Source organism: Triticum aestivum, chromosome 2A (genome assembly GCF_018294505.1).
Source record: "Triticum aestivum cultivar Chinese Spring chromosome 2A, IWGSC CS RefSeq v2.1, whole genome shotgun sequence".
Lineage (NCBI taxonomy): Eukaryota > Viridiplantae > Streptophyta > Magnoliopsida > Poales > Poaceae > Triticum > Triticum aestivum.
The window spans coordinates 3,887,306-3,959,394 of NC_057797.1; the positions used below are offsets into that span (position 1 = coordinate 3,887,306).

A 72,089-nucleotide genomic window follows, 5' to 3' on the forward strand; every position below is an offset into this window, starting at 1 on the left:
ATATGGTTATTCTATAGAGTCATGCACTTTTGGTCCATTTTCTTTCATTGGATATACAAGTTGTTAGATTTTTTTCCAACTATTTTTGGTTTTGGTGACAAATTTTTTACCTAGCTAACCCTTGTCCCTTTCGGTTAATTAAAAATGTATGCACTGCAGAAATCCAAGCAGTGGATGACGCTTAGGGCAAAAAAACTGAAGGAAGACATATGTATGTTGTTTAAAACCAACAATGACACAGTGGTAAAAATGTCCTTAGTGGATACACTACAACATCTCGGAATCGATCACCACTTTGAAGACCAGATTGACACCGCTATGAGGCAAATCCTGAAGAGTGAATTTAGTAAGTACAACCTCTATGAAGTGGCCCTTCGGTTTCGCCTGCTGAGGGAACATGGACACTGGGTATCTCCAGGTATATATATTCCTAACAATTTTTTCTTGTTATACATAGTTGGTTACGAAAAGTCATGATGTACAAATTTTTAACTAGCTAAGAAATTGAGTTATCAAGAATAGATTGGTAACCTTATTTGCAAAATTATTTCATAATGTGGACGACATGTCTACAACAATAGAAGCTCCATTGACAATGTGGTCACGAGAACACCAACAACATTTATTTATCGATTTATAGATGTTTTCAATCGATTCAAAAGTGAAGATGGAAGCTTCATCTATGATATAACAAATGAGCCCAGGACACTATTGTGTCTATACAATGCATCTCATCTTCTAGTTCATGGTGAGCTGGCACTCGAAGAAACCATAGCTTTTGCAAGGCATCATCTTGAATCATGTAGTGGTAGTTTCAAGACCCCCCTAGCTCAACAAGTCCAACGTGCCCTTCACATACCAATGCCAAGGACAAATAAGAGGGTAGAAATGCTACATTATATCCTAGAGTACGAACAAGAGGAGCATAACCCAATCCTACTGGAGCTTGCCAAATTGGATTTCAACATTCAGCAAAATGTCCACTCGAAGGAGCTGAAAGCTATTACCAGGTATGTTATTGATCTTTCTTATATAAACGGAACATATAACCCAGTAATGATTCACGGGTGGTTGCCCTCGCATACTACATCTTCAAACAAACAAAAAACCAGAAGTCTAGTTACTACTACATTTCTTGTACTTAACATCATTGAAAATAAGAGTTTACGTGGTCGCATTTTTTGATTAATATGAGAATTCGTATTCATTAATGGTTCATGACGCTTCAGTGTTTCATTAGTTCCTGTGCATTGTAGAATAATTACATGCATGGTGTAGTGATAGAGGAATGCACATGCTTTTAATAATAATTGAGCATTGTCTCTTTTATCTCTTAATGAGGCTAGCGATGTTATATTCTATGTCGACTATCTATGTACTAGTTCAGATAACATTGCTTAATTAATTTGCAGGTGGTGGGAACATTTTTCTGGATATATCGAGCTAAGCTTTATCCGCGATCGTGTGGTGGAGGGTTATACATGGGCCTCTGTGTTGTACTATGACACAAAATTTGAGCTCACTCGAAGTATGATCACAAAGATGATTGTACTGATTACCACATTAGATGACATATATGATAACCATGCCACCCTAGAGGACAGTTGGAAGCTACATGAAGCAATACAAAGGTGGGATTGATTTATCTCTACATTTTATCTCTCAAATTGTCAATGCATCTAATGTATATTCCACTAAGATAGCCATTCCATATCATATCAGTATGTCCTTAGAATCACTGGCAATCACGATCAGTAAATATGTGTGCAATGTGATTTTTCCATGATGTTCAAAGTGATCAATTAATTATGAACATGCATGTACTGGATAATAACTATTCTTAGTATTTATGAAGAAGTAATTGAACACCCTGCATTACCGCGGCCATAAGAGTGCAATTCTAACAAGAAAAAAGTGGTATACAAATCATGCTTCAAACCAAGAGCATATCACTATTCTTTAGATAATTACCGCGTCCGGACGTGGACAAGCTGAATCCGATGGTGGATAATCGATTTGCCCGGTGTATACTACATGTGTGGTGTGCAATGATTAATAGAAATTCTCTATTAGGAAAAGATAAAATCAATTGGGGTATGAATGAATCCACAGCTAAAATTCCATGTTGACGTGCAATTTTCATAAGTCTTAACACAATAGCACTCATTGGTACATACAAGTAATGAGCTAATGCTCACTACTATCTGTTTACAATTGCAATTTCAAATGAAAATGTGACTCATACTTAGATTATTATTTTATTAACACAAATATATATATATATATATATATATATATATATATATATATATATATATATATATATATATAGGGTCGCGCTATTCGTTACCCTGGGTGAGGAATAGTTATTCTTCACCCCCTCTATTTTACCATCAATGCACCGTAATTTTACGTTCCATAAGTTTTGTCTTATTTCCGACGCAAAAAGGGACCGTAAGAAAATATATAATCGCCGTAAAAAATATTTTATGTTATGTAAAATTACAAACATAAAACATAGTCTAAAATACACATAAACTGCAAATTTTCTTGTTTTATGACCTATATTTTTATTTTCTTATGTCAAATTTTACGCAGTGAATCAATAGGAATGTAACTATTTGAATTCGAAATGTAATTTAATTATGAAATGATCGTAAGATTACCTAGGATGAAGAATAACTTATTATGCACCATGGGTGATGAATAGTAACACTATATATATATATATATATATATATATATATATATATATATATATATATATATATATATATATATGTTGCCATAATAAGAGGTGGATGAAAGAAAATCTAAATGCAGTAACGAATGAGATATATTACCTATAATGAAATCTTTGATGTCATGTTACACTATTTACCTCATGGAGCAAAGTGAAACTAGTGGTTCTTAATGTGTTGAAGAAAGATGAAGAGTACAGAAAAATAAAAGGTTAGGTTAACATGCAAACAAAGAATTGTCAAACTACGATAACTTATCTTAAGATTATTTTTGTGAATTGGCCTTCCAGATGGGATAAGAGCGCCGCTTTTGTTCTACCGGAGTACTTGAAGAAGTTCTATACGGAGATGCTGAGGACATTTGAGAATATTGAGGCTGAAATGCCAGCCAATACGAACTACGATATAGCACACCTGAAAAAAGCGGTAACTTCATGTACCATTTTCTGTCTTGTAAAAAATAACATATAAATCTCTCTCTCTCTCTCTCTCTCTCTGTGTATGTGTGTATGGTTGTGCATCTCTCTCTCTCTCTCTCGTTAATTTTGGGATTACCTCTCTTTGTTTGCGTGCAGGTCCAAAATAACGTGACTGGTTACCTGGAAGAAGCGAAATGGTCACACAGGAACCACAAGCCAAGCTTTGTAGATCAGGTCAAGTTGACTAGCCTGAACATTGGCGTGCCAACAATATGTGTGAGTATGATGGCTGGAATGAGTGATGCAATGATGAAGCCAGCACTCAAATGGGCTGCTAGTGTTCCAGATGTCGTCATATCAGTCGGGAAGATTTCCCGTTTCATGAATGATATCGGTGCATTTGAGGTATATATATAATATTTCAAAATTATTTTTTGCTTGCATGTTACTTGCTCTTTTCACACATGTAAGAATGTCAAGTTCGAGCATATTGAGATATAATTTTGACCAACAATTTGAGTACTAAAATGTGATTTATTTGACAAAAAAATCATAGTATGGATTATACTTGGAATTATTTTTCAACAATGTCAGTTTTGTGATGCTACCTTAACTTCATTGGTCTATTTTTTTTAATAAATTTGTACACATCAAAATGTGTGGGCACCTATGGAAAAGGGGGAAGGGCTCAGTTACCAAGTTTGTACTATCATTGTGCGTGCATGGAAGATTATTAAATTGATACATACTTACATAAAGGTGATTACTGATGTCATCATACAGCGTCGAAAATGCAAGGGGGATCTGGCAAGCACCGTAGAGTGTTACATCAATGAGTACAACGTGACAAGTGAAGTGGCCATTACCAAAATTGTTGCCCTGATAGAACAAGAATGGAAGACCCTGAACCAAGCTCGCTTTGAAAATCATCTTCTCCCTGCATTGCAGCAGTTCATTAGCTTAGCGATTAGCACAACATTTTTCTATGGTAACAGAAATGATGTATACACGCACAGCGCACATATGCAGTGGACTATTGAGAGGCTCTTCCTGAAGAATATGTAGGCCTTGGCCAAATTCATCGTGTATTTGTTCCCTAGTTTTAACCATAAAAAGGTCAATGTTGATAAGCATGCATGTGATTCATTGATAATATGTAAAATGCTACAGTGAAAGAAAGTTGTGCTGGTGCATTTTGTTACAGTGTGATAATTTTGGTTATAATTATATCTCTACTAAAATTTTATCTTATGTAAAGGACTAAATATATCTAGGTATGTTTTGAGTTCGTCAGAGAAATTATATAGTTGCACAATGTGTTGCATGTAGAACTAGTAACAACAGTGGAGATTACATGATCACAGATTTAAACAAGTTTTCATTGACACTAGCAACTATAAGATTCTCAACCAAGACACATGTACATGGGTGGCCACAACTCAGATTTGATTTACATCACAATTTTATTTATTATAACAATTACATCCCGGCTTTTGGAAGAAGCTCTATGTGTTTCCCAGCTGTGTTGTTCTTTTAGGCCACCTCAAAACCCATCTAACCATAATATCAACGTGGATACGAAATCCCCCATCCTCTATTGTCCCTCTAATCCTCACTCCTTTTGTACATTTATTGTACATAGGCCTCCTACTTCTCTTATCCGGCAAGCAGCCATCTTCGCCATCAAAGCGCATACGTTCTTCCACAACGAGGTCATGAATATGGTTATTGGTGCCATGGCTGCCAGGATGTGAACACGACCATTGCCGATGTGAATCATCATGTCTGATTTAACTGGGCACTACTTCCTTCCCATAACATCCTTTTTTACCCCGGAAAAAAAATCCATTTTTTGTATATTGTGATGAATTATTAAAACACTTTTGACATGTTACATGATATTTTATTGCACTACTAAGGTAACTAATACGGAACATTTAAAATGAACTCGTGATAGTCGTGAGTTGTTCATATATATTAGCTGTACAATAGCTATGGAAACTTATATTTTCTTTCGCAGTTTATGTTCTCACCATTTTGCAGAACATACGTCGATCTAGTTTCAAAGATTGAAAGAGTTGTGCATATATCAAACTTGACTCATGGATAAGCTTGCTCATACTTTTTTACATAGAGGTACATGCAAATATTTGCATAGAGATATTATTTGACATAGCCAATGTCAGTCAAAATAATATGAAAAATAGTCTGATAGTCCAACAAGAGCTATACAAACATGTAAAGATGTACAAACTACAGAGCAACAAAAACATTCCGGTTCAATAAAGGTGCTCTACATAATTATTGCTATATATGTTCCATGTGTATATCGAAATAGCTTTGGAGCGTGGGCATGGAATAGCTAGTAGCCGAAGGTCAAACTTTCTGCTTACGGTGATCCCAAATTTCTTAGACATGTTCAGTGACTCTTCAATTGGCTCATCGGGAATTAGCATCAGTCAAAGTCGTGGAGAAGATTTACCAAGACAATCTCTACGGTGGCGATGTTGAACAGTGCCGAAAGAGGTGAGTTCAAAATGTGTCCCATAATAATCCACATTGTTATTCTCAAACCTCTCCAGCTTGAACGATCCCTCGCTCGCTCTCAGAGTCAATCGGCCCAAACCGGGTTATGTGCTCAACGAAAAAAAGGATTTTGTGAAATTGCCTGCAAAACCGCCTTGCGAGCGTTAGCGTCAGCGCCATCTCCCGATGGATATTTTTTGCGCATCTCCAATAGTACCTTGGCCCTATTTTCTTCTTCGTCTATTTGGGAATAATTTAGGATCTCGGGAAATTAGAAAAAAACAATAATGAAGATATTGGTGCCTTTAGGCATGTCATAGCCCATGATTTCACAGTCCTCACTTGTCTCTCTTGGGACGAGTAGCAGAGTAGGAGGATGCAACCTAAACACCTCCTTGATGACTGTAAGCATGTAGCACAGCTCACTGAGATCAGTACTCTTCATTACATATCGATCTTGGCCTGGCTCTTCCCGGATCTATAGATGTGCCTTAGCCATAGCGTCAAGGTTATTCTACAAACAACGACGTAGTAAAAGGGAATGGCTAGTGGCCAGTTAACTAAAATTTCAATTTTGGTCATTCGATTCAGCCATAGGATGGAATACAGGCGGTGCAGATTACTTCTTCAACCTCCAGACAACCTTCTTCTTCTTCCCTCAACCGCCGAACGTACCACCGGCCGAACTGTCGGCCACCACCACCCGCGGCCAGCAGCGCTCCCGCTCAGCCTCACCGCCCCGCGCTCCCCTCAACCTCCTCCCACCGAAATGCTGCTGCCTCTGGCCATCCCTCTAGCACCGGCGATGACCAGTTTTTCTCCGGTGAACTTGCACCACAGCCGTGGTGCCACCCAACCTCCTCCCACCCTCCATCAACGAAAGATGATGGGGTAGCCTGCCAGCGAGCTCCTTCTTTCACTCCGGCGAGCCAGCGGCTGCTTCTTCCTTCCCTCTGGCGCCTGCTTCCTTCTAGCGAAAATCGAACAATCCAAATTGGACTTTCAGGCGACTGATGTTAAGCTATTATGAATGTAAAAAGACAAATAAAGAGTGGCCTGACAAGCAAGAATAACCATTCAAACAAGAACACACCCGATAGATCTCACATATTTATAATATTTATAGGAGTAGCGCGGCATCCATCTATATTAATGGCCCTGCATCCACCCGTTATAATAACCCGACAAACCAGCAAAGGTATAGCTAAGACAATCTGGCCATTCTAAGCCATGTTGAGAATGATGTACAGGCCAATTTATAGCTAACACTTTAGAGCCTTAATTAATTCTTCGGTGTCCTACATCCTTCACGCATGTTCATACACTTGCATCATGGATAATGGATAAGCATGTGATGTGTCCTATCCCTTCCCTGTCAGAAGCGTGGTAGTAACCTACACTAGGAGAAAACAGAGCTTTGGTCCAGGCCGGGTCAGCCCATTAGTCCCGGCTCAGTTCAGAACCGGGACCAATGGGGGCATTGGTCCCGATTCGTGAGCCCAGGGGGCCGGCCGGGCCACGTGGGTCATTGGTCCCGGATCATCTGGACCTTTTGGTCCCGGTTGGTGGGATGAACCAGGCTCAATGGGCCTCGCTCCTGGCCCACCACCATTGGTCCCGGTTGGTGGCTTGAACCGGGACCAAAGGCTCCCCTTTAGTCCCGGTTCATGTCACCAACCGGGACCAATGAGGTGCCTATATATATCCCTCGCTCGCGAGTAGAGCACCCCAGTGCTCTGTTTTTCTCTGGCTGACGGGGAGAGGGCTTGGTGGTGCTCTAGCTCATCTCCTATGCACACAAGGTGTTTGATGGAATGCCCGAGCCACACTACTTAAGCTTTCTCCTCTCCAAGATCGACCTCCAAGCTCAGTTTTCCATAATATTTGTCTAGGTTTAGCGGTCCGTCACGCCCCATCCCCGTCTTCACCGCAGTCGATCACCCGCGCCAAGCTCATCGCCGGCACCACCGTGGTGAGCCTCTTGTTCTTATCTTCTTTCTGAAAGGAAAAATATTCTTACTTGTATGTTTACATAGATACTTGTATTATTTTCTTACTTTTATTATTGCATCTTATATAGTGCGATGGTTTTGGTATCCGCCCCCGTCGGCCCTCGTCCTGTCTATGATTCGGATGTGGTATATATATTATCTTTATAACTATTGGTTCATTTATTGTTTATGAAAATTATGCCGACCAACGTGACATAGATTTTATTTATGTAGGATGTATGTGAATCGGAAATGCCAACCGACCCTATTGTCGAGAGGTTAAATTTAGTTGAAGAAGAAAACAATTTGTTGAAGGAAAAAATAAAAAAAATTGAGGAGGAGAAGATGATATTGGAGTTGCATGTTGCGGATGTCGTCGATGATCACAAGATCAAGATGGATGTAATGCGCTTGAAGATTAGAAAGATTAGAAAATATGCCATTCATACCGAGGCTTGGTATCATTATGCCGTTGGATCAATTGTTACCTTGGTTGCGATTATGATCGCATTTGTTTTCGCATTGAAATGTTTTACATAGTTTCAATGTATGGTTTAATTAATTAGATGCTCTGGAGAGCTATATGTTGTTAGATGAGAACTATGTATGCACTTTGGTTTTAATGTGATGATGAACTTCTATTAATTTGGACACTTAATTATATATAATGCACGCAGATGAACTGGCAATGGATGTACGGTGACAGACACACCTGCGAGTACATTAAGGGCGTGCATGAGTTTCTCGATGCGGCTGGGGCAAACAAGCAGAATGGTTTTATGTGTTATCCATGCACTGAATGTGGGAATACGAGGTCTTACTCTAACCAGAAAATCCTTCACTCCCACCTGCTTTACAAGGGTTTCATGCCACACTATAATGTTTGGACGAGGCACGGAGAAATAGGGGTTATGATGGAAGACGGTGAAGAAGAAGAGTACGATGACAACTATGTGCCCCCTGAATACGGTGATGCTGCAACGGGGGGAGCTGGTGAAAATCAAGAGGAACCAGACGATGTGCCCAATGATGCTGCAACGAGTGAAGCTGCTGAAGATCAAGAGGAACCAGACGATGTGCCCGATGATGATGATCTCCGCCGGGTCATTGTCGATGCAAGGACGCAATGCGAGAGTCAAAAGGAGAAGCTGAAGTTCGACCGCATGTTAGAGCATCACAAAAAAGGGTTATACCCCAATTGCGAAGATGGCAACACAAAGCTCGGTACCGTACTGGAATTGCTGCAGTGGAAGGCAGAGAATGATGTGGCTAACAAAGGATTTGAGAAGCTATTGAAAATATTGAAGAGGAAGCTTCCAAAGGATAACGAATTGCCAGACAGTACATACGCAGCAAAGAAGGTCGTATGCCCTCTAGGATTAGAGGTGGAGAAGATACATGCATGCCCTAATGACTGCATCCTCTACCGCGGTGCATACAAGGATCTGAACGCATGCCCGGTATGCGGTGCATTGCGGTATAAGATCAGACGAGATGACCCTAGTGATGTTGATGGCGAGCCCCCCAGGAAGAGGGTTCATGCGAAGGTGATGTGGTATGCTCCTATAATACCACAGTTGAAACGTCTGTTTAGAAACGAAGAGCATGCCAAGTTGATGCGATGGCACAGTGAGAACCGAAAGAAAGATGGGAAGTTGAGAGCACCCGCTGACGGGTCACAGTGGAGAAAAATTGAGAGAAAGTACCGGGATGAGTTTGCAAAGGACCCAAGGAATGTATGGTTTGCTTTAAGCGCGGATGGCATTAATCCTTTCGGGGAGCAGAGCAGCAATCACAGCACCTGGCCCGTGACTCTATGTATGTATAACCTTCCTCCTTGGATGTGCATGAAGCGGAAGTTCATTATGATGCCAGTTCTCATACAAGGCCCTAAGCAACCCGGCAACGACATTGATGTGTACCTAAGGCCATTAGTTGAAGAAATTTTACAGTTGTGGAATGGAAACGGTGTACGTATGTGGGATGAGCACAGACAGGAGGAATTTAACCTTAAGGCGTTGCTGTTCGTGACCATCAACGATTGGCCCGCTCTCAGTAATCTTTCAGGACAGACAAACAAAGGATACCACGCATGCACGCACTGTTTTGATGACACTGAAAGTATATACCTGGACAAATGAAGGAAGAATGTGTACCTGGGCCATCGTCGATTTCTTCCGACCAACCATCAATGTCGAAAGAAAGGCAAGCATTTCAAAGGCGAGGCAGATCACCGGAAGAAGCCCGCCATGCGTACCGGTGATCACGTACTTGCTATGGTCAATGATTTACACTACGTAATCTTTGGAAAGGGTCCCGGTGGACTAGCTGTTCCGAATGACGCTGAGGGACACGCACCCATGTGGAAGAAGAAATCTATATTTTGGGACCTACCCTACTGGAAAGACCTAGAGGTCCGCTCTTCAATCGATGTGATGCACGTGACGAAGAACCTTTGCATGAACCTGCTAGGCTTCTTGGGTGTGTATGGGAAGACAAAAGATACACCTGAGGCACGGGAGGACCTGCAACGTTTGCACGAAAAAGACGGCATGCCTCCGAAGCAGTATAAAGGTCCTGCCAGCTACGCTCTTACGAAAGGAGAGAAAGAAATCTTCTTTGAATGCCTACTCAGTATGAAGGTCACGACTGGCTTCTCGTCGAATATAAAGGGAATAATAAATATGCCAGAGAAAAAGTTTTAGAACCTAAAGTCTCATGACTGCCACGTGATTATGACGCAAGTGCTTTCGGTTGCATTGAGGGGGCTTCTACCGAAAACCGTCCGATTAGCCACTGTGAAGCTATGTGCATTCCTCAATGCAATCTCTCAGAAGGTGATCGATCCAGAAATCGTACCAAGGCTAAGGAGTGATGTGGCGCAATGTCTTGTCAGTTTCGAGCTGGTGTTCCCACCATCCTTCTTCAATATCATGACGCACGTCCTAGTTCATCTAGTCGACGAGATTGTCATCCTGGGGCCCGTATTTCTACACAATATGTTCCCCTTTGAGAGGTTCATGGGAGTCCTAAAGAAATATGTCCGTAACCGCGCTAGGCCAGAAGGAAGCATCTCCATGGGCCATTAAACAGAGGATGTTATCGGGTTTTGTGTTGACTTCATTCCAGGCCTTAAGAAGATAGGTCTCCCTAAATCGCGGTATGAGGGGAGACTGACTGGAAAAGGCATTTTTGGAAGAGACTCAATAATATGCAGGGATGAATATTCTTGGTCGCAAGCACACTACACAGTTCTACAGAACTCTACCTTGGTGACCCCATATGTCGATGAACACAAGAACAGTCTGCGCTCCAAACACCCGGAGCAGTGTGACGACTGGATTACATGTGAACACATCAGGACTTTCAGCAGTTGGTTGGAAACACGTCTCAGAGGTGACAACACTGTTTGTGATGAGTTGTACTTGTTGTCCAGGGGACCATCTTTGACTGTATTGACTTATAAAGGATACGAGATAAATGGTAATACATTTTACACGATCGCCCAAGATCAAAAGAGCACCAACCAAAACAGCGGTGTCCGCTTTGATGCAGCAACCGGGAGCGGAAAGGACACATATTATGGTTACATAGTGGACATATGGGAACTTGACTACGGACCTGATTTTAAGGTCCCTTTGTTTAAGTGCAAATGGGTCAATCTATCAGGCGGCGGGGTACAGGTAGACCCGCAGTACGGAATGACAACAATGGATCTGAAAAATCTTGGGTACACTGACGAACCGTTCGTCCTAGCCAATGATGTGGCATAGGTTATCTATGTGAAAGACATGTCTACCAAACCGAGAAAAAGAAAAGATAAGGAAGCGAATACATCATACGATGAGCCAAAGCGCCACATAGTTCTTTCAGGAAAAAGGGACATCCTGGGAATGGACGGCAAGACAGACATGTCTGAAGATTATGAGAAGTTTCATAAAATTCCTCCCTTCAATGTCAAGGCTGACCCAAGCATCCTGATAAACAATGAAGATTATCCATGGTTACGACGCAATAAGCAAATGACACAAGCGAAGAAAAAGTGAAGACTTTCTCCCGCAACTAAAATGATGATACCATGCCAACTTTGTAACACACGAACATGCTATCATTGTCCGTTTTGTACATGCACATGCTATGTGGGTGAAATTATGATACCATGCCAACTTTCAACTTTTTCAGAGTTCATTTGAAATGCTTTAATGTCTTATGGTTTGGCCCTCGTAATACCATGACCATTAGTCCCTGGCTCATGCAACTTTCAACTTTCGACTTTCTAAAACTAATCGCACTAACAGAAAGTTTATAATTTTGCTCCTCGCCCCTGGCCCATGACAATTAGTCCCGGTTTGTGCCACAAACCGGGAGTAAAGGGTTGGTCCTCGTTGCGGGCAGAGTTTAGTCCCACCTCGCCAACCGAAGGGGGTCACACCGGTTTATAAGCCCTTCCCTATCTGCCTTGTTGAGCTGCTCTCAAAGTGAAAATAGATGCCCTAATAGAGAAAAGTTTAACCTAAATTCATAGTGAATTTCTCTGAAATTCATAGAAATTTACTATGAATTTAGGTTGAATTTTCTCTATAAGCGCATCTATTCTCATTTTTTTAGTAAGTTAATCACAAACTTGTGATTCACACAAATTTCAAAGAATTCAAATTTTAACTATTCAAATTTGAAAACTAATGGCACTAATAGAAAGTTTATAATTTTTCTAAAACTAATGGCACTAATAGAAAGTTTATAATTTTGCTAATCTAAAAGCAAACAGAATTAAAAATTGAAGCAAAAAACAAAAGAAAATAAATAATGCAAAAAACAAATCAAAAAACAGAAAAAAAACTAATTTTATAGTAAATTTAATCACAAAATAAAATAAATAAAGCAACAAAGAAAACAAAAAACCTAAAAAAGTGTTTTCAAATTTGAAAACTAATGGCACTAACAGAAAGTTTATAATTTTTCTAAAACTAAAAGCAAAAAGAATAAAAAAATAAAGCAAAAAACAAAAGAAAATAAATAATGCAGAAAACAAAACAAAAAAACAGGAAAAAATAGCAACAATAAGTATTTTGTTGTAAGTAGAAACAAAATAAAATAAATAAAGTAACAAAGAAAACAAAAAACAAAAAAAGTGTTTTCAAATTTGAAAACTAAGGGCATTAACGAAAAGTTTATAATTTTTCTAAAACTAAAAGCATAAAGAATTAAAAAATAAAACAAAAAACAAAAGAAAATAAATAAAGCAACAAAAAAACAAAAAACAAATGCCACCTACTGGGCCCCCACGGCCTGAATATGACTAGAAACCCATCCAAGGGCCAGGATTCAGGCCCGCAGGAGGCCCAGTAGGCCCACAGGCATAGCAGTGACAATTAGGCCCGTAAGCCTTCAATCGAGAGGAGCTCGAGAGGGGTGCGGCAGTGGGGCTTATAAACCACTGCGCACCCCTCTCAACTAGCAAGGTGGGACTAAACTTTCGACGAAGCAGCCGCACAAGGCCTTTGGTCTCGGTTGGTGGCACCAACCGGGTCTAAGGGGGGGCATTGGTCACGGTTTGTGCCACGAACCATGACCAATGCTCCGTCTATATAAGCCACACTTGTGAAAATTTTGGTTCAGTTTCTTCGATCCCGCCCCGACGACGCCGCCAGGCTGCCCGTGCTCGTCGTCGCCGCCCCGAGGTCGCCGTCGCCGTCACCGCCCGCTCCTCGAGCCTGCGCCGCCCCCGAGCCCTTGCCGCCATCGAGCCCGCGCCGCCCTTGAGCCCGCGCCGCCCCGGAGCTCGCCGTCGTCCCCGAGCTCACACCGTCCCTTGAGCTCGCCGTCGTCCCCAAGCCCGCGCCGCCCCCGATCTCGCCGTCGTCCCTGAGCCCTCCTCCCCGAGCCCGTGCCGCCCTTGCCGCCCTCCTCCCCGAGCCATCCGCCGCCCTCGCCGACGCCCTCGCCGACGTCCTCGCCGCCCCCGCCGTCGCCCTCGCCGGTCAACCTCGCTGCTGTGAGCTGCCGCCACCTGTTTATCATTTTTTTCATTTTTTTCGTATATATAATGTATATATGTTTGTGGCTATATGTATGTATAGATGTTCATATATGTGTATTTTTTTTGTTCAGAGCATTTTTTGTTCATATATGTATTTTTTTGTTTATGTGTATTTTTTTTGTTCATAGCATTTTTTGTTCATATTTTTTTCATAGCATTATTTCCATGTATATATGTATGTGGCTATGTACGTATAGATGGATAGCATTTTTTTCCATGTATGCATGTCATTGTCGATATACCCCCTCCCCGTTAACTTCGACAGGAGGGGGGTCGATATAACCCTCCCCGATAACTTCGACATGAGGGGGGGTCGATATACCCCCTCCCTGATAACTCCGACATGAGGGGGGTCGAGAACTAGTTTAGGGGGTCGAGGGTTGAGAACTAGTTTAGGGGGTCGAGGGAAGAAGGGGAAGAAGAGGGAGAAGAAGAGGGAGAAGAAGAGGAGAGGAAGAAGAGGAAGTCTTCTCCTCTATTCTTTCTTCTCTTTTTTTTTCTTCTTCTTCCTATATGTATTAGTTTTTTTATTTAGGTTGTTAATTAGTAGATATTAATTTTGTTCATATATGTATGGATGCATGTGATATGTATGTATGTATGTATGTATCGGGTATGTCGTTGTCGATATACCCCCTACCCGATAACTTTGACATGAGGGGGTCGAGAGGGGGTCTAGGGTCGCCGAGGGGTCGAGGGTCATCGAACATGAGAGGAAGAAGAGGATAAAAAAGAAGAGGAAGAAGAAAAAAAGAGGAGAAGAAAGAATAGAGGAGTAAAAAGAGGAGAAGAAAGAATAGAGGAGTTCTTCTCCTCTTTTTTCTTGTTCTTCCTCTTTTTTTATCGGGAACGAGGGTCGTCGAGGGTCACATGTATCTCACACCCACAATACTTGCTATTTAGGGTTTCCTCTACCGTTCGGCGACCCTGACCATCGATGACCCTCGTTTCCGATAAAATAAAGAGGAAGAAGAAGAAAAAAAAAGATGAAGAGGAAGAAGAAGAAAAAAGAGAAGAAGAAACGTGAGGGTCGTCGAGGGTTAGGGTCGCCGAGCGGTAGAGGAAACCCTAAATAGAAAGTATCGTCGGTGTGAGATACATGTGGCCGTCGGTGTCGGACACTACATCCACGTCCCACAAGTGGCGCGGGCTTCGACGCCCACGTCACTTGTGGGACGTGGATGTAGTGTCCGACACCGACGGCCACATGTATCTCACACCCACGATACTTGCTATTTAGGGTTTCCTCTACCGCTCGGTGACCCTCGACGACCCTCGTTCCTGATAAAAAAAGAGGAGGAAGAAGAAAAAAAGAGGAGAAGAAAGAATAGAGGAGTTCTTACTCCTCTATTCTTTCTTCTCCTCTTATTTTTTCTTCTTCCTCTTCTTTTTTTATCCTTGAAGCGTTGTCGAGGCCACCCCAAACCCTAGAGAAGCAGCGTCGAGGCCACCCCAAACCCTAGAGAAGCAGCGTCGAGGCCATTAATTAATATTAGTTCTACGTTTGCCACTAATATATCCATCTGTCATGTTTGAATAATAATTGCCATGTTGTCAATATTTGTAGAAACTATGGACACCACCCGAGACGAAGTACAAGAAGAGTTGTTGGGGGACATAATCGCACGAGGAAGCAGCTGGCTATGATTATGATGGCTCTGGTGACCTAATGCCGGTGCAAGAAGGAGACCGTGAGGACGGCTCCGGTGACCCAATGCCGGTGCAAGAAGGAGACCGTGATGACGTCTCCGGTGACCGAACCGAGTCTGGCCAGGTATATATATTAGTTAAGCTTCTGCTGACTAGCTAATTGATGCATTCATTGTTTTGGTATGTACACATATTAATTAAGTCTTTGTTCTTTTTTCTAGCCCTCCGTATCGAGCACAACTTCGGTAAAGAGACGAGGCCCGAAGAAAAAGTTGAGCTCGGATGAAAAGTTTGAGATCATAGCAATCGCGCCCGACGGCCAACCGATTGAACCCCTCCGGACAAAGAGCGCATTTGTTTCTCAGTGCGGGGTTTTGGTTAGGGACAAGATCCCGATCAGCATCCAACAATGGTTAAAGTCGGCTACAGAAGACCCTGAGGTGTCTTATGTCAATGATATGCAGAAAAATGATCTTTGGACTGAGCTGAAGTCAAATTTCACACTACCGCCAGAGGATGATCCAGAGAAGCCAGTTAAAGAGCAATTAATCAAGTCTTTTGCTCTTAAGAGGATGGCAGAACTATTCAGGAGGTGGAAGAAAGAGCTGAATAAGTTTGTCGAAAATAAAGAGACACCAGAATTCAAGGGCATATATGAGAATATCAGAGATCACTGGCCCGCATTTGTGGCCCACAAGACATCGGAAAAGAGTAAGAAGATGTCGGCGACAAACAAGCAAAATGCTGCGAAGAAGAAGCATCACCATCGCTCGGGGTCAGGTGGCTACCTCGTAGCCCGGCCTATGTGGGCCAAGACTGAGAATGATCTGGTTGATAAAGGGATCGAACCAGAGACAATTAACTGGCCAGACCGTTCCCGGACTTGGTTCTTCGGGGCTGGCGGAACCTTGGACCCTGTAATAGGGAAGTGCATTTGGACGAACGATCAAATGGACATACCAGTCAGAAAGCTTCAGCAGTATATTGAAGCAGCGCAGCAAGGGACGTTCTTTCCAGATAGAGAGAGCGACGAGCTCACACTGGCCCTCGGGAATCCTGAGCACCCTGGACGGACACGAGGCACGCCAGGCTCCATTCCGTGGAAGGTTGGGTTTCTGGACGCAGGCGGTTACAAATCCCAGGAGAGGAGGAAAAAATTGCAGCAGACCCAAATGCAGGCGCTGCAAGCAAGGGTACAAGCGATATAGGAACGAGAAGCAAATCGCAGCAAACGTACTGCCGAAGCTTTCCCCGAAGCTACCCCGCCATCTCAGCGGAGAAGCAGCGTGGCTTCCACCGAGCTGCTTCAGCCGGAGCATGCCTTGACGGCTCCTGCCAGCTATCCCGTGGATGCTATCACGGAGTCTCAAAATTGCCACCTTATGACGCAATGGATGAATTTGAAGGTGAAGGCGGCTGTTGGCTCTGTTTATCCTACTGAACCCGACGCAACTTTTCACTGCCGACCGATTCCAGAAGGATATGCTAGGGTGATGGTGGATGAAATAACGGAGGGATTTGAGGACCTCCAGCTTGACCACCCTACCGGTGAGGGGGAGACTAGGCTGGGGTCTTCTCTGAAGACTCCATGCCTATGGCGGAAGGAGCTCATCAACCTTCTGAACCGGACGCCTCCGCCTCCTCCTCCTCCGGCAAGTCAGGGCACTCTGCCTCCTCCACCGCCTCCTCCTCCGGCGAGTCAGGGCACCCCGCCTCCTCCACCGCCTCCTCCTCCAGCGAGTGACGATTAGGGCACTCGACCGGCTCCTTCTCCGGCGCGTGGCGGCACTCTGCCTCCTTCTCCGCCTACGCTGACGCGCCCGAGCAGCCAGCCTCCTCCTTCTCCGCCTTGTCAGCAAGGGCGGAAGAGACCTGCCGCCGCTCCGGCTGCTCCGGCGCGTCGTAGTCCTTCTCCTCCGCCTCGTAAGCAAGTAAAGAAGACAACCGCTCCGTCTGCTCTGCCGGCGTCTAGCAGCACAGCCAGAGGCGGGAGGAAATACAGATTCGGTCCTTCTCTGAAGACTCCAGAGAAGTTACCATACGAGAGGACCCCAGAGGAGAACGCCGAGATCGCACGAGAAGAAGTGAGGAACTACTTTGAAGGGGTGAAAGAAAAGAAACATCCACCTCCGGAGGAGAAGGTAGATCCGGTGAAAGTGGAGCGCACTCTGGCTGCCCTGACAAAACCACCCAAGTCTGCGCCGAAAGGAAACTATGAGCGCATTATTGGAAAGGAATTTGCCGAAGCGGAGCGGTCGGGAAGGACTGTCAGTGATCAAAGGCTGAAAGAACGATGAGCTGGGAAACAAATTGCCCAGCTCGGCGAACAAGCGAAGCAATCGTGCCCCCCGCTCAAGGTGCCAAGCGACAACGTCGCTAATGATCCGAGGATGGTGCCCGGTTATAGCAATCTTGGCGATTAGCTGCCCGACGATGTACATTATGATTTCATGGAGGTGCAGATACAAAGATACGAGTACGGGAAGCCTCTCATCAAAGATGAAAGATCTCTATCAACAATGATGCGAAGATTGCATGATTGGTACTTGAAAATCTGCAGAGACTCTGGGGGGAGGAGTACTTTGTATGTGAAACTTAAAAAGGAGCATGACCTCGTTGGAATTGAACTGTTGCATGTTCCATTTGAGGAGTTCTTTCAGTTTTTCAATTAATTGGCCCTCGATAAAACAACGGTCACCTGCTACTGTCTGTAAGTAGTACTACTTCTGTCATTAAGTCTCTATATATAGCTCAGCTCTTTCATTGCATGTATTTATAATCATCCTCACTATATTATGCAGATTGAAGATCGCCGAATTGAAGAAAAGACAAGTCGGTGATATTGGGTTCATTAAAACATATCTCATAGATGCAACTCAGGTTAAATTTCATGCCGCAGCTACCGAGGCCAACTTGCTACGATCGTTGGTAATAAATGAAAACAAAGATATAATACTCTTTCCTTACAACTTCAAGTGAGTGTTACTGTCTTGTGCGTATTCGGTTTCCCTTATATATTAGTCAAGGTTATAGTAATGTAATTGATGAGTTATGCATGCGTGTGCAGTTACCACTATATTCTCCTAGAGATTAAGCTTGAGCAGGAACTAGTAACCGACTTAGACTCAAGACGAAAAGATCACAAGGACTATGCGGACATGACTCAAATGCTTGAGAAGTAAGTTAAATCGATCATTATCCACCATATCAGCAACTTTGTTCATTTCCTGATATATCAAGTAATTGTTTTCTTTGTCTGGCAGGGTTTGGAAAAAATTCTCCAAAAAAGCTCCAGGACTCCCGAAGAAGCTGCAATTTAGACACCCGAAAGTAAGTACTATAGTAGCATGTTCCGCGCATCTCCTGTTGATTTGGCATTCTTGCTTATCAGTTTGATTGACCTCTATTTCTTGTAAAGTGGTTGTGGCAGGAACAAGGGAATGATTTCTGTGGATACTACGTTTGCGAGTCCATCCGCCACACGACCTGTGAGCGGGGCTACACTGACGAACAATATGAAGTACGTAAATAACAACATTCACAATTTTATTTTATTACCATCATTTGTGTTGAGTTTCATTCATTCATATATATATATGTATTGACCCCCTTTTTCAAATTAGATGTTTCGGAAGCGGGATGAACTCCTAGCACCAGCTCGCATGCGAGCAATTCAAGAGGAATTGGCGGCATTCTTTCCTTACCACGTGATCGCTGAAGACGGAGAATACTATGTGGACCATGAGTCCGTATGATTATATTTGTAAGAGATAATTATTGTATATATGTAGCCGGTAGTGTCGGATAGATATACGAGAACTTGTTGTTCGACCAATCTCTCGGAGAAGGAGAGGTGGTCGATATCACTTCTCTCTGTATGCATATATGTTCATGACGATCTTCTATTTTCTTCGTTTGCTTACTAGCTAGCTAGCGTGTCTAGTCCTCTCTATACGTATTTATAGTACGTAGCGTCGACCAAGCACGGACATAAGAGAGGACACTTCTCTCTATTAATTATAGCTAGCTAACACAATATATGAAACACCTAAATTAACCCCCCAACCCCCCCCCCTTTCAAAAAAAACAAAAACACCAGCCACAGAAATGCTGACGCGTGGATGCCTATTGGTCCCGATTGATGCCACCAACCGGGACCAAAGGGTCTCCTACCTGGGCTCCGCGCACAGGCCACGTGGAGGCCCATCAGTCCCGGTTCTGGATTGAACCGGGACTAAAGGGACAGGGCATTAGTACCGACCCCTTAGTCCCGGTTCTGGATTGAACCGGGACTAAAAGGACAGGGCATTAGTACCGACCCTTTAGTCCCGGTTCAGGAACCGGGACAAACGGCCCTTACGAACCGGGACAACAGGCCCTTTTTCTACCTGTGCTAGTAACCAAAATAGAATTTACTAGGACGAACACTTTGATTTATTTGTAGCTACTTTATCCTTGAAGAATTCAGGCTGTTTATTTTGAAAAACAAAGCTCATTTGTATACTTTGATATGACACAATTATTATTTTCTTCTTCCTCTTCTATCACGAATTCACCTACCTCCATTGTTGACATGGTTAGATTTTAGGGTGACAAGTTGACAGCTATGCCCTTCTTTCGCATTGACATCACCGTCAACTCAACAAGTGGACCTAGCTAGAATTTGCTAGTGAGATTGACAAGTTTCATTTGCCATCCGTGTTGGACACAATAAAACTTGGACAAGTGTATTGGAACTAGAATTTTATTGAAAAAATGTCACACGTCTTGTATCCTACTGCATAAAGTTTTGCATGGATATAAATAGGGAACATCGCACATTATGGGGTAACAAAGCTACAAACATTAATATATGCCTCTGTATCCGGATTGATTAATTTAAAATTATCTTATTATTTATGTAAATAGCATATGCATTATTAATTTTAGATTCTTTTTATAGGTAGGAGCATGAGTTAATTGGTGGATTTACAAATGTTAATGGGAATTATGAAAATGCATAACATTCATTTATGCGTATAATACTTTTTCCTATTGACAAAGTGTTTTTGAATGGTTAACAATATTAATTATTTTCATCATAATGTTTGAATAAGAAATGCCTAGCCTGCTCAAGTGCATGGTTTGAGGAATAGCTAACTTAACCACAACTATTACGGCATTAACAGATACATAATCATGTGTTCCATTTTTCTTTACGCCAACAACTGCCAATCAGCCGAACTAGTAAAGCCTCTATCTCACCTCCGCCTACGATGTAGCGGCTTTGTTGCCTGCTCCGACTCATTCCTGGCAAGTCCTCGCTGGCGACGCTCCGTCTCGGTTCGACACTCTGCGTACGGTGGAAATCGACTAATGCTGAAAAAACATTCATATGGCTCCTTATTAGCAAACACGGTACAACCAAGAGACTTTGGCCAGCTAATTAACTCTAGTTTTGATCTCTGTTCCTCGAAGCTCTAGGTGAGTACACAATGGCCGCTTCATGACAGTAAAGAACTCAACATGCAGCTGGAGATCGACGGCAAGCTCACCTTCTCCCTCCCTCCACCGGAACTCCCTCACGAGGTTGGCGGTGAAGTAGCTTAAGTGCAGCATCGCGACACCGCTGCCAGGGCATATCCTCCGACCACAACTGAAAGGCATCATTTTGATCGTGTTGTCGGTTCCTTCTGATGCACCTTTGGAGGCCAAGAACCGTTGTGGCTTGAACTCGTCAGGGTTGTCCCACGCTGTGCTGTCTCGTGCTATAGCCGCCAGTGGGAAGTACACTTTGGTGCCCACCGGAATACGCTGGCCATGTGAACGACATGGTCCTCTTCCATCACCTGCCTGAATGCAAAAGACGTCAGCGGATGCAGCCGGAGTGTCTTCATGACCACAGCTTGGAGGTACTCCAGCTTCCCAAGAACATTCTCGCCCACTTCGTCGGCGTCTGCATTCACGACGGCATCGATCTCCCTCCGGACGGCCTCCTGTATGTCAGGGCGCTTCACTAAGTTGGCCATGATCCACTGCAACGCTGAGGCTGTCGGTTCCAGCACCAAGAAACTCGGAGCACATGCCCACGAGTTCACCGTCGGACAGCCTTCTTCGATGCCGCCTTGGGTCCTGATTGTGGTCGTCGGGCACTGTGAGGCCGATGAGCATGTCCACATACACCGGCGTCTTGCCGGGTCGCCGGTGTCGGCTGCGACGGGAATCAGTGAGCGGTAGGTACGTCTCCTCCTGCTACTGCCGTAGGGCGGCTAGCTTCTTCCACCGAACACGCGCGTCATAGCTAGGGATTTGACGAGGTCACTCTGAGCGTCGGTCGATGCCATCGCCGAAACACATGGTGGCGATGAGGCCAAACATGGCGTAGCGGATGCTCTCGGCCGCGTGGACCATGCGGTTTTTCCTCTGCTCGGCGAGGTCCACGACGAGACCACAGAGGGCGCCGCGGCGTGCCGACGCGTACCTGTGGAGCCGCACCGGGTGAAGGACCTCCAATGTGAGGTTGTGACGAATGGCGCGCCAGTGCTCACCATAGGGAGCGGAGGTGATGTTCTGGTATCGACGGCGCAAGAGGATGGCGCTTGGAGAAATGGATGGTGCGCGGTTGGAGAAGGAACCGCCGGTGCTGCCGCGCACGAGATGGCTGTGCGCCGTCTCGTGGTCGGTGACGAAGATACTAGCAGGCTGCGGCTTCCACACCATGGAGAGCTCTGGCGCTAGAGCCGAGTTGGCCCTCGTGAGGAGGGCCTTGATTGGCTATGGATGGTGGACGACGAAGAAGAAGAGAACCAGGGGAAGCAGGATAAGGAGGAGCAGGTCTGCCATGGCTTGATGGACTGAGCCGCGCCTGCCATATTTACGCACGCATGGGCATGTCACGTGGTAGTTGAGCTCCATCGATGCCATTATATTCTATCTTTGGCGGATACAGGGGGATAGGATTGTCTTTATTACACCTTTATTGATCAGGCATGGACGGTTGTGAAATTACTCAAAACTAGTCGTTGACCCATGCAACGCACGGACTAGTTTAATGTCAAAGAACACATAAATTGTATAATTATTACCAATTATCATGTGTGTATCTATTTTGAAAATTATGATCACCAGAAATATAATAGTTCTCCATCAGTACTCATAGGATAAAGAGGATCAAATTCATTACTTCAATTACTGGTTAATCTCATACTGAAAAACATGTATTTAATAATATTTCATGGTGATCCATACAACAAACACTTAGTTAATGATAATTAGATGCTTCATATGTCTTCATGGGTTTGAATATTCCATACAGCTAGTTCATTTGATTCGTATGGTGATTTTAGTTATATTAGTCTTCTTATTTTAGGTGAATTGGTCTTAATTTTTGTATATGAACTATTGTGGATTATGAGATGCTTCTATCCAACACCAAATTTCATGATGAGAATAGTGAGAGTATACGCACATGTGATCTCTCCGTTCAATTAACATAACACGACTTCTCCATTTCTTCTATATGGACACATACACGAAATGGATGAACTAAAATTCAATTCATAGAACATCTACAATAAGCATGTGAACTGAAATGAATTGTTATTCATCCAAATCCATTTTTTTCTTGAAGAAAGTGTACTCTAGTACTCAATTACCTAAATTTCTAGATGATGCAGCTTAGATAATTTCACTGATTCTAGAGTATCATCACAACATGTATAAGAGTGATTAGAGCCAAACGTGGAAACTATTTATAGAAGTGAAAGAAGAAGAAAATACCAAGCTACTTGTATGTATGAAAGAGGAGGAACATACATAAGCATTTGGGTTAATTATCCTTTTGCCCTCAGTGGTGTCCATGTGCTCAGTTTTGCCCTCAGATGCGAATTGTCCTCAGTTTTGCCCCTAGTCCGAGCACAGCAACTATGACGAGGCCAAACGGCCATATTTGAGTCCATTCCGTCCGCCAGCGTTAGTGGTTGTGGGTCCGGAGCTTACATGTGGGACCGCGTGGACGTGGGTCCGGAGCTGACATGTAGGCCTGTGCAACTAAATCCCCAAATCATTGGCAACCCATCCGCCCAGTCGGCTGTCCTGTGCCGCCGCCACCTCCGCCGCCACCTGCGCCACGGCCAGCACCTGCCCCGCCACCAGCTGCACGGCCTGCTCTGCCGCTACCTCCCTGCGCCTATGCTCCACGGCTACCTGTGACGCCCACCACCTTCCTGCGACGCCACGGGTGGGGCGCCCGCCACCTGCTCGAACCGCGGCGCGGCCTCCTTCCGTGCGCCCGGCCGGAGCGCTCAAAGGTGGGGGGCTGCGGGAGCTATTTAAACTAGGAGGAAGAACCCTAGGGCGAAATGGTGAGCAGCGGCGACCCCGGAGTATTTGGCGAGGCAGGCATCGGGCCGGAGATCCGCCGCGTCCACGACTGGGTTCCCGAGGGGTAAGTCTCGCCTCTTGTTTAGATTGAGCTTAGTTGTGCATTTGAACACTCGATTCGAGTAGGTTTGCCCAATTAGTGTGCTGATTGCATCTCTGTTTTTCGCCGGTTAGGATGGAGTTGCGGTTTGCTTTCATGGTGCACATTAGAAGGGACCGGTACATGTTCGATGCAAAGGATAAGAAGAAATACCAAGGAGGTTTTGATTATCGGTTGCCAATGGCTAGTAATTGGAGTTTCAGACAATTTGGGGAGGTAATTTGTAGCCAATATCCTTGGGGTTTGCTTGATGAAGTGGTATACAAATACTATGATGGGGAAAAGAATTGGGTGACAGTTAGTAATGATGAAGAGCTAGCTACCATGTTTGTTAGGCATAAAGAGAAAGATAATTTTCATGTGAGGCTGCAAGTTGATGTGCTTGAGCAGGCATTTGGACCTAGGATGGCGGGTGCAACATCTCGGGGAGAACCAAGTCGTCGTAATGGCATCTCTAGCCAGAACAGTTCAGTTGGTGCACGGCGACGTGGTGGCTCGACAAGTGTGGGCAACAGCAGTAGGGTCCCCCTTGAAGTGGAGCCTGATGGCTACAATTCTGGGGTTGATGAAGAGAAGCTATATTCTGATGTTATTCGGAATTTACGACGGGCACCTCGGACTGAAAACCAAGATGAGGCTCACAATGCAGTCCGTGTGGATGATGACGCGATGGGTGAGGACGAAGACCTTGCAGCTGTTGAATGGGACCCTTTGAACCCTCATATGGAAGAAGGTACAGTTTTTGCATCCATGAATGAGTGTAGAAATGCACTTGTGACATACTGCATCAAGGTAGAACGTACTTTCAAAGTTGACAAGAGTGATCAAGTACGTTACAGAGTGCACTGTCCGACTGAAGGTTGTCCATGGAGGCTGCTTGCATCTAAAATGCGGAATAGCACTAATGTTCAGGTCAAAGTGAACCCTTTTAAGCACACATGCCAGGAATCAACCCTTAGGAAGGATACAATCAGTAGAGCCAAGTCAAGATGGGTGGCAGAAGAAGTAAAGAAGTGGGTGAAAGAAAACCAGCAAGTGGGTCCAAAGGAATTGCAGAAGAACATCAAAGATAAGTTCAAGATAGATTTACCATACATGAGGTTGTTCAATGGTAAACAACATGCTATGGATTCTATTTATGGTAACTGGCAGGAAAGTTTTCAATTGTTGTATTCATTCAAAGGTGAAGTGGAGAGGACAAGCCCAGGTAGTATTGTAGATATTGATCACCACACCGTGGAGTACACATTCAGGGGAGTGACAAAGACCAAGGAATGCTTTAGGAGGGTTTTTGTCTGCTTTGAGGCTTGTCGCCGGGGTTTTTTGGCAGGCTGCAGGCCTTATTTGGCTATTGATGCCACTTTTCTCACAGGGAGGTTTAAAGGACAGTTAGTAGCAGCTTGTGCAGTTGATGCACATAGTTTTGTATTTCCAGTTGCCTATGGTGTGCTGGAGACAGAGTCTGAGGAGAGCTGGACTTGGTTTTTGCATAATCTCCGCCGGGCTATTGCACATCCCAATGGGTTGGTCATTCATACAGATGCCTGCAAAGGTTTAGAAGTGGCCGTGGATAATGTGTTCCCTGGAGTAGAGCATAGGGAATGCATGCGTCACCTTGCTGCAAATTTCATGAAGAAATTCAAAGGAAAGGTGTATACCGACAATTTATGGCCAGCATCTTTGACATGCAGTGTGAAGAAGCACAACTACCACTTGAGGCAGTTATACATGAATCCCAAAGTGAAAGAATACTTGGAAACACACCACTCCAAGTTATGGGCCAGAAGCCAATTCAGTGAAGTGAGCAAAGTTGACTATGTGCACAATAATCTAGCAGAGTCTTTCAACTCAACGATCCGGAAACTAAAGGGTCATTATGTGGTGGATTTGCTTGACAGGATAAGGATAGAATACATGCAGAAATTTCATTATCGTGCAGGAATAGCCGAGGCAAAATTCATGGGCCACATTATCATCCCTGCCGTGATGAATGAACTGAAGCAGAAGACAACAGGCTTGGAAATGAACATGACTCTTTGCTCGGGTACCACAGCAGAGATATCATATTTGGATAAAGAGAAGAGGGAATGGAGATATCCAGTGGATTTAGAAGCTAGAACTTGCAGTTGTAGGCAATGGCAGATAACTGGGTTGCCATGCATTCATGCCTTGTTTTTCATCACTTCTCTCCCAGGTCCAGCAGGGAACATACAGCAGTATGTGCATGATTACTACTCTGTTGCAAGGTTCAAAGCCACATATGCTTATGCCTTGCCTGCTATGGAGGGAAAACAACAATGGGACATGGTGGACCCTGGATTCAAGCTTTGCGCTCCAATTCTGAAGAGAGCAGCAGGTAGACCAAGGAAGAGTCGAATCAGACCTCGCAGCGAAGGAGCTGGACTTGGAGCGAGGAAGCGTAAGTGCACAAGGTGTGGTGGGTCTGGTCATTTTGGTAAGTATTGTGATAACACAGTAGATCCAGCGTTCGGAGAGAGTTTCGATGAAGGCTTCGATGAAAATGTTGGTCAGCAGCCGGTTGCCTCAACAGATGATGAAAATGATGGTCAACAGCCGGTTGCATCAGATGAGGATTTTGACGAGGTTCCAAATGATGATGGTCAACAGCCGCATGATTTTGACGATGATCCAAAATATCCTCCAAATAATGATTCAAGTGAGGCTCCAAATGGTGATCCAAGTGAGGCTCTAAATGGTGATCATGGTGATCCAAGTGAGGCTCCAAATGATGATCCAAGTGAGGCTCCAAATGGTGACCAACCTTCTGTTGTTGTGAGTTCTGCTAGGTATGTAAATCTTGCAAGGGTCAAATACTACTGTACATCTATCACTTGACATGATCTCATTACCGTTTATGTTTTGCACAGCTCTATGGTAGGTTTGAAGAAGACGCGCAACGTACCGACAACCAAGAGAAGAAGAGAAGAAACAATGAGCACAAGGTGCACGAGGAGCAAAGTGATGGCAAGAAGCTCAAGGAACAGACAGAAGCCCCAACGCTATCTATGAATAATTATGAAACATTATGAATAAGGGATGATGTTGTATTATGAAACATTTATCACTTGACATGTTGTATTTCTGTTGGATGATGTTGGACCTATGTTAGAAGTATGTTTGACATGATGTTTGAATGAGCACATGGTTTTTCCTTTTTTGATTTTTTTGAATTTTGTTTTGCTCATTTAAATTCTGGTCAAACCTAACTTTGACCAAGATTTAAACAAGTCTAAAACATCAAAATGAAAAACTAAGCCTGGATACTTCTTAGTCAATCCAAAATGAAGTTGTGGTGAGCTTTTTGAAATTTTCATGAAAAATGTGCTAAAAAGAGGGGTCCAAAGGTAGGGTAAACGGCCTCATTTCTAAGCAAAAAAAATTTCGACCTTGTCTAAATCAGCCAAATAACTTTCCTACACATATATTCTATATGTACAGACTATGTGCGCTGGTTTTTCCATTTTTTGATTTTTTTTAAATTTGTTTTGCTCATTTGAATTCTGGTCAAACTTAACTTTGACCAAGATTTAAACAAGTGTAAAACATCAAAATGAAAAACTAAGCCTGGATCCTTCTTAGTCACTCCAAAATGAAGCTGTGGTTAGTTTTTTGAAATTTTCATGTTCATTTCCCCAAAACACTTCTCTTCACTTCATACAAGAGAGTTTGAGATACTCGAGATATCATACAATACACATGAACTTATCATTTAAATGTATGTAAAGCTTGTTTATCAACTTAAATCGTTAGTATATGACATAAGAAGACTATGTGCGCAGGTTTTTTATTTTTCTGATTTTTATTTAATTTATTATGCTCATTTGAAATCTGGTCAAACATAGCTTTGACTGCTCCAAACCCCTCCCAAACCCCGCTAACCCTAGCGCTGAACAAGGACCGTTCATCTAACCCTAGCAGCGATCAAGGGCCGTCGATCTAACCCTTCTAGAAGGAATCTGCGGGGAGGAGGGGGGCGATCCGCGAGATGCAATCTGATTGGCTGGGAGACCCATTGTTTTTTTAACAAATACCGGGCGCGCTGGATGGACCGTTGGGCCGTCTCGTGCTCTGGGCCTGAGACCGCAGTAAATAGCCCGTCTCAGCCTTTCCAGGCCTTGCATGCATGGAGGCGGCGACGTGGGTTTGCATGCACGGGAGGCGGCGACGTGCATGCATGCGAGCGAGGCGAGCGAGGCGCGCTAGGTGAGCTAGGCTAGCGAGGCGAGCTAGGTGGTTCAGTGCAGTGGTTCAGGGCAGCGATTCACATGCACCGCCCGGTCAAAGAGCTATGCAGTGATTCAGATGCACGCACGCGTCCCATGCATCGTTTTGTGCAAAAATTGAAGTGTGCAAAACGTAACGGATACACACACGCGTCCGGATTCACACATGCACCGTTCTCATCATTTCTCTCTTCCTCTCCCACGCACAGGCCTATAAATGGGGTGCCTCTCTTCCTCTCCCACCCACAAGCCAGATCCGATCCTCTCCAACTTCAAACACCCAAGCGACCGAGCCCTCCCCAAGCGAGACCAAGTGAAGATGCAGTTCAACGGGCCGACCTTCAACTGTCCGCCTGTCGTGCCGGAGCTGCGCTACCCACCGGGCATGCTCATGGAGAGGGAGCTCCGTGTGTGGGCTATTTCAAGGTGGAGGGGTTCCGTCGAACTCACCCGCGCCTTCCTCAGAGCCGGCTATGCCCACCTCCCACGGGGCTCGCCGAGGATGTTCACCCTCAACGAGGTTCGTGACCGCGGAGGCATCCTCCTACTGCTCACAGTCACCTTCACCAACCCGTTTGACGCGCGCGAGCTCCTCGGCCAAGTCTTTTGGTGCGGCTGCGAGGCCATCTTCTTCACCGTCTAAAACACCTACACCAACTACGAACGCATCTTCCCCGCTCCAGGCCAGATGCACTCCCTTCCCTATGACGAGGAGGAGGAGGTGTGAAGATGAAGACGGTGTTCAAGGGGCGCGCGCGGCCAAGGTGGAAGAAGAAGGTCAAGATGAAGATGTTCAAGCCCGGAGTCAAGCTCGTCATGTTTCATTTTTTATTTTGTTGCTTTTCTATGTCGTGTCATGTCGTGTCATGTTTCTTCATGTGTCTTTGAACAGTGAACTTATCTAAGTTATTGCAATGGTACGGTGTGTTCCATGTTATCTAAGTTATTAGGGTTTATTATGTGTGTTAAAAAATGTCCGTGCCCAAACATATCATTTCTTCCCTAAACAAGTCATGAAGTTCGAGAACTTGTGGTTTTCATTAATGAAAATCGGAGGGGGTGAGAAGCCCTCTGTTTCATTCAAACAAAAAGTCATGAACTAACATGCAAATTTATTCCCTTTAAATCCTAAACCAAGTGCCACTCTATCCCTAGACCAAGTGCCACTATGACCAAAATCATGTGGTAGTGCAACATACATTTTCAACCTTCCAACCCTCCAAAATTTAAGTGCAAAACAATGGAAAAACACTCTCACGCGTGTCCAAACATTCACGGTCTCACTATTTTTTTTAAAAAAAATCAAAATCTCACTATGTATACCTTCCTTCCCTATCCATGTCAAAGTCTTGCCATCTGTCCTAGCGGTTACCAGCGTAGCCCTAAACACCACAAACCCACGCGGTCCTGGGTTCAAGTCCCCAGCCGCACCAATTTTTTGTGCATTTTCCACCCTTCATTTTTTAGACAAATTATGTTTTTCTCAATGTAATGCCCTTAAAAATTGTTCATTTATTTTGGCACCTGGCGTAAACCTCTACCAGAGCTGAGGCACATTTTCCATGACATTTTGGTCTTTGATTTAAATCACGGTGTATTTGAATTGGATTAATTAACAGCTCCAAAAAATTTCTAACCTTAATTGTTTGGCTCCGGAATAATTCAATTAGCTTCCACAAAAAGTTCCAGCATTATGATTTACTGCCTAAATTAAATCAGAATAGAAAACAGAAAAATACGCAAGAGAACCCCCGAATGGGCCTAATTGGATGCAGTTGGCCCATTAGTCTAGCCTGCACTTGGCTCTACGCTCTGAATTTGGCCCAAGAGCAACCTTTTTTTGGACAGAAAGGGTTTCTGAATTCCTAATTTCTTCTCTTTTTCCAACATATTTAAATGTTGGTCACTTCTTCTCTTTTTGTTTCAATATTTAAACAACCTTTAAACAACTTTAACCAACATTTAAACTAGGTGGATTTCTCAAACAATTTCAAGATTACAAATTCCTCCATAATTCATGCCTTTCCATACATTTTCAACATTACAACCAGTGCGATTACCATACCTACAAATGCCCAAAAGTATTTGCAAATGGGTATTGGTAGTGCTTTATCTTCAAGCTTCCTAACCTTCTTCTTCAACATCCTAAGCTCAACAGCTAGCTCTCTGTCAGTGCGTGCTTCGCCCTCCATCCCTTCTTCCGGAGCTCGTGGTGCGGCCACTGCCATTCGTGGCAGCATGCGCAACCATTCTTCATGCTCTTCTTGCAGTTCATTCATCAGAGTCTTGGCCAGAGCATCGACCCAAAGAAAGAAGCATGTCACCTGCATGAACACCAAACAGATCAACCCATTGCTCAAAGATCCCGACCACGAAAATGGTGCAATTGCCCCGATTCTTACCCCATTCTTGCTGCACACGTAGAACGGATGATTCTGGTTCCTCGGTGTCTGAGAAACCCTCCGATCAACGCCCGCCCGGCACCACAGACAGACGAAGACAGGCATGTCCACACGCGCCCGGCTCTGCATCCGCGAGGTGGCGCGGGAGCTTGAGGAAGACATGGAGCTCGGAGCCGAAGGGATCTCAACGCCGCCGCGCCCTCCACTGCTAGCTTCCCACCGCCGTGCCCTCTACAGCTAGCTTCCCGCCGCCATGCTCTCTCTCTCTCGCCGTGCTCACTGCGGTGCTCTCTGTCGCCGTGGTCACCGCCGCTGTCACCCGCTTATATAGCACACCCGCCAACGGCTCTCTGCTGGGTCCCACAAGCCACGCGTGCAACGGTCTGAATAAAATTGGCCGTTTCTGTCGCCTGGTCCCACCTGTAAGGGCGGAGTCAAAAGGTTGACCTGACGGAGACGGCAGAGTTCACGGAACGAGTCGGTGCGCACGGACTAGGGGCAAAACTGAGCACAATTCGCATCTGAGGGCAAAACTGAGCACATGGACACCACTGAGGGCAAAAGGATAATTAACCCTAAGCATTTTTGGGGCATCTAAAAAGACAAACTTCATCAGTTGTTGCTACGGCAAGGCAGAGGTGACTTCTCTATGTTTGACTGGCTGTGTCAAAATATTATGAAGCATGACAACCAATCTTGCTTTCAAGACAAACCATAAAGGAGCACTTGAGTAACTTAGCTACTTCTTTTTTGCAAATGAGTAATTTAAGATACAAAGAATAAAATGCAGCAACAATCGAATCATATAACCTGTACCATTGGCCGCTGACGAAAGCCTTCTGATGTCGTTGTCAGCAACATCACGCATCACAGGCTTACTCACATCCTGTCATCCTTCCTGTAACTCTCAGCATGACGTACCTAGTGCAGTTGATCTGTCGTTAATTTGCCATCCTTCCATTTTCAACCTACACATGAGATATGTGTGTCGTAAGTTTGAAAACAGATAAATTGGTTTTATTTGGAGGACCATAGAAGGTATACCTATACTATTGCATGCAACACGTTATTCTGTACCGAGAAATCAACCACGCACCACAATCTACCGCAATAGTTGTAAATTATGTCTTGTTGGTTCTGGCAGCAATATTGGGAGCATTGAATTCTCTATCTTTTGACTGCGCAACTTCCTGTTCCTTTGTCATCTGAGTATCACGAACTACATAGAGTTAGTAGTTGAAGTGGTTAGGAAGTAAAAGATTGAATTATTATGGTTTGACAACAATGATCTATTATTTGTAAAAGACCTATTTTCATCTGATACTTGGAGGTAACAAAAATTGTACGTAATCATAAGAGGGCGCATACCTGGATCTGCAGCAAAAAGGGCATGGTCTGGATCTACAGCAACAGGGGCGTGGATTCGATCTGCAGCAATAGGGGCATGAACCTGGGGTCTCCTCTTCTAGCAGTGAGACATGGTACAGAGAAAGACATCACATAGAATTCCGTTGGATGCCTCCGTTAAAGGAAACAAAGGGCGATGTGAGTTGCATGGTGTAGAGGCAAGATCATCTGTAACAACATAGCAGAGGGGCAGTCCTGACACCGGCAGCGGCGACCAGCCAGGCGCTGCCGGCCAGCCAGGAAGTCCTACCTACGGTGAGAGCATGGAGATCCTAAGCAGGTGCATGAGAACTGTGTGTAAGAGAAGGCGGGATGTTGCCTAGTAGCATGCAGATGAAGAGGGAGGAGGAGACGTAGACGACATGGAAAAGACACGCGTAGGAGACGGGACTTGATTAAAGACCTGACAGTCATGATGCGTATGTCTGTTTTTTCAAGTCAAGATGTGTCGATTAGCTGCAGACTTGTCTTTTTAAGGGCAGCAGACTTGTTTATATATATACAGCGTGGACTTCCTAGCTAATTAGATGCGAGATTAATTGCGTCCATATGTTTATATTAGACCGGTGTGGATGTTCAGATCGATATAACTAATATACAATTGATCGAACAAATTTTAAGATCTGGAGGTTGTGTTTTTTCCGGCCGTGTCTGGTTAGATTAAAGAGTTATTGAAAGATCTAGACCGTAATAATTTGGCCTCCTAATTACTAATGTGGTAACTTTTAAGGAGTCCGTAATTAGTATAGGTATAGACGACGGCCGACCTTTATTACATATTTATTGGTCATGGTTAAGGACGGCGGCGATTATTGGCGACAATAAGATGTCGGCTGGCTCGGCGGCAATTATTGGCGGCAACGGCATGTCAGAGGTTGGGGACGACCGCGTGATGAATCATATTTTAATTAATTATATATATGAATCGTTACAATTAAAGGTTGGAACAGAGGACAAATTTACCCCTAATTAGCAATTATCAACACCGTTGGATCAGTTTAATACTACCCGTTATATTGGGTAGTATGATGTACCTAAAATATCTAAAAAAATACTTCTGACTTTCGAGTAGGGTTTATTAGTCCCTCTCATTTTTTAGTCAAAATTTAATCACATATTTGACTAGCAAAATGTCAATGCATCACTGGTGGAAAAAGGGCCTTTGGTCGCGGTTCGCAACTGCCATTAGTCGCGGTTGCGCAACCGCGACCAAACAGGCGCGACTAAAGGCCCCCCCCCTTTAGTCGCGGTTGCTTAAGAACCGCGACTAAAGGCCCGTCCACGTGGGCGCCAGGCGGCCGTCGGGGCGGAGGACCTTTAGTCGCGGTTCTTCTGGCCAACCGCGACTAAAGGCCGCCGCAGGTTTAGGGTTTTAGCCCCCCCCCTAAACCTGTTTTCTGTTTAATTTGTATTGTTTTATTTCTTTTGTGCTTTATTTTAATTTTGAAGGAGTTTCACATATTCTACGGTACTACATACATGCATATGAATGTACAATTTCAAACAAATTTGAAATTAGAACCAAAAAGAATTCAAGAGGAATATACAATATATATTCAATATCATCGGATGACCATATACAATTTTGAACAAGTTTCCATACATAATTTAATGCATATAAAGTTCTACGTCCTCGTAATGGTGTTCTCCTTTAGGATGGAGGACTTCCCTCCTGAACCATCCAGCTAGTTCCTCTTGAAGTGGTCGGAAGCGAGCTTCTGGACTAAGCATCATCCGGAGGTTATTCCTCTGAGCATTGGTATCACTCGGAACCCGCCGCTCAGAGGTGTATCTCCGGATCATCTCACAGACATAGTATGCACATAGATTGGTCCCCGCTGGCTGAATATCCTCACCATTCTTAGCCTTTGACCTTTTGAATTCTAGCTCTTTTTTGAATTCACCGACCTTTGTATCTACGAACCGTCTCCAAACCCTACGAGGCAAAGAAAATTAAATGAACAAGAGAGTTATTAGTTACTTGATATTAGGAAATGAACGAAATAGGCCGATCGATATAGAGCGCAAATGAATGAAAATAATTACTTCTGCAGCATTCTTCTCATGCCGCCCCAAAGCTTTGGATCCTTATTCAGAGAGTCGTGGACGAGACATTCTGAGGTGTCAACTTTAATTACTAGCAGAATCCAGTGGAACCTGCGGACACGATACATGCACAGTACGTCATGCATAACTCATCGATTAGCCGGCCACATACCATGCATGGAGTAAACAAAAGAGAATGTGCTCAAGACAGAAACACTCACCCAAAATGGTAAGGAAATAGAATATCACTTTTGAGTTCCTGCTTTGTAAGAAACTGCCACAGGTCTGCCTCCATGTCGGCGGGGTGATGCTCCAACACATATCCATTAACGATGTGTGGGTCAATGAACCCAACATCATGGATGTTCCTTACTCTGCATTCCTTAATCTTCATTCTGCATGTATAATAGCGGACACAACAATATAGTTAGGACATATATATAGTGCAGGCAATATGAACGAGATGGGGTAGAAATAAATCACTTACAGAACGTAGCAACTGATGATAGATTTGTCGAGCTCGCGCAGATTGAAAAGCTGGAACAATTCACTCAGATGAATTTGTACATAGTAATGTTTGAAGTGATGCTCATATCTAACTTCCGCATAAATATATTCTTTGGCGTTTTTATTTTTTATGTAACCCTTGTACCATTTCAGCAGACCTTTCATTTGTGGAGGTAGATCCTCTTCCTGCGCAGGCTCGACGAGAGGCCCATTCTTCACATATGTAATTACTACCTCCTTCACTGGCGCCTCATCAAGGCCTAACAGTTCACGAAGAGTAATACCTAAGTTGGCCGCTTGTTCTCTGGCACTCGTTACAGTCAATCCATGTGCTGCCGCAGCTGCTATGATATCGGGGTCATCCGGACCGGCGGCTTTCACTATAAGCGGGGCAATCGATTGTTTACTTTGTTCCCCGAGCTGGGCAACTCGTTTCCCGCTTTTTTTACTTTCTAATTCCGTTTTCTCGGCCTCCTCCAAGGCTTTGTTCTCCTGGTTCTCCGCCCGCTCTTTCTTCTCCTTCAACATGAGTGCCTGCCTACGAAGTTCACGTGCATAGTCGTCAGGCAGATTCTTCGCGGCTTGGGACGGTGTGCTCAAAAATGACTTAGCCCACTTCTTTTGCTCATCAGAAAATACTGGCTTGGGCTCGGGCTCTCTTTTCTTCTTGCAGTCCGCCTTCCATTTCTCATGATCAGCAGCCGCGGCCGCGGCAGTTTCCTCGGCACTACGTTCCCAAGGCCTTGTGGGGAGAGGCTTCAGTGATGGCTCCGGTACCTTTGTGGTCTTAGGTACATAAGGGTCCGGGTTAATAATCCAGGACTGCTTCTGCTTCTTTGCCGGAGGTGGATTGGGGGGCGGCGTCTGATCACCCGCCGGACGAGGACTGGGGGGCGGCGTCTGATCACCCGCCGGACGTTGTGGACTGGGGGGCGTCGGCTGACGTGACGGAGGTGTAGGTGAACCGCCACCACCACCACCACCACCACCACCGCCACCGCCACCACCACCACCGTAGGGGGGTGGACTTGTTGTCCTTGGCGCCTCGCTGGGAAACTTGATAAACTTCTTTTGCCATAGAATGAAATGGCGCTTGACATCTCCAAGTCTTTTCTCCCCTTCAGGTGTAGCAATGTCAATCTCCAGGTCCTCAAACCCTTGGACTATGTCCTCCACCGTGACACGAGCATAGCCATCTTGAATGGGGTTGTTGTGGTGGAGTGCTCCAGGTAAACATGGTAAAGCACTGCCTATGGCTACCTTCATGGACATGTTCCCGATAGGATAATACAGATGACATTCTTTCATCTCCTTTATATCGTCCACGGGGTAGCGAGGAGGCTCCGGTGCAGTAATTTCGACCACCAGAGGCTCCGGTGCAGTAATTTCGATCGTCGGTGCATCTGCACCAGCCGATGGGGCCTCCGTGGAAGCCACACTGCTTCTCCGCTGCTGGCTTCTGAGATCCGCTGGATGATCTTCATGCTGCGCCCGAGCTGCATCTCTTTCGGCTACTAGTACACTCACGGTTTTCTTCATCACATCCATTTCCGATGCCAACCGCGCCACAACATCTGCTTCCCGATCCATCTTTCTCTTCCGGCTTCTGTAACCGTACGGGTCATCGTTCTGGGGGAACCCTATTTTCCACGGAATGTGCCCCATGCCTCGTACACGTCCTCCGTGTTCAGGATTCCCGAGGGCTTTTGTCAGCGCGTCGTTCTCTCTGTTGAACTTGATCTTCCCCTCTTGAGCATCCCTCATTGCGTCAATAAGGGCTTGGGTGGGTTTAATTATTTTGCCCCGGTAAACACACTCCCCTGTCTCCGGGTTCAGCGTTCCCCCATGCCCGTACCACCAGCTTTTGGCCCTTGGGTCCCATCCCTCCGTACCTGGACGGATTCCTCGCGCCCTCAGCTCGTTCTCCATCTTCTCCCACCTAGGCTCCCAAAGGCGATACCCTCCTGGCCCCATAATATGATTGTACTCCTTCTTAGCCGCATTTTCCTTATTTTTTTCGATATTTGAATGAACTGCTCCGATTTCTTTTGCTTCACAAATTCTGGCCAATCATGTTTCAGTTTCTCATATTGTCCTTTGAAATCCGGAGTCTTGTTCTGCTTGACAAAGTCATGGGCTAGATTTTGCTTGAATTTCCGGAATGCGTCGGCCATCTTATGAAGAGCGAACTGTTTGACTAGCCTCCTCCTCTCCTTGTTTTCCTCAATCTTGTTACCCTCCTCATCGAATTTGTTGTATTCCGGAGGTAGAACGAAATGTTCCATAAGCTTCTTGAAGCAATCTTTTTTTGTTCTCTTATCGACAAAAGTGAAACCAGCAATTCGTGCCTTCTTTGGCTTATTCCACTCCTGGACGGTGATCGAGACGTTGTCTCTAACAATGGCTCCGCATTGGTTGACAAACTTGGTGGCGTTCTTGCGGGGCTCCAGCGGCCTGCCGGTTGCACTGTCGACAACCTCGATGGTGCATGTTTCTCCTTGTTTCATCGTCTTGGTTGCGCCACGCTTTGACGACGTACTCGATTGTTTCGACGATCCGGCCGAGGGCTAAAATAAGAAAGAGAGTCGCGCGCGTTAGTACACACATATTTATTCAAATCAGTTAGTTTGTATCACCAGAGGCTCAATGTATATATATACCTCGGCGCCGGAGGTGGTTGCTACTTCCATTTGAAGATCGTCGTTTATCGACGTTTGTTCGGCATCATCTTGCTGACGGCGCCCTTCATCTTCACCGTCAAGGTTCAGATAAGAAGAGATATCATCTTCTTCTTGTCCGGTCGGCACATATAGAATATCGCCGTTTATGATGCCGAACATATGTGCTTTCACCGTCCGGATCATAGTTGTCCATAATCGGGTCAGCTCTATCATCCGCCATTATGTCAGTCCTGAAAACATGTAGTAAAAACAAATTAATTAAGTGAAGAAGGGGGGCGGTGGCGGTGGCGGTGGCGAAAGGGCGGTGGCAAAAGGAGGGGGCGAGGAAGGGGTGGGAGAGGGTGTCGCGGTAGAGCGCGAGACGGGGCGGCAGACGACGGCGTCACGGAGAGGGAGGCGAGGACAACACACATGTATAACCCTCGCCGCCCCCTCTCGATCCCTAAAAAAAACACCGCGCGCACCGCCGCCCCCCTCGCCGCCCCCTCTCCGTATATACGTTTTTTTGTTAATTATCAAATTTTACGGTTTTTTTTGTTAATTATCAACTTTTAAGTTATTTTACCGTTTTTGTTAAACTAATTAACTAGTTAAAATTAAAAAGAACAAAAAAAGAAAAAAAGAAAAAATTCTCTCTCTCTCTCCATGATCTCGCTCTCTGTAGAGAGGCGCGCGCGTGCGCGCGCGGCAGCGAGGCCGACCGGCGGCGTTGTGGGCGGGCGAGAGGCGGCGCGGTGGGCGAGGGAGGCCGGCGGGCGGCGTACGAGGGCGAGAGGGGGCGGCGGGCGCCGTACGTGGGCGAGAGGGGGCGGCAGGCGACGGCTGGCGGCGTCGAGGGCGAGGGCGACGGCGGGCGGCGTCGAGGGCGAGGGCGACGGCGGGCGGCGTCGAGGGCGAGGGCGACGGCGGGCGGCGTCGAGGGCGAGGGCGACGGCGGCAGGCCTTCGGCGCGGCAGAGAAGACGAGAAATGGAGGCGACGGTTCGGGCCCTTGTATTTATAGCCCCCCCCTTTAGTCGCGGTTGGGGAGGCGACCCGCGACTAAAGGGTAACCTTTAGTCGCGGTTGGCCAGAACAACCGCGACTAAAGGGGTTTTTGGCGGGTTTTTGCGTTCCCGCGCGCAACGACCTTTAGTCGCGGTTGGGCAGGCCAACCGCGACTAAAGATATTTTTCAAAATACTTTTTCTTTTTCAAAATCTTAAAAATACAAATAATATATCAAAAAATTCAGAAAAATAAAACTAATTCAATTCAATATGTTAAAAACACAAAAATTATATCAAAAAATTCAGAAAAATAAAACTAATTCAATTCAAAATTCTAAAAATACAAATAATATATCAAAAAATTAAGAAAAATAAAACTAATTCAATTCAAAATGTTAAAAATACAAATAATATATCAAAAAATTCAGAAAAATAAAACTAATTCAATTCAAAATCTTAAAAATACAAATAATATATCAAACACATCACGGGTAATATAATTCACATGATCCATTCAACAAAGTTTGGTACAATAAATTATTACACATCATTTCTTCCCTTGTGTCCCTGCTTGCTTACGATTGTGCCGTATCCATGGAGCATCCTTATCATTTAACTTAATGCTTGGGTCGGTGTTCACTTTGAAGGGCGGAATTTCAGCAAACATATTATAATCTTCTGACATGTCTGTCTTGTCCTCCACTCCCACGATGTTTCTTTTCCCTGAAAGAACAATGTGGCGCTTTGGATCATCGCATGATGTACTCATCGTTTTCTTATCTTTCCGTTTCCTTGGTTTGCTACTCATGTCCTTCACATAGAAAACCTGAGCGACATCTTTCGCTAGGACGAATGGTTCGTCAAGGTAACCAAGATTGTTGAAATCCACCATTGTCATTCCGTATTGCTGGTCCACCTTTACCCCACCTCCTGTTAGCTTGAACCATTTGCACCGGAACAAAGGGACCTTAAAGGAGGGTCCGTAGTCAAGTTCCCATATCTCCTCTATGTAACCATAATATGTGACCTTTTGCCCATTCTCGGTTGCTGCATCAAAGCGGACACCACTGTTTTGGTTGGTGCTCTTTTTATCTTGGGCGATCGTGTAAAATGTATTCCCATTTATCTCGTACCCTTAGAAAGTCGTTATAGTCGAAGATGGTGTCTTGGCCAACATGTACAGCTGATCTACAACATCATTGTCATTCATTAAATGTTTTCTCAACCAACTGCCGAAAGTCTCCATGTGGGCCTTCCTAATCCAGGATTCAGGCTTCCCCGGGTTGTCCGAGCGTAAAATATTCTTGTGTTTCTCAAAGTACGGAGCCACCAAGCTGGAATTGGTCAGTACAGTGTGGTGTGCTTCAGTCAGAGAATGGCCGTCCATACATATCGTTGATTTCCTTCCGATCGTGCCTTTTCCACTTAGTCTCCCCTCGTGCCGCGATCGAGGAAGACCAATCGGCTTAAGGTCAGGAACAAAGTCAACACAAAACTCAATTACCTCCTCATTTCCATAGCCCTTGGCGATGCTTCCTTCTGGCCTAGCACGGTTACGAACATATTTCTTTAATACTCCCATGAACCTCTCGAAGGGGAACATATTGTGTAGAAATACAGGACCGAGAATGAAAATCTCTTCGACTAGGTGAACCAAGAGGTGCGTCATAATATTGAAGAAGGATGGCGGGAACACCAACTCGAAACTGACAAGACATTGGATCACATCGTTCTGTAACCGTGGTAGATCTTCTGGATTGATTACCTTCTGAGAGATTGCATTGAGGAATGCACATAGCTTCACAATGGCTACTCGAACATTTTCCGGCAGGAGCCCCCTCAAAGCAATCGGAAGCAATTGCGTCATAATCACGTGGCAGTCGTGAGACTTCAGATTTTGGAACTTTTTCTCTGCCATGTTTATTATTCCCTTTATATTGGACGAGAATCCAGACGGGACCTTCATACTGCTCAGGCATTCAAAAAAGATGACCTTCTCTTCTTTGGTCAGAGCATAGCTGGCACGACCTTGAAACCATTCCGGATGCCGGTCATCAGGGTCTTTCAAACGTTGCTGGTCCTGCCGTGCTTCCTTTGTATCATTTGTCTTCCCATACACGCCCAAGAAGCTTAGGAGGTTCACGCAAATATTCTTCGTAACGTGCATCACGTCGATTGCAGAGCGGACTTCTAGGACTTTCCAATATTCTAGCTCCCAGAATATAGATTTCTTCTTCCACATGGCTGCGTGCCCGTCAGCTCCCTTCGGAACTGATTGTCCGCCAGGACCCTTTCCAAAGATGACTTTCAAATCCTTGACCATATCAAATACCTCAGCACCAGTGCGTTCCGCAGGCTTCGGCCGGTGATCTGCCTTGCCGTTGTAATGCTTGCCTTTCTTTCTTACTGGATGAATTTTCGGAAGAAATCGACGATGCCCAAGGTACACGTTCTTCTTACAATTTGGCAAATGTACACTTTCAGTCTCATGTAAGCAGTGTGTGCATGCATTGTATCCCTTATTTGACAGTCCCGAAAGGTTACTAAGAGCAGGCCAATCGTTGATGGTTACGAAAAGCAACGCTCGTAGGTTAAATTCCTCTTTTTTGTGCTCATCCCACACACGGACACCAGGTCTGCCCCACAGCTGTAAAAGTTCATCAACTAATGGCCTTAGGTACACATCGATGTCATTGCCGGGTTGCTTCGGACCTTGGATGAGCACTGGCATCATAATGAACTTCCGCTTCATGCACAACCAAGGAGGAAGGTTGTAGATGCATAGAGTCACGGGCCAGGTGCTATGGCTGGAGCTCTGCTCGCCAAAAGGATTCATGCCATCTGTACTTAGACCAAATCTTATGTTCCTTGCGTCAGCTGCAAAATCTTTGAACTCTCTGTCGATCTTTCTCCATTGCGTTCCATCTGCGGTGTGTCTCAACTCCCCGTCCGACTTACGGTCCTCTTTGTGCCATCGCAACAACTTGGCATGCTCTTTGTTCCTGAACAGACGTTTCAACCGTGGTATTATAGGAGCATACCACATCACCTTGGCGGGAACCCTCTTCCTGGGTTTCTCGCCCTCAACATCGTCACCAGGGTCATCGCCTCTGATCTTATAACGCAATGCAGTGCATACCGGGCATTCATTCAAATTCTCGTATTCACCGCGGTAGAGGATGCAGTCGTTGATGCATGCATGTATCTTCAGAATCTCTAAACCTAGAGGGCAGACAACCTTCTTTGCTTCGTACGTACTGGCGGGCAACTCGTTATTCTTTGGAAACATATTCTTCAACATTTTCAGCAAGTTTTCAAATGCCGAGTCAGCTACACCTGCCTGTGCCTTCCATTTCAACAAATCCAGTGTGCAGCCCAGCTTTTTCAGACCATCATCGCATCCGGGGTACAACGACTTTCTGTGATTCTCTAACATGCGATCCAAATTCTCCCTCTCCTTTTCAGTTTCGCAGCGTCTCCGTGCATCAGCAATGGTCCGACCAAGATCATCAACGGTCTCATCACGTGCCTCTTCTTCACCTTCACCTTCCCCTTCACCTTCCCCTTCACCTTCAGCATCCTCCATGAAAGTATCACCGAAATGAGCAAGATAGCTTTCATCGATGAAATCATCCGCTTCTTCATCTTCTTCCATTATAATCCCTCTTTCTCCATGCTTGGTCCAACAATTATAGCTTGGCATGAAACCGTGCCGAAGCAGGTGCAGGTGAACTTCTCTTGAGGAAGAGTAACCCTTCTGATTCTTACAGTCAACACATGGACAGATAACAAAACCTTTCTGCTTGTTCGCATTAGCCACTACGAGGAAATCTTTCAAACCCGTAGTGAACTCGCGGGATAGTCGGTTACCGTACATCCATTGCCGATTCATCTGCATTATTATTATATAAAATATATAATTAACCATCATGCATTTGTTAAACTAACTAGCTATAAACAATAGAAATTAAACAATGAACAACACACATGCATATTTTATCAATGACACACATGCATGAAAGGTTCAAGTTGCTAACCGCGATCGAGGAGGAAACAATAAATGAGGAACCTCAAGTGTAGCTACAACACTTCATATCATGTTTGTTTCACCCTCTTGGGGCATTTCATCAAACACCTTGTGTACATAAGAGGAACCAAAAGCAAACCTACACCCCCTTGTGAAGCTTGTGAAGAGAAGTGGCACCAAATGGCTAAGTGAGCGTGCTGAACTGGTATATATAGGGGAGGAGCTTTAGTCGCGGTTGGCCTGGCCAACCGCGACTAAAGGCCTTTGGGCACCTTTAGTCGCGGTTGGCCTGGCCAACCGCGACTAAATCCCCTCACGTGCACCAGCTGGCCACCGAGCGCCCTGGGCCCAGGCCTTTGGTCGCGGTTCGTCTGCCGAACCGCGACTAAATACTTCATTAGTCGCGGTTCCTACAGTTTCGCGACTAATGGGGCTGGACGGAAGCCTCTTTTTCTACCCGTGCATGTCACAAAAATTATATTATTCAATTTATATTTGAATGTAGTTTTCAATGAAATCATATTTACATATATACTTTATATTTTATTAGTTGTAATCATGATTAAAAATGACCCAAAATACGAGGGTGATTTACTGATTTATGAACCAGGACGGTACTATCAAGAATTCCATGCATGGATACGGCGTGAAATATTGTGATTCATCGTTTGCAAGGTGCTCAACAAATACAGCTGAGCTCGTAACGTGCCAGCGAACGCCCTGATGGTCGTCATTTATTACTCGGCCTTGCTAGATAGCCACATGCTATCATTCATGAGGTTGCTACTCCCTTCGTCACCGTTTAGAAGGCACAGTTAAATTTGCGTGTGTTTCCACAATAGACAAGGTTTAGGGTGCATTGCATTTATTTCTAGTAGCTAATTAGTACTCCGATATACTATTTCTATATGCATGCGTAGTGTGAATATTATTTTTTAGCCCATCCCACAACCAATAGATAACCACCTAGGTCCCAGAGAATTTCCAAGCGCGCCTTCTAAACCATGACAGAGGGAGTATCATACTTGTGAAGTTGCGCTGCTCTCTTCTTCCATATTATTTGTGGCTGCTTTAATAGTACTCCCTTCGTACCGGTGCATTAGGCACATTATGAAAACCTAATAATACTAAAACGCTTAGGTGCGGTGCATTAACTCCCACCCCGTTCTTTTGTTCTTGACATGAATAAAGGAATTAATGAATATAAAATGTGGGGTGTGTAGGCTTTCAATGACTTAAGACTACCTAGCACAGCATGCAATTCATTGCATTTAATGGTATTAATTAATAAATAAACATTAAATACTCTCGTTTTCCCCTTCATCTTGGTCGCGGTCCAAAATCTAAGATGACTAGCCTCTTTCAATGCACTAGTGTCAAGATGAGGTGCTAAGCACATTAAAGAACTAAGCAACTAAAGTCCCCAATGCAAAGGTGCTAAAGTTGTTGTAGCTAAGGGCATCTCCAACAAGTTGTATGTTAGTCTTGTTAGTAGAATGTCCATGTCATCAACCAATAAGCTATCATACAACTACTCCAATGGATTGTACTATGTAAGCTATCCAATAGATGGTAAGAAAATAAATGTGATTGCTCTCTATTTCACCTAGGAGCTTGTGCAAAGGTTGTTGGTTAAACTACATACAATTTTGCTCTCTTTCAACATTTATTACATGCCACATCATCACTATGTCCTAGATGGCAAATTTACCAACATCTATCTTACAACTGTTGGAGATGCCCTAAGCATTCTTTATTTAATGATTTAGCAACTAAAGTTATCCATGCATTGATGGGCTTATTTCATTTAAGTGTTTTTCCTAGATTCTCGCGCTTGACATTGTTTCTTTCTGGGTCACCACACCAATCTCTCTTCTATTAATTATCTTGCCACATCATCTTTTTTGCCTACATGGCAGGCTTAGCATCTGTATAAGGTGGAGCATTGGGAGGGGCAATGCACCGGTATGGTGGGAGTACTAAAGCAATGACAAGTAATATGGATCAAAGAGGCAATTGTTGTCGTACTTGTGAATTTGTGCTACTCACTTCAATCAATATTATTTTTCAAAGTTTGAAAATTGGAGTGGCACCTATCGGAATCGCCAGAATTCGAGGCGATGATGAAGTTTTGTAGCAGCTGATCCTCATCGAGGGACAACACTTCTAGGCAAGTGAAAGCTTCTGGAGTGGCTACATCGGTTACGCCAGGGAAGAGCTACTGAGGTAGTTTCCTTCTGCATCGCGGCACACTACTGCTGTCGCGCTTCCAAGCTTGGAGCTCGCAATGCTCCACATCTATCTTTGCAAACCCCCAGGACCTCTCAATGCCACCTGCAAGTAACACATCGCTAGCAGAGGAACCGAGTCAGCCAGATCTGATCCACGATCGACTATGGGGGTTTGCCTTGGGCTTACACGTTGACCACGTTTCGTAAACAAGTTGAACATTTTTTTAGATGCACGTATTTTTTTTCTGAAATACATGTTAAACATTTGTCAAATGCACATTTAATATATTTAATACACGATGAACCTTTTCTAACACACATTGAACATTTTTCATAAATACCATGAATATTTTTTGAAGTGCAAAACATGTTTAAGTGATAGCAGAATTTTTTTGAATGGTACCAAACATTTTTTACATTGTACTGTATTAAATTTCTCTCAATGTCATGCACATTTTTCTGAATGGTATGAAACCTTTTTTATTATGCAAAATAAAATTATGCTCTACTAATTTTTTTTAAATATCACAAACTTTTACTGACACACATGACATTTTTAATGTCACACCATTTTTAAGTAGGATAACTATTTATAAAAATTGTGGAACAATTTTTTTGAGGATCAAATTATTTTAGACTGCATGGATATTTTTTAAATGTCACAAAGATTTTTTTTAATGGGTGAACATTTGATGTCACAATCATTTTTTCAATGTTACGAACATTTTTGCACAAATTGCAACAAACTTTAATAATGCATGAACAAAATACAAGATAAACGCTTTAAAAAATTAAGTAAATTTATTTTGGAATAAATGTATTTTTAATATTTTTAAAATATAATAAAAAAGAAAAAGAATGAACTAACATGATCGCAAGTCGAAGATAAAAAAATTGTCAATGGGCCTACCAAGTTTGAACAGGATTGGTCTCCCTGCTAATGGAGAAGGAGACCACTTTTGGAGCAAGCTAAAGAGCCCACTTTATATCACCGATTTCAGCTAAGGCACTCGATCAAGCCTATACATCCGGGAATTTAGCTCCAAACCAAAAAAACATGTCCCTTCATGTAGGTGAGTCGGAAATACCTCTTGCAGCAAGCTTTTTGTTTGGGTTTTGGTAATTTCTTTGTCATAGGAAGTGATGGGCGTAGGGTCGGCTTAGCTATGTAATGGAATAATGATATTTCAATGGAGTTAATTCACAATTCACAGTACCATATTGATATGAAAATTAGGATTGATTGAGAAGAATAATGGCACCTCACTAACATCTATGGGGAGCCCAGTATGAGGGAGAGAGAAAAAAAACATGGTAACTCCTTAAGTTTTTGCGACCGGGGTCTGATCTTCCATAGGAATGCATTAGATATTTCAATGAAGTATTACGCTAGAGTGAGCATGATGGTGTTGAGGAGAGGGACACCAAGCAAATAAGTGGCTTTCGTGAAGCGGTCGACGTAATAGGTTTGTGCGATTTGGGATTCAGTGTGCTAGCGTGGACTTTTGAGAAGAAGGTACGAGGCTGCACATAAACTTGGGCTCGGCATGATCATGCTTTGGCATCAACATCTTGGTGGGCACATTTTCCGTTTGGTTCTGTATTGCACTTGACAGCCACCCACTCAGATCATAACCCCCTTTTCTTGATGCTGACCGAACCTCGCAAGATATCGAAGATGTGCCTGGATATATAGGAGCATCAGGTATGAACCTATGTGGGAAACACACGATAGTTCATACCATTTATTGAAAGCATTTGGAGAAACAAACCGCATTGTGGCACACCATGGAGGAGTTGTATGCTAAATGACATACTATGGTGGGTGATATTGCGACTTAGAATGATGAGGTATTTGGGCGCGTGTGTAAGAAGACAAAGGTGCTTACTGAACTTGAGCAATTGTGGGCACTGCCCGAACAAATTATTTTGGCGGACGGAACAGTCATGACAGATGTTCACGAGCTACATAACCTTACAGTTCAGTTTTATAAAACACGAGGGATCTGTCAAAGCAAAACCTGCAACATCATTAATCTAGCAATGATTCTGAAAGATACTACATCACTAAGTCTGTCCACCATACATGCACAAAAGATGCTTTCATAATCTCAGATTTTATATTACCATCATACTGCACTCGGTCAGCTGAATGATCCGCCCACCTGCCATGGAGCTTAACAAGGCAATCTGACAACAAAATTAAGAAACAAGAATAAGCTGAACATCGCAAGGCAAAACACTCAAAGCATGATTATATATGGCATTGCTGCTACGAATGTATGGAGTATGGTGATAATACTCAAACAGAATTTCTCTTCTTTCATGCCTTGCACCAAGGGTGCAATGAGTGGAATCTTGTTTATTAATTTTTTTAAGCGAGGCCGAATCAGCGGTATCAATGTACTATCTAAGAACTGCATTGATGCCTAGTATGTAAAGTGACATGAAGAAAACTCGAGTACATATACATCACATTCAGAGAAACGGATAACTTGTCAAGAACTATGTGGATTATGTGGTTACGGCAACTTTGCCTACTCAAATGCTATAGAGACCAAATTGATGCTGTGGGGCAGCTCACCATATACCATCAACTCTTGCAATAATAGATCACGCACATACAAATCAAATGTACAACTAAATCAGGAATAAGAACACCATAAAACATTGGTCTTGGGCTCCAAACCATTAATCCAATTGGAGATGGAAAATAAACCAAGATAGTGTAAAGTATGAAGATAATTCTAAGTACAGTCAATTGAGTAAATAACAGAATGGTAACTACCAACTTTCTATTAATCATGCATGTGAAATAACCTTCATCACTTCTTAAATGAAAAACCAAAAATGAAGCTCACCTAGTCATGTATTGGTCTTTCTCTCTTACTCTTGGTGTCGTTTCCCTCAAGTGTGATGAACAATAGGCACTTACACCATATTTATCATCACCTCTCCTTGGCTCATAGCCTTCTTTTCGATAGTTGCATATTGGGAAGAGTTTTTAGTTCACACATAACCAAATAAGGAAGCAATCAACATCAGGTAGTACATGGCAGCAGGGCAAGTAGCAGCCAAACATTGTAACAACAAAACCAGCAGCACTGAATTTATGTATAACCAGTAGCACAAGTAGTAGCCATAGCCCATAAAGCAAAAAACACAAGCAAAAAAATCAAGGGGAGACCGAGAGAGGAAGCAGGAGCTCACCTGCCTGATGGAGGTGAGAATGAACAGGGGAGGAGGGGCGTGGGTGATAGTGTTGTTGCTGCTGCGGGGGGGCATCATTGGTCGGACGAGTTCCACGCACATGGCGAGCTCCCATGGCTCGGCGCCCTGCTCTCCGTCGCCGAGCGTCATGGAGGCCAGCGGGGCGAGGAGGCGTGGTGATGGTGTGTGGCAGCCAGCGGTGTTGTTGCTGGTGCGGGGGCCCTCGCTGGTGGACGATCTCCGCGCGCACGGCGAGCTCCCGCGGCTCGGCGTGCAGGGGGCCTCTCTGGTGGACGAGTGTTGGAGTTGTGTCGAATATAGTGTACAAGGTATGTTACAGTTGGACTATGAGTTGTATTGTGTTTACATAGGATGTGGAGTCGTGTCCTTGTAGGACACTTGTATCCTAGGCCTCTCATATATAGCGGGGGTAGACACACGATGTAACCTATGCCAACATAATAGCACGGGCACGCGGGGGAGCCGGCGGCGTGTGCCGGCGCCCGGGCGGCCGGGGTGCGGTATTGTGACGGTGTTACGGGGATGAGCGCCCGTAGTCAGGCCCTGGGGATGTAGCCATGATGGTGAACCTCATTAATAAATCTCGGTGTCGTGCTCGTGTGATTGCTTGGTCATCGGTAGATCAACGGAGCGCCTCGAATTTATTCTAACAAGTGGTATCATGAGCTAGGTTGTTCGGAGGCTGCAGATCGTTGATCAAGAGGAGGAAGGAGCGGAGTGAAAGAATTCATCAAATCGGTGGTCGTGCAACGACCGGAAAAATCGATGTGCGGCGAGATGCTCCGTTCGTTTAGCAGTCGGAGGAACCGTTCGTGCGGAAGCTGTTCGCGTGGGATTGGATCGGCTGATGGTCTCTTGGATTTGTTCGATCTGGCGATCTCAGCGGCAGCACATTAGAGGCGGCTCTCGGCGAATCGTGCGGCAGTAGGAGTCGATGAGAGTTCGGTCAGGAGGTCAAGACCGCTCATGGGCATCAGCTTAGGACGTGGCAGCCTGGCCCAAGTGGGGACTGGTGGTGCGTGCTTGGTGGGCTAGGCCCTTGTGGAGCCGTGGGACTGGGTGACCGAGGCGGAGGCTGGTGTGCACGCACAGGAAGTTGGACCGGTGCAGGGGCTGCTGTACGCACGTTGTTGCGGTGCAGGGGCTGCTGTACGCACGTTGTTGCGGTGGACTGGAGATTTGTTTGAAACCAAAAGGCACGATGTTCAGGTTTTCGCATGATACGAGTGTGGGTGTGTGTCATGGGTAGATGGTGATCTTTGCTGCTAAGGGTACGTGGACATGCACTAGCAAATAGTGACAAAGAAAAATAATGTGCAAAGAATTCTTCGGGTCAGGTTTGCATGGAAGTTTTTCTGTCAAGATTGCTTGGATGGCTCGGAGATTATGTGAAGTGGAGGATATTGTGCTGTACTAGATCATGCATACACAGGGCGTCCAAGACATGCACGGATTACAAGGCAGACATGATGCAGGGTGGAGCATGGTTGTAGCCGGACAAGTTCGGCTGGGTCGGACTAGACAGTCTGACGGATTGATGTGAGTCGGTTGATACAGAAGACGGTGGTGGGATCGGCGACGACGGCGTAGGAGCGTGATGCTGATGGTGACCGACTTCTGGACCGTGGAAACACGTGGCGCAGGCCCGAGGGCTTGTGTGGCTTCGACAAGACTATGGCGCGGGGTTGATTCAAGACGGTGCACACGGAGCTTGGAATCAACCGGGCGCAGGGGTGGACTGATCATCTACCATGGAGTCATGTTGAAGGTGGAGCTGGATTGAGGGGCTACGGCGTAAGTCGACGGAGTTGAAGCCTATTCAGCGGGAAAAAGCGAGGGACACGTAGTTCGGACTGGAGCCCAGTGGTCTGATGGAAGCGTGAAACTCGTCATCGGTCGGTGATGATCGATGGTACTCTGCAGTGGGGGTTGAGTGGTGTGGGTTCGCGACCCTTGAGACTCGACCGGGACAGCGGAGGCTCGACGCGGGAATAGCGCGAGGTGTGCGGTATGCACGGGGCATGGAGACGGGCCAGGGCTCTGGTGGTCATACATGTGGTGAGATAACTGCGAATTTGACTCGGGGTGACTACAAGCAATGGTGAAATTCCTTCAAGTTTCAGACAGGCGGTCAAGAAAGGAGCGATGATGTTGAGTTCAGATAACTCTTATGTGTGGCATCCAATATGTGAGTTGTTCATTTTCACGCAGGTCAGTGATCAGTGTGTGATGGCGTTGGACTGATACTCTGGAAGTTGGGAGCACAAACTAGAGTAACAAGGAATTTAATTTTGCTCGAGTGTTGACCGTGGTCATGAAAAGAAGGGACTACAAGTTGCAGGTGGAGTCATATGGAGTCTTTGGAGTAGCAGCGGTGTTCATGGGATAAGCTCAAGTCCAATGTACATGGAAGTTTGACACATGGACGATTTCAAGGTGGTGGAGAATATTCGCCAAGGTGGAGTTTGTTGGAGTTGTGTCGAATATAGTGTACAAGGTAGGTTACAGTTGGACTATGAGTTGTATTGTGTTTACATAGGATGTGGAGTCGTGTCCTTGTAGGACACTTGTACCCTAGGCCTCTCATATATAGCGGGGGTAGACACACGATGTAACCTGTGCCAACATAATAGCACGGGCACGCGGGAGAGCCGGCGGCGTGTGCCGGCGCCCGGGCGGCCGTGGTGCGGTATTGTGACGGTGTCACGGGGAGGAGCGCCCGTAATCAGGCCCCGGGGATGTAGCCATGATGGTGAACCTCGTTAACAAATCTCGATGTCGTGCTTGTGTGATTATTTGATTCTCGGTAGATCAACGAAGCGTTTCGGATTTATTCTAACAACGAGCTCCATGCACACGGCGAGCTCTCGCGTCTAAGCACTTTGTTCCGCGTCGCTCCGACGGCCGGCGGCACAAAGAGGGGGAGGGGCTCGCAGCAGGGCTGGGGACGAAGGAAGGAAGGAGTGGTGGCGCCAGGAGAACCGGGGGAGAGGAGAGGAGGCGGAGGCAAGATGTGACGAGGGTTGCGGCCTCGCGGGGCTCGAGGACACGAGGCGATTGGGCTAGGTTTTCAGAGTGGCCACGATTTTACACCAGGCAGCCCTTCAATAGCCCACCATCTGGTTCCAGCCTCCCACAGACGAACGAGCTCACTTGTCATTCAGTGTCAATCCAGCTCATGGTGTGAGAAATGAACCGATGGACTACCATATGCCAGCAGGGTAAAAAGGCATACAGTAAATTCATCATGGGGTGGAAAACGTCGCACGATCGCAAGTGCCCTCACTAGGCGGGTAGCATAGCCAGGTTTATATGTTCGATTGTACACTTCTGAAGGGACAATACAGATTGACATTTTTTTCGACAAAGAATGTATTTTATTAGCTTAAAATGGAGCATTAAAAGAATACAAACATAGTGAGCAACATCCGGCCTCTGCATAGATAGGATGCACACAACCAACATCAACACACGTATGCAAAAAACATGCCGGCAAATAGCAAAATCAAATAAGACAAAAGCTATGCGTAGGCGAGAAAAAAAAATACCCAAATTGTGTTGGGAATAAGCCGTGGAAGAGCCCAGGACGCGGTGCGCGTACGTGCGCGGCGGTGAACGCGTCGGGCTCGGCCGTGGCAGCCTGGGTCGCGTGTGTGCGTGACCAGGTGTGTGTGCGTGTGTGTCCTTGCGTTCGAGCGCGTGGGCCGTTGCGTGTGGGCGAGACGAGCGGGGGAGTGATCGCGTCGGGGCGCTGGAATCGGCCTACGGCGACTGCGTACGAGCGCGTCGGGTGAGTGGGTCTGGGAGCGTGGGATGTGGGGTGTGCATGCATGCAGAGCGTGGCGTAGCGCGTGTGTGCGTGCGGGTATAAGGCCAGTTCTCTCCTCTATTGTAGCTCGCTGAGTGTACCGAGTTCGGGCTCAGAGAAAGAAAAAGACGCCATTCGTTGGCGGGCGGAGTTCGTGCTCCGGGAAAACACTTGTGTCCTGTGTCCTTCTTCTTCCTTCTACTTCTTCTTCGCTGGTTTGAGCCAGAGAGAGAGGCAGCAGCTAGGGCAGTCTAGGGCTAGGGTTAGACACCAACAAAGTGATGAGATCTATGTTTCAAAAACTATATCAATGACCATATCCACATCAACTATCTCATGACGCCATATAAACGATGAGATTCTTCAACAGCAACGCCTTCAAGAAGGTAGCGACGTTCAAGTGCCGCCGTCACCGGATCAAAGCACCAAAGGCTAGAATCTAGATTTTCACCCTGAAGAATCAGACTAAGCATATCCAAACAATGCCTTCAAGAAGGTAGCGACATCAAAATATCGCCATTGCCAGGTATAACCAATTAAGGTTAGACCTAGGTTTTCACCCCAAAACTCAAGACTGTGTGCTCGATAAGCACCACCATCAATGTCATTTATGTGTTGTCGCCAACACATTTTACGATCCCAGCAACTTCACGCGATGTACGACCGTCGCCGCTGCACAACCATTCATCTATGTCAAGCCTTCTTCCATAGTTTGTATCTCCCTTCTGAAGTCAACCACCGGATCTGCAATGAGGAACCCTCAAGATCTTTCGGTGGTAACTGCACTCCACAATGAGTATGCCGCCAGAGTTCTGGGTGGTCACCAAAAAGACCAACACCAACCGCGGAGCACACCATCTCGGAGCACCACCTCGTTGAAGAGAGCTCTGCCCAATCCAATCGGCTCAGGGGCCGACAAAGCCTGGAGCATGGAAGGCATATCACCATTGCTGGCACGCGAAGACCCTATGATGATCAGCGCAATCCGCAACTCGAGAGATCGGACAATGCCGACACCGTCAGGCCGGATTCCAGGTGAATAGCCAGTGCATCCGTCGGCCTGGCTGGATCCAGGCGAGTAGCCAATGCGTCCTGGTGCCTGGCTCCGTCTGTGCGTCTTTGTACAAGGCGCAGGCAGACGCAATAATCCAGAGCTGGTCGCCCGATCTCATCTCAGGCGAAGGAGTCGAAGGGGCGGTAGATCGGGTCGCCGCCCGTGCCGCCTAGGTTAGGCGACGCAGGGGCCGGTTAGCTGCAGAAATTTGAGAAAGATGAGAAAAAAGATAAGCATGCTGCAATAGGGATTGACATAGTCTTGGAAAATATTCGAGTAAAGGCGACGACATGAATGAACTCCAGACTCGACTGGGAGTTTTCCGCCTATGAGGTGAAGGCTGCCCTTTTTCAAATGTTCCCACAAAGGCGTCGGGTTCGGGCGGATATCCACTACATTTTTTACAGTGCCACCGGGATGTTGGTGGGGAGGAGGTTACAGAAGCAGTACTGAGCATTCTTAATTGGTTATAGGATCCCGGTGATGTAAATCATACACTTATAGTTCTCATACCTAAGTTGAACGGAGCCTCATCATTAACTCAATTCCACCCGATCAGCATATCCAATGTTCTACTAAAAATTTCCTCCAAAGTACTAGTTAGCCGGTTGAAAGAATTATTACCTGAAATTATTTCTAAGGAGCAATCTGTGTTTGTCCCAAGGAGGATGATCAGGAACAATATTATAATGGCATATAAGTGTCTCCACTTTATGAAGAAAAACAAAGCCAGGGGGTCCAGTTTTGTGCATTAAATTGAATATGATAGGCTTGTGACATGTTGGAATGGAATTCTCTAGACGCTGTCATTTTAAAACTTGGTTTCTGTCAGCGATTACTGTCGTCGATCATGAAGCTGCTTACCCAGTAAAGTTCTCAGTGCTTTCTAATGGAGAAAGAACTGGGAAGTTTAAGCCAGCTCGGCAGATCCGTCAAGGGGGCCCCATCTCACCTAAATTTTTTTAGCAGCCGAAGGTTTTGTCTTGCCTATTAAGGAGCAGGGGTAATTCAGAAAACTTATCAGGCATCGTAGAGACGCCCACGACTGATGGTTTGAGCAAACATTGTTAGGTGCAAGAAAAGAAGTACCAATAAAATCTATTTCTCAAGTGGCCCCAACACACTCAATGTCTTGTTTCAAGATCCTTCAAGGCCTCTGTCAGAAAATTGATTCGTTGAACTTTTTGGTGGGGAAGCACACAAGGTAAACATAAAATGCAATGGGTCATCTGGGATACCATGAAAATTCCTAAATACATGGGTGGACTAGGCTTTCAAGACATTCAGCTCTTCAATTTAGCATTGTTAGCAAGGAAAGCATGGCGTCTTCTCCAATTCCCGGAGACATTAAGTGCAAAAATCCTTCGAGGAGTGTACTTACCTCACGGAGATATCCTTAGTGCAACTCTTGGGAGTCGGCCATCATAGGTATGAAGGGAGATTATTGAAGCAAGAGATATGCTTAGTGCAACTCTTGGGAGTCGGCCATCATAGGTACTTCCTCCGTCTAGGTGTGTAAGTCATCTTACGAACACCAAATAATCCTAAAACACTTAGACACGGTACATTAACTCCCTACTTGTTTCTTGTTTTATGACATATCAACCAATAAGAGATGTGGGCCGTGCATGCTTTCAATGACTTGAGACTATCAAACATGACATGCATTGGTGAGTTCATTGCATGCAATGCTATTAATTAGCGAAAAGACATTAAGTTTTCTCGGTTTCTTCTCCGCCTTGATCGTGATGCAGAACGTAAGATGACTTACACACCTAGAGGGAGGGAGTATGAAGAGAGATTATTGTAGGAAGAGATGTGCTTGAAACTGGTCTGATTCATCGCCTCGGAGATAGCCGGTGTACTAGAATTTGGAGTAATAATTGGATCCCACGCAAGGAAAGGCTTCCACCCATAGTTGCACTTGCGGTAGAACCTCCCCTTAAGGTTTCAGTAGTGCATCATTACTACTCCCTCCGTCCAGGTACATAGGGCATCTAAGGTGCTGCATCGCAACCTAGGTGTGTGGAGATTGGATGGAGAAGACTAAACCAAAAATCAATGACAATAATGATTCCTACTTGGCCGATTTGGAAAATTGGAAGGAGCCAACCACAACGTTGGTTTCCCATGCCATTAATTCCTAAATAGCAACATGCAATACCTATTTAATGCGCCAACCAATGAAAATGTTAGCATGCAAAATGAAAATTAATGATCATAAAGAATGAGGAACTTATTACATGCATGGTGACTTATATATTTGGAATACTAATTTTTCGTTAGACGCCCTATGCATCTGGACGGAGGGTGTAGGATCGAAGACGAGCAACAAATTGTAACGGCCAAACCAGGAATGAGAAACACGGCGACGGCGCGTGGCGTGCCCGCGCTGGATTCCACCAGCAGCTGGCATCATGAATTTAATGTTGATGGTGGAGTAGCAAAGGTCCAGTCGATGGGCGTGGTAGCAATAGTATGCAGAAGTCGAGACGGGGTGTTCCAGGGTTCATCTGCTCTGATTATCGTTGAGTTTGGCAAACTTGTTGAACATCTGGTTATTTCAGATCAAATATTTATATTTGAACTATTGTTGTATTAGGAATATTTGCATGTTATTTATAAATGAATTGTGCTACTTTCTATAATTATTTTGGGTGTTGCATTAGAAAAAACAGAGCCGAACATTTAGGGAATGGGTTGGATGGACGGCTCCCACATCACTGTCCACAGACTGATCCAAACTAGTCCGCGGACGGATACCATATCTGTTTAGGAGTCAGCATTATGTTGGAATTTTGCTAGTAGGCCTTTGGCCCAAAGCCCAACAAAAATTCTGAAATTCTCTTGACCCATTTATGCACACATGTGAGTGCAGTGAGTGAGACTAAAGTTTAGTCCCACCCCGGAAGTTGAGAGAGAGTTGCACCTTTTTATAAGGTGAGCTCTTCTACCACTTGTATGAGCATGAGAAGATGAGACTTACACGCGCTCCTCCTCCTCGCTCGCCACGCCTCGTCCCGACTTGACGCGACGCGACGCGGGTTGCGGGATTGAGCCGAGCCGAGGACAGAGCTATGCACTTGTCTATATTTTTGCTGCATGGGAAAATTAATGAGTCATTAATTAATAATTAACGGACGCATTAATTACTGAACCGTTTCCGATTCTTTTAGATCGTGATGACTCGGACGTGGGGTTTACTCCCACGACCTATCCGGCCCGCACTATATAGTCAGGCAGACGTCTACCCTAGCCGCCACCGCTTCGTATGGTTTCTCACCATCGTTACAGATCATTGCGCCGCCAAACAAGTCTTCTCCATCCCTCCTTCCGGCGTGCACCGCGAGAAGGGACAGCAGGCCTCCGGAACCCCGCCTCTCGTAATCCTGTATGGGAGAGGGGCGATCAGGTTTTTGGGGAGCGCACCCGCGCGACTGCTGGCAGCGACGACTTCGCGAACGACGACTTCTTCCTCGACCTCGGAAACCTCGTCCTCGACGACATGGGCGACAACGTCAACGCCGGCGGCGCTGCACCGTATGTGATTCTATCCTTCCTGTTTGAGATCGTGGTAGAATTTATGCTTCTAGTATGTGTCCTAGATGTGATATGTTCATCTGCTATGCTAGTTCGTATGATTATATTAATCTTTGCTGCTGTGGTCATGATTTATCTTCTGTTTATTCAGATTATATCTCGTAGTAATTTGCTCATATTTCCAACAATCCAAAAACCTGATTATAGGCAATTTACTCCGAGTGGTTTTGCTGCGCATCTGAAGCCGCCTGCCTTTGAGGGGGCGCAATATAAGAGGTGGCACACGAGAGCAGTCTACTAGTGTCAAACCATGGGCTGCTATGATGCCACCAAGGGCAAGCCTGAGGGCGATCTTAATCCAGCACAGCTGAAAGCTTTTGAGAAGATTGATACCCTCTTTAAAGGCGCTCTTCTGAGTGTTCTTGGTGACTCCATTGTGGATTCGTATATGTCGTTTGACAACGGCAAGGACATGTGGGTTGCGCTCGAGGCCAAGTTTGGTGCCTCGGACGCCGGCAGCGAGTTGTACGTCATGGAGCAATTCTATGACTACAAGATGACTGATGAGCGCCCTGTTGTACAACAGGCTCATGAGATACAGTCGCTCGCAAAAGAACTTGAGTACTTCAAGTGTGTGTTGCCGGACAAATTTGTTGCCGTAGGCATCATTGCCAAGCTTCCACCTTCGTGGAACAATTTTGCTACTTCCCTGAAACACAAGAGACAGGAGTTTTCCGTTGTGGATCTCATTGGTACTCTTGATGTTGAAGAGAAGGCGAGAGCAAAGGACACACGTGCTCGAGTTGCTGAGGGAGGTTCTAGTGCCCACATGGTACAGAAGAAGAACTCCCAGCCCAACAAGTTCAAAAATAATAAGAACAAAACTCAGGGCAAAGGCAACTTTGATACAAAGAACAAGCCATCACATTCTACCAACTTCAAGAATAATTCTCATAAGAAGGGGAAGGTACTTTGCCATGTCTGCGGTGATCCTAATCACTGGGCTCCGAAGTGTCCTAACCGCTTTGAGGAGCGCGAACATGAGAAGAGCGGCAAGTCCGCTAATGTTGTCATCAGTGATACTGATATGAAGGAATCAGGGTACGGTATTTTTCCTACCATCCTTTCAGTATTTCAATCCCCTGATTGGTTAATTGACACCGGTGCCAATGTACATGTTTGTGCTGACGCCTCCATGTTTTCTTCTTACCAGGCAACAGGGACTTCACCCGTGCTGATGGGGAACGAGTCACATGCCATCGTTCGAGGTGTTGGTACGGCCGATCTGAAGTTTACTTTAGGGAAGACTGTGCGTCTGAAGAACGTTCATCATGTGCCGTCCATCAATAAAAATCTCGTTAGCGGTTTCCGTTTATGTCGGGATGGTTTTAAGTTGGTTTTCCAATCCAATAAAGTTGTAATTTCTAAGTGTGGACAATTTGTTGGAAAAGGCTATGAGTGCGGAGGCTTGTTCCGCCTATCTTTGTCAGATATTTGCACTAAAGTTATTAATAATGTTTGCGACAATAATGAGTCTGATATTTGGCATTCACGACTCTGTCATATTAACTTTGGTTGCATGACACGGTTACCAATATGAATTTAATTCCAAAAATCTCTACTGTCAAAGGCTCCAAGTGCCAAGTATGTGTGCAAGCTAAGCAACCTTGCAAGTCCCATAGGACTGCAGAGGCAAGAGACTTGGCACCACTAGAGCTTATACATTCTGATCTTTGTGAGATGAATGGCGTGTTGACAAAAGGTGGAAAGAGATACTTCATGACGTTGATTGATGACTCCACTAGATATTGTTATGTGTATCTTCTGAAATCAAAAGATGAGGCTTTGACTTTCTTTAAAAACTATAAAGCTGAGGCAGAGAACCAAGTTGATCGAAAAATTAAACGGCTTAGGTCCGATCGTGGTGGAGAGTATTTTTCCAATGAATTTGATCTATTTTGTGCGGAACATGGTATAATCCATGAGAGGACGCCTCCCTATTCACCCCAGTCAAATGGGGTAGCCGAAAGAAAGAATCGAACTCTAACTGATATGGTTAACACCATGTTAGACACTTCGGGTCTATCCAAGGAATGGTGGGGGGAGGCGCTAATGACTGCGTGTCATGTCCTAAACCGAGTTCCCACAAAGCATAAGACCATGACTCCATTTGAGGAATGGGAAAGGAAAAGGTTGAAACTCTCTTACCTACGTACTTTGGGTTGTTTGGCGAAAGTCAATATACCAATTCCCAAGAAGCCCAAGCTTGGACCAAAAACCGTGGATTGTGTTCTTCTGGGCTATGCTTTTCATAGCATCGGCTATAGATTTTTGATAATAAAATCTGAGGTATCCGACATGCATGTCGGTATGATTATGGAATCAAATTATGCAACTTTCTTTGAGGACATATTTCCTATGAAGGATATGTCGAGTTCATCAAATCAGGAGATACCTACTCCATCTAGTGAGGAATTCACCGTAATTCCTGAACCCACCATTGCGATGGAACACGTTGAAAATCCTGTTGAGGATAACAATGGAACTCCTGTGAGGAGTAAGAGACAGAGGACTGCAAAGTCTTTTGGTGATGATTTCATTGTGTACCTCGTGGATGACACACCCAGGACTATTTTAGAAGCCTATGCATCTCCTGATGATGACTACTGGAAGGAAGCTGTACGTAGCGAGATGGATTCATCTTAGCTAACGGTACCTGCGAGATCACTGACCGTCCTTATGGGTGCAAACCTGTAGGATGTAAGTGGGTGTTCAAGAAGAAGCTTAGACCTGATGGTACGATTGAAAAGTACAAGGCACGGCTTGTGGCCAAGGGTTATACCCAGAAAGAAGGTGAAGACTTCTTTGATACTTACTCACCCGTGGCTAGACTGACCACAATTCGGGTGCTACTATCACTGGCTGCCTCACATGGTCTTCTCGTTCATCAAATGGACGTTAAGACGGCTTTCCTCAGTGGAGAGTTGAAGGAGAAAATTTACATGGATCAGCCAGATGGTTTTGTAGTACCTAGTCAGGAAGGAAAGGTGTGCAAGTTATTAAAGTATTTATATGGCCTTAAACAAGCTCCTAAGGAGTCGCATGAGAAGTTCGAAAGAACATTAACTGCTGCCGGCTTTGTAGTAAACGATGGTGACAAGTGCATGTACTATTGCTATGGTGGGGGCGAAGGAGTTATTCTTTGTCTGTATGTCGACGACATATTGATCTTTGGAACCAAAGTTGATTTAATCAAGGAGGTTAAGAATTTCTTATCTCGCTGTTTTGAGATGAAGGATCTAGGAGTAGCTGATGTTATCTTAAACATCAAGCTGTTGAGAGATGAGAATGGTGGGATCACACTACTTCAGTCTCATTATGTGGAAAAGGTCTTGAGTCGTTTTGGGTATGATGCTAGTGTGTTGCTTCGAAAGAATCGACGGATTGCTAGAGATCAACTAAGGTATTCTCGGATTATTGGCTCGCTTATGTATTTGGCGAGTGCCACGAGGCCTAACATCTCTTTTGCTGTGAGCAAGCTGAGTCGATTTGTGTCAAAACCGGGAGATGATCATTGGCATGCGCTTGAGAGAGTGATGCGCTATTTGAAAGGCACCGCGAGCTATGGGATTCACTACGTCGGGTATCCAAGGGTACTGGAGGGTTATAGTGACTCAAACTGGATATCTGATGTTGATGAGATTAAGGCCACAAGTGGTTATGTTTTTACACTCGGTGGTGGCGCTGTTTCCTGAAAGTCTTGCAAGCAGACCATCTTAACGAGGTCAACTATGGAAGCAGAACTCACAGCATTAGACACTGCCACTGTTGAAGCAGAGTGGCTTCGTGAACTCTTGATGGACTTACCTATGGTTGAAAAACCAATACCCTCTATCCTGATGAACTGTGATAATCAAACTGTGATCGTCAAGATAAACAGTTGTAAGGACAATATGAAGTCCTCAAGGCATTTGAAGAGGAGACTAAAATCTGTCAGAAAATTGAGGAACTCCGGAGTTATTACGTTGGATTATATCCAAACGTCGAAAAACTTGGCAGATCCCTTCACAAAAGGGTCTATCACGTAATATGATAGATAATGCATCGATGGAGATGGGTTTGAGACCCACCGCATGAGTTGTCCATGGTGGTAACCCACTCTATGTGATCGGAGATCCCGTGAAGTAGAAGTGGGAGACAAGCTGTTGGTCAGCTGGGAAGAGTGTATCCCTATATTAATTATCCCACTCCGTGAAGATGCAATACTCTCCTGATCTGCATGGCAGGTTGATACTTATCTTAATGTGTTCCAAGTGGCTTATTCGGGTAAGTAGAGATGTTGTCCTGCAGAACATCTTCTGAGGAACACACCTATATGAATTTGACTGTTAACGTCGCAGTCTGTGAGAATTGGGTGTTCTCTAATAAATTCATGAAAGGCCCTGGAGTATGACGTATACGCTCGACCCGCGGGGAAGCCTTGCGGCAGCCCAGTATCTGTCAAGAATTTGTGTGAAACTAGTTCAAGGCATAGTCCACTATTCAAGTTGTGATCTAGTGTAGCATAAATTTCTAAGTGGAAGTTCAACTTTACAGTCTCCACTAAGCACCGATATATAAAACAATGTTTTGGAACTAAATGATGAGATGTGCCAATGAGACTTTGTGGGGGATTGTTGGAATTTTGCTAGTAGGCCTTTGGCCCAAAGCCCAACTAAAATTCTGAAATTCTCTTGGCCCATTCATGCACACATGTGAGTGGAGTGAGTGAGGCTAAAGTTTAGACCCACCCCGGAAGTTGAGAGAGAGTTGCACCTCTTTATAAGGTGAGCTCTTCTACCACTTGTATGAGCATGAGAAGAGGAGACCTACACGCGCGCTCCTCCTCCTTGCTCGCCTTGTCACGACGCGTCACGGGTTGCGGGATTGAGCCGAGCCGAGGACAGAGCTATGCACGTTGTCTATATTTTTGCTGCATGGGAAAATTAATGAGTCATTAATTAATAATTAACGGACGCGTTAATTACAGAACCATTTCCGATTCTTTTGGAACGTGACGACTCGGACGTGGGGTTTACTTCCACGACCTATCTAGCCCGCACTATATAGTCAGGCAGACATCTACCCTAGCCTCCGCCGCTTCGTATGGTTTCTCACCACCGTTCCAGATCATTGCGCCGCCAAACAAGTTTTCTTCATCCCTCCTTCCGGCGTGCGCCGCGAGAAGGGACAGCAGGCCTCCGGAACCCCGCCTCTCGTGATCCTGTACGGGAGAGGGGCGATCAGGTTTTTGGGGAGCGCACTCGCGCGACTGCTGGCTGCGACGACTTCGCGAATGACGACTTCTTCCCCGACCTCGGCAACCTCGTCCTCAACGACATGGGCGACAACGTCAACGGTGGCGGCGCTGCACCGTATGTGATTCTATCCTTCCTGTTCGAGATCGTGGTAGAATTTATGCTTCTAGTATGTGCCCTAGATGTGATATGTTCATCTGCTATGCTAGTTCGCATTATTAGTTTAATTTCTGCTGCTGTGATCATGATTTATCTTCTGTTTATTCAGATTGAATTTCGTAGTAATTTGCTCATATTTCCAACATGTTAAAGATGCCTTTATCCACCTCAATGGAAGATTGGGACACTAGATACCAGATGATATAAGAAGTTGAATTTTCCACGTTTATTTGAATGAGGAAAGGAGTTAATGAGTAGAACTCGAAGTTACAGCCCACGTGATAGATCGAGAGAGGTCTAGAGAGGTTCCCTGATTCTTGATAAAAAGATACATTAATAGTACTTCCTTCGTTTCTTTTTACTCTGGATATAAAATTTGGTCAAAGTCAAACTTTGTTAATTTTGACTAAGTTTGTAGAAAAAATAAAAATTCACAATATGAAATCAATATTGTTAGATGCATCATGAAATTAATTTTTGTACCATATGGCTTTATTATTATAGATGTCGATATTTTTTCTACAAAGTTGGTCAAACTTTATAAAATTTGACTTTGACCAAATCTTATATGCCGACTAAAAACGTAGGGAGTAAATGGTTTGGTGATGTAGTCTGGCTCTGAATCTGAGGATCGTGTCCTAGTTTTCTGTCTCTTCATTGAGTTGAATCCAACAGCTAGTTTCATCATTGTCATCCAATTAATCTACCTTTAAATTATGATTTATACACGCGTGCCCCTCAAACACGTATGCACCCAATCGTTCTCACATACTTATATCTATCTGACCTGATAAGCCTACAAGGCATACAGTACTACCGATGTATCCATCTGTATTAATGGCCCTGCATCCACCATTTTTAAGAACCAACAAATATATAGCTAAGATAGCCTGGCCATTTTGAGCCATGTTGAGAATAATGTATATGCCAATTTAGCACATACTACCTCCACTGGTAGAAAAATGGCCTGTTGTCCCGGTTTCTGAACCGGGACTAAAGTGTCGGTATTAATGCTCTGACCCTTTAGTCCCGGTTCAAACCAGAACCGGGACTAAAGGCCCTCCACGTGGCCGGTCCACCTTTAGTCCCGGTTGGTAACACCAACCGGTACTAAAAAAATTTTCTGATTTTTTTTGAATTTTTTTTGAATTTTTTTTATTTTCAAATTTCTGAATTATTTTAACCTCTAATCTCTAATCATCCCTCATCACTGCTTAATTTAATCTCTAATCACCCCTCATCATTCCAAATCATCTAACTTTCCGGACGGTCACCCATCCTCCCACTCCCCCAGCCTGAGCACGCTTAACTTCCGGGTTCTATTCTCCCTCGTTTCCAAGTCTGCACTCGTTGTTTTCCTGACAATAGTAAGATGTCAATCCTATTAACCCTCAGGAGTTTAGCTTGAGCATGAAGTCACACATTTCACTGTTTGAGTTTGAAACTATTGTTCTAAAAAACAATAATTTTTTAGTAACACTAATATTTCTTGAATAAGTAGTTTGACCACAGTTTGACCAAATTTGACCAAAATTCAAAAAAACTGAAATAATTATTTAATAACACTAATATTCTTGAATAATTATTTAGTAACACTAATACTTTTTGAATAAGTAGTTTGACCATAGTTTGACCAGATTTAATGAAAATATAAAAAAACTGAAATTTGAGCATAACTTTTTTTCTTTTTGGAATTTGAAGATTCTATTAATTTGCAAACAGGCCATAGGCCGTCTCCATCGGATGTAACTTTTCGAGTAGATGATTTTTCATATAAAAAGCTTTTTAATCCGAGTTCGTATGCAAAAGTTATGCCCATTTTACAAATTCTAGAGAGATTTTATAAATAAAGTCGAAATTCATATTTGTAAATTTTCCCAACAACTAGACCACATATCACATGGGAAACTTATTTTATTTTATTTTATTTTTGACATTTCCATCATTTTCTTTTGTTTTTTCCAAAACTGAAAAGGCGATCCACCAGGGGGGGAGAGTTTGAAAATGGGACCTTTAGTACCGGTTCGTGCCATGAACCGGTAATAATGCCTCAAAGCCCATTAGTCCCGGTTGGTGGCACCAACCAGGACTAAAGGTCTAACCTTTAGTACCGGTTGGTGCCACCAACCGAGACTAATGGGCATCGCACCCTTTAGTCCCGGTTCATGGCACGAACCGAGACTAAAGGCCCAGGTGAACCGGGACTAATGCTTTAGCCGCACGAACCGGGATAAATGCACCCATTGGTCCCGGTTCTGGACTGAACCGGGACTAATGGGCTTACCGGCCTGGACCAAAGCCCCCTTTTCTACTAGTGCTCTGACCTGGTTTATTTGCCCCCCTTGCATTTCGTGCTAAATTTTGACTTTAGATTTAACTAATAAAATGTTCATGCATGTCACCAAAAATATATGATTAAAAACTATGTTCAAACACGAATTCAACGATAGAATTTTTGTTACCATGCACTAACATTTTGTTAGTTAAATATTTGGTCAAAATTTCACACAAATTACAAAGGAACCAATAAACTACATTGGAGCCTTAATTAAGCCATCCGTGCCCCCACAACTTCGTGACACTTTGACTAATTTGCATGTGATCTATCCTATGCTTTCCCTGTGCAAGTGTGGCATCAACCCAGTAACCAAAATGGAATTTACTAATACGAACACTTTGGTTAATTTCTAGTCGTCACATTACCACCTCAATTGTAGACATGGTTAGATTTTACTGAAAAAGGTTGTTGCCCCGTTTCATATATAAAGCAATGACCATCGACAACCCAATACAAACACACGTCATCATAACACAAGCACACACACAAGCCAGAATACATAGGAGCTGAACGCAACAACATCACCCCCTACAACTATAAGTAGCTACCGCGGTCCTCAACCATGAACACCCCACTGTGATGAGATGAAGCCGCATACTACGAACCATGAACTTCAAGGCGGCGCTTTCAGGAAGTTTAAGACACCGAAGCGCCACCACCGTCCAATCCAAGGATCACGGCTTCCTCTGGAGCAATACGAAAGGCAATAGAGCCACGATAACGCCTTCCACTGAATGTCACACCCCGACCACCACGCCGCCCAAACAGTCATGGCCACTAGGCAGCACCTGAGCCACGGGCTTCGCCTACGCACACCACGCTCCCACCACTAGAGCTACCGCCCTGGCATCCGAGATCACCCCACCACTCTCATCACGGTCCATCGACGCTACTGCCAGTAAAGGGGCAGTAGGCCCCTACTTCTGCTCCCCAAAGCAAACCCTTTGGTGAGTACGGGGCCTAGCCGGCCGAAGTAGGGTACGGGACGGCCACCGGTGGCAGCCAACCAAGCCTCAACCACCTTGCCATTCCGCGACGTAGGACCTTAGACATCGTCACAGCCCGTGGAGACAGCAAGACTCGGAGGCACCCCTGCCATCCTCTCTGGAGCGCTCTTGCCACTGCTGGCAATCCTAGATGAGAGTGCGTTGAGCCGCCCTGCTCCACCTGTCGGGTGCGCCACCAACATCACATCAAAGCACCCCATGGACCAAGAGGAGTGGGTCAGACCACCTCCACTGCGCTGCCACCTTGGCACCCTGAGATGGCCCAGTCGAGGCCGCTACGTGTAGCCTGATAACCCACAAGTATAGGGGATCAATTGTAGCCTCTTTCGATAAGTAAGAGTGTCGAACCCAACGAGGAGCTAAAGGTAGAACAAATACTCCCTCAAGTTCTATCGACCACCGATACAACTCTACGCACGCTTAATGTTCGCTTTACCTAGAACAAGTATGAAGCTAGAAATACTTTTTAGGTGTTTTTGGATAGGTTTGCAAGAATATAAAGAGCACGCAAATAAAAGGTAGGGGCTGCTTAGATAAATACACAACTAAGTTAGTATTAGTAGAGAGCTTTTTGTCAAACAAGAAAGTTGTTTGTCCCTAGGCACACGATCACTAGACCGGTAGTCACTATTGCAATTTTATTTGATGGAGAGGCATAAGCTAACATACTTTCTCTACTTGGATCATATGCACTTATGATTGGAACTCTAGCAAGCATCCGCAACTACTAAAGATCATTAAGGTAAAACCCAACCATAGTATTAAAGCATCAAGTCCTCTTTATCCCATATGCAAACAACCTACTTACTCGGGTCTGTGCTTCTGTCACTCACGCCACCCACCATAAGCAAATCATGAACATATTGCAAACCCTACAGCGGGGATCCCTCACGCTTGCGCGACACGGAGAGCACCATAGGACAACACCAATAATAAAACATGCAACTCAAACCAATCATGATCATCAATTAACCCATAGGACAAAACGGATCTACTCAAACATCATAGGATAGCCATACATCATTGGGAAATAATATATAGCGTTGAGCACCATGTTTAAGTAGAGATTACAGCGGCTAAAAAAGGGGTTACACCGCTGCATAGAGGGGGAAGAGTTGGTGATGATGGAGGTGAAGTTGTTGGTTTAGATTACGATGACGATGATGGCCCCGGCGGCGTTCCGGCGCCACCGGGAGAGAGGGGGAGAGCCCCCCTTATTCTTCTTCTTCTTCCTTGACCTTCTCCCTAGATGGGATAAGGGTTTCCCCTCTGGTCCATGGCCTCCATGGCACGGGAGGGGCGAGAGCCCATCCGAGATTGGACCTGTCTCTCTGTCTCTCCCTATTTCTGCGCTCCGGAATTCTGCCTTTTCACCGTTTCTTATATATCCGGAGATCCGTAACTCCAATTGGATTGAAACCTCCGGCAAGATTTTTTTCCAAAAATTAGCTTTCTTGCGGCCAAAGAAGAGTAGCAACCGCCTTACGAGGGGCCTGATGGGGTCATGTACCTAGGGTAGGGTCACGAACCTAATCTAAGTACCTTACTCAAGGACACCCTTAGAAGAAGTCGCCTTCCAGTCGACCAACGAGGGACTCACTCGACTGACTTGAAGGACTCGACCACGAAGACTCACTCGACCACCAGGAGGTCAAGAGGCACTCCGCACTGCAACGGCCTGTAATTAAGTAGGCTTTATGATAGTAAAGACACTTTATGTGGGGCGTTATCAGTAACGCCCCAGACTTAACTCACCTTAAACCCTCTCCTACGTGGGCTGGCTGGGGTCCTGGCGCACTCTATATAAGCCACCCCCCTCCACAGGCAGAAGGGTTCGGCACCTTGTAACTCATATACTCATAATCCACTCGACCGCCTCCGGGCTCCGAGACGTAGGGCTATTACTTCTTCCGAGAAGGGCCTGAACTCGTACATCCCTTGTGTTTACAACCTCTCCATAGCTAGGACCTTGCCTCTTCATACCTACCCCCCACTCTACTATCAGGCCTAGAACCACGACAGTTGGCGCCCACCGTGGGGCTGGTGTTTTAGCGATTTTGTGGAGAAGTTGCGATTCTTCCGAGTACTTTCATCATGGTGTCCGCTGGAGTTTTGGTCGGGGGTCAAGAGATCCGTCTCGGCACTCTCACCTTCATCGCCGATGACTCCGCGTGGCTCCAGGAGGCTCCACTCGACGTAGATGCGCTCCCCGTCCGCGGTGCGACGCATTTTCGTGCATGTGTCCGCGGCGTTCTGCTGCGGCAACCGTCGACCCAGTATCGGTCGGCTCCTCCATCGTCCACCCTCCCGGTCTCCCGCCAGCGCAAGCGCTCGGGCCGCTCGAGTCTTCAGCGATGGGTGAGGCACGCGGTGGCTCGCCAATCGGCCACCACCCAAGTTGCGGAAATCGAGCCCGACGAATCTCTCTACGGCTTGTTCGATCTGTCGACTGGCTCCGTAGAGACTGCATCCGAGTGCGGTAGCAGTGATCCAGCGGCGGAAATCTTGATGGTCGACGGGCCCCGCAGTCCCCCTGGCTTCGCCCGTGGTGATGGAGCAGGTGACGGACGCGACCCCGCACGACGCCACGAGGAGTATCAGCCCGAGCCACTCGACTCTCTGCAAAGAGAGGAACTTCGCCGTAGGAACGTGGATGCCCTGCGTACTCCCATCGCAGGAGAAACCCCCGAGGCTCGTGCCTTGGAGGAGGCGTGTCTGGCCAATTTGGCCGAGCGCACTCGACTGGAGAATCTTCAGCGAGCACTCGACGAGCGCACGCGGCAACGAGTTCCCGACACGAGTCGACGTCAACTCTTCCCGCCGACTCAGGTATATCGAACCCCAATCCAGAATTTAGCAGCTGCGACCCGTATAGCAGAGTCCATCCAGCCTTCGCAGTCGGAAGCTGGCAGAGGTTTGCTGCAGATCAGGGATCTGCTCCGGGCAGCAGGAGATCAGAATTCAGCCGTGTCTCAGTCGCGCAACAGAATTCACAGTCGATCCGTCACTGTGAATACGGTTCAGTCGGCTCACAGCCCCAGATCGCCTCTGCGGCGGGAAGGGCGCGAGAATCGGCGAGATCAATATGGTGACCGACTCGACCGAGATGATAGGCGTCGAGTGCCCAACTCCCCTCCGAGGGGTGGGTCTTACGCTCCTCGACAGCAAGATGACAGGCGTCAGTACAGTACAGGGCGAAGGGTTCCAGTCGACCCCAGAGAACCAGGCTTCGATGCGCGATCCATTATCGTGCAAGGTATGGTCGACCGGAACAGAGCCCATCGAGGTGGACTCGACAGAGATGCACCCACAAGTAGTCGAGTGCATGTTTCTGGTCCTGAATGTTTCAGCAGAGCCATCAGAGCCGCAGTTATCCCTCCCAATTTCAGGTTGGCAACAGGAGTCAGCAAGTTCACTGGTGAGTCTAAGCCTGAAACTTGGCTTGAAGACTACCGAGTGGCAGTTCAGATTGGTGGTGGGAACGACGAGGTGGCCATGAAGCATTTGCCCCTCATGCTGGAAGGTTCTGCCAGGGCGTGGTTGACTCAATTACCTCCTAGCAGCATTTACGCTTGGGAAGATCTGTCCCGAGTGTTCATCAGAACGTTTGAAGGGACTTGCAAGCGACCAGCTGGATTGACAGAGTTGCAAGTCTGCGTGCAGAAGGCTAATGAGACTCTCAGAGAGTATATTCAGAGGTGGATCACTTTGCACCACACTGTAGAGAATGTGTCTGATCATCAGGCAGTCTGCGCCTTCAAAGATGGCGTCAAGAACAGAGAACTGAGTTTAAAGTTTGGTCGAACCGGTGACATGACCTTGAGTCGGATGATGGAGATTGCTACCAAGTACGCCAACGGCGAAGAAGTAGACCGACTCCGAAGCGGCAAACATAAGCCGAGTCAGTCGGAAAAAGGAAACACCAGTCGGAAACAGAAGCGGAAGGCTGAACCGGCAGCTCCTGGAGAGGCTCTGGCCGTGACTCAAGGAAAGTTTAAGGGGAAACCAAAAGGATCCTGGAACCCCAAGAAGGTAAAGGATAAAGAAGGGAACGACGTAATGGATATGCCATGTCACATCCATACGAAGAAAGACGAAGAGGGGAATATCATCTACCCGAAGCACACCACTCGCCAATGTCGACTCCTGATCCAGCAGTTTCAGGGAAAACAGTCTAAGGACAAGGAGAAGGAGTCAGACAAGGCCAAAGACAAGGAGGACAGTGAGGAAGGATATCCACATATCAACTCCACTCTGATGATCTTTGCAGATGTGGAAAGCAGGAGTCGACTGAAAGTCATTAACCGAGAGGTGAACATGGTTGCCCCGGCAAAAGCAAATTATCTGAAATGGTCTCAAATACCCATCACATTCGACCAATCTGATCACCCGACTAATATTGCCACCCCTGGGAGGCAAGCTTTGGTGGTCGATCCAGTTGTCGAAGGCACTCGACTGACAAAGGTGCTGATGGATGGTGGAAGTGGGCTGAACTTGTTGTATGCAGACACACTGAAAGGAATGGGCATTCCGATGTCCCGACTGAGCACTAGTAACATGAGCTTTCATGGAGTTATACCAAGGAAGAAGGCCGAGTCACTCGGCCAAATAGCTTTGGATGTGGTGTTTGGTGATTCGAAACATTTTCGCAAAGAAAAGTTGACGTTTGAGGTCGTGGATTTTCAGAGTGCATATCATGCCATTTTGGGGAGACCAGCTTACGCACGGTTCATGGCTCGACCATGCTACGTGTACCTCAAATTGAAGATGCCCGGCCCCAAAGGAGTGATCACTGTCACCGGTGATCGGAAAAAGGCAGAAGAGTGCTTTCAGAAGGGCTCCAAGATTGTCGATTCCCAGGTGACACCGGTCGAGTTCGAAGAATACAAGCAAAACGCAGATCCGAGTGACTTGCTGCGATCAAAGAAACCCGCCACAGAGTCTGCATTCCAGTCGTCCGGTGAGACGAAGCTTGTTCACATTCACCCGACCGACCCCGATGCAGCTCCGACCCGCATCTCCACAACACTCGACCCAAAATAGGAAGAAGCGCTCATCCAGTTCCTCCGTGAGAACTGGGACATTTTTGCATGGAAGCCCGCTGACATGCCAGGTGTTCCCAGGGGACTGGCTGAGCATCGCCTAAGAGTCGACTCATCTGCAAAACCAGTCAAAGAGCATCTTCGGCGGTCCGCCGTCCAGAAGAGAAAAGCCATTGGTGAAGAAGTGGCTCGACTGTTGGCGGCCGGATTTATCCGAGAGATATACCACTCCGAGTGGCTCGCTAATGTCGTCATGGTTCCTAAGAAAGACAAGTCGCTCCGAATGTGCATTGATTTCAAGCACATCAACCGGGCCTGCCCGAAAGATCATTTTCCTCTCCCTCGCATAGACTAAATTGTTGACTCGACCGCGGGATGCGAGAGGCTATCTTTTTTAGATGCCTACTCCGGGTACCACCAGATCCGTCTGTACGGACCCGACGAGGTAAAAACAGCTTTCATCACTCCATTCGGGTGCTTCTGCTATATCACCATGCCATTCGGTCTCAAGAATGCCGGAGCCACATTTATGCGAATGATTCAGAAGTGTCTACTCACTCAAATCAGTCGGAATGTGGAAGCATATATGGATGATATCGTTGTCAAGTCACAAAAAGGTTCCGACCTGCTCGCTGACCTCGCCGAAACATTTGCCAACCTCAGAAGATATGATATCAAGCTCAATCCGTCAAAGTGCACATTTGGAGTTCCTGGTGGCAAGTTACTCGGTTTTCTCGTTTCCGAACGGGGAATCGACGCTAACCCAGAGAAGATTGGTACTATTCTCCGAATGAAACGCCCTGTGCGAGTGCACGATGTCCAGAAGCTTACTGGATGCTTGGCGGCATTAAGTCGATTCATCTCACGACTCGGTGAAAAGGCATTGCCTCTTTACCGACTGATGAAGAAGACAGACAAGTTCGAGTGGACTCCAGAAGCTGATGCAGCGTTTGCCGAGCTAAAAGCTCTGCTCTCCACCCAGCCGGTGCTTGCTGCCCCAATCAGCAAAGAGCCTCTGTTGCTCTATATCGCAGCCACAGGACAGGTCGTCAGTACTGTGCTCACGGTCGAGCGGGAAGAAGAAGGAAAGCTCTCAAAGTTCAGCGCCCAGTGTATTATTTGTATGAAGTCTTAACTCCATCCAAGCAGAGATATCCTCATTATCAGAAGCTTGTGTATGGAATATACATGACCACAAAGAAGGTTGCTCATTATTTTTCTGATCATTCCATCACAGTCGTCAGCGACGCTCCACTATCAGAGATCTTGCACAACAGAGATGCAACTGGTCGAGTGGCCAAATGGGCGATTGAACTTCTTCCCCTTGATATCAAGTTTGAGGCAAAGAAAGCCATTAAGTCCCAGGCAATAGCAGATTTCCTCGCCGAGTGGATTGAGCAACAACAGCCGACTGAAGTTCACTCGGAGCATTGGACCATGTTCTTTGATGGATCTAAGATGTTGAATGGTTTCGGTGCTGGGGTTGTCCTGGTTTCCCCCAGAGGAGATAAGCTCAGATATGTGCTCCAGATTCACTTTGATTCCTCCAACAATGAGGCAGAATATGAGGCCCTCTTATATGGGTTGCGCATGGCCATTTCACTCGGCGTCCGTCGCCTGATGGTCTATGGCGACTCGGATTTAGTGGTCAACCAGGTGATGAAAGAGTGGGACGTGAGAAGTCCAGCCATGACTGGATACTGCAGTGCAGTGAGGAAGCTGGAAAAGAAGTTCGAGGGGTTGGAGCTCCATCATATACCCCGACTGAAAAATCAAGCAGCTGATGATCTAGCAAAGATAGGTTCCAAGAGAGAAGCCATTCCGAGTGGTGTGTTCTTGGAGCATATACACACTCCGTTAGTCAAAGAAGATCCTTTCACCGAAGAAACTCCGCAGCCCAAGAGTGCCACAGATCCGACTGAGGTCGAAGTCCCAGCGGTGGTCGACTTGATCATGGAGGTCTTGGTGGTCATTCCCGACTGGACAGTTCCGTATGTCGCGTATATCCTGAGAAAAGAGCTTCCGGAGGATGAGGAAGAGGCTCGACAGATCGTCCGTCGATCTAAGGCATTTACCATAATCAAAGGACAATTATACAGAGAAAGCGCGACTGGAGTTGGTCAGAAGTGCATAACACCAGAAGAAGGTCGACTCATCCTCAATGATATCCACTCAGGGACCTGTGGTCATCATGCGTCCTCTCGGACCATTGTGGCCAAAGCATACCGAGCCGGATTTTACTGGCCAAAGGCG

At 45.5% G+C, this 72,089-nt stretch overlaps 1 protein-coding gene, 1 long non-coding RNA gene and 1 pseudogene across 3 annotated transcripts in view; 1 reads left to right on the forward strand and 2 right to left on the reverse strand.

Moving 5' to 3' along the window:
- The window catches only part of LOC123184155 (tau-cadinol synthase-like), a 4,850-nt gene extending 625 nt beyond the window's left edge, over positions 1-4,225 (forward strand). Inside the window, exons 2-6 of the mRNA XM_044596327.1 lie at positions 307-418; positions 641-1,010; positions 3,032-3,167; positions 3,317-3,565; positions 3,944-4,225. Coding sequence (XP_044452262.1) covers positions 307-418; positions 641-1,010; positions 3,032-3,167; positions 3,317-3,565; positions 3,944-4,225 — 1,149 coding nt within the window. The remainder of the gene's footprint in view (positions 1-306; positions 419-640; positions 1,011-3,031; positions 3,168-3,316; positions 3,566-3,943) is intronic.
- Positions 4,226-20,216: 15,991 nt separating this feature from the next.
- LOC123184156 (cytochrome P450 89A2-like) lies at positions 20,217-22,290 on the reverse strand (annotated as a pseudogene).
- An 8,205-nt stretch (positions 22,291-30,495) lies between these two features.
- LOC123184157 (uncharacterized) lies at positions 30,496-32,256 on the reverse strand. Of its 2 annotated transcripts, none has more exons than XR_006492929.1 (3): positions 31,843-32,256; positions 31,571-31,679; positions 30,496-31,442 (listed from the first exon to the last, which is right to left on the reverse strand). It is a non-coding gene; the product is annotated as an uncharacterized lncRNA (long non-coding RNA). The 2 variants fall into 2 exon arrangements; XR_006492930.1 differs by having other exon boundaries at positions 31,519-31,679.
- Between the last annotated feature and the right edge of the window lie 39,833 nt (positions 32,257-72,089).